This window comes from Anser cygnoides, chromosome 1 (assembly GCF_040182565.1).
Source record: "Anser cygnoides isolate HZ-2024a breed goose chromosome 1, Taihu_goose_T2T_genome, whole genome shotgun sequence".
Taxonomy (NCBI): Eukaryota; Metazoa; Chordata; class Aves; order Anseriformes; family Anatidae; genus Anser; species Anser cygnoides.
In genome coordinates, this window is record NC_089873.1 from 50,028,326 (window position 1) to 50,100,414 (window position 72,089).

The window sequence follows — 72,089 nt, forward strand, 5'->3', positions numbered from 1 at the left end:
CCAAGTTTCTCTGCCTCCTTGCCTAATTATCAAAGAGATGTCTTGCCTCTAGAGAGAAAGTAATTTAATATGTTTTTCTAGTTGCTACAGTAGCTGAGTCATAATACAGGGTTTGTGAAATTGCATCCTTTCTTTGGCGATGGGCAATAAGATACACAGAGCTGCATGAATTAGTCTATATGAAGGAGAGATTCAAAGAGATGGATTTTGAAAGCATAAAGTCTACTTTTAATCCACAAAAGTATCTCTACTGCAGAAAATAAGACTAAAAAACCCACTGGCATCTAACAGTTTTGGCAGAACATTTCTTCTGAAAACATGCTGTGGTGTGAATTGTCTCTAAAAACAATCCTGAGATAATATATTAAAATAAAGTAGCTTGAAAGTACTTCTCATGCATTTTTCGCATTCCTAAGCATGTTCTTTGTTAAATGATATTTTAAAAAAACATAGTTTCTTTAACAAGAAGATGGCTAATTAAAACCGACATGTCCAGAAATTACATAACTTCTGTAATATACTGAGAAGAGATCTACCGGGGAAAGATTTTTTTTTCTTTTGTAGCATTCAATCTTTTTAATAAATGCACATACTGGTTAAATTGGTAGCTACCTTAGCCAGTTTTTTGATTAATTAGATGTAAATCTCTTCATTATTTGGAAGTATTTTATGACTAAAATTCATTCATTCAGTGCTCAAAAATAAGGGTTCAGCAGGGCAGAATACTGTTTGGATTATCATTTTTCTGAGAATAATTCATTTTAAAATGAGGATTACATGATGGATGTCTCTTTATTTCAAGAATAAAAACAAAAAATACTCTCCTTCTCCCTCCCCTTCATCCTCCCCCCTCTCCCCACCCAAAAATAAAAGAGGGAAGATACCAAATAAGATAAGCATCCTTGTAAAATGTCAGAATAAGATGCCTTGGAGAAGGAATTAACAAAGCAATCAAACAGAAGGCACAACTGAAGAAAGCCATGTGACTGGAGGGCCTTCTAATGCCGCACATGTTCCTACCAGTCAGCATTTCTTTTGAAAGCTGGAACACCCTTGTTTGCTCTTTAGTGACAGATTAAGCACAGATGGCAATTCAACAGGCTTGTCTGTGCATGTTGGCCCAGAGAACGTGACCTGCATCTGTTTTAAGCAACAGACTAATGTGTTTGCTCAAGACAGCAGCAGGCATTGCTGAGTAATCCCTGGATTCACAAGAGCCTCTTTTCTGGCCTCTGAAACTTTTCCAACATGGAAGAGCAGGTGTTCACATGTGCTTGCTCTAGGATGAAAGATGGCTTTCTGGAACACTTCTGAAATTTCTGTTTCGACAGATTTCTGTGGAGAACATGAAAATGAGCACATTATGTTTCAGAGAAAGGTTAGTGGAGTGCTATGCCACAAAAAATTCATTCTTTATATGTTAAGGCAGCAGGCCATGATTCAAATGTGCATTTAAAATAAAAATATTTGACACAAGTCTGAAACTATTTACCATATAAATGTATAGCATTTTCTGCAGACCAAGATTTATTTATTTATTTAGTGAAGTAAACATGTAAACACAATTCTATATATTACAAGTTTGTCACGTGTATTCTTACCTAAAAAAAAAAAAAAAAAAAGCATTCGCCCTCAAGCTAAAAGTCAATTTCTGGTACTTTGGTGGTGTATGTTTTAAGCAATATTCTGCTTGTTAGAAGCAGGCGATAACCTGGTACACTACCTCCACCACCTCCATATTGATCTTAATGTTTTTTACCCTTGAAGTTAGGCTGCTCCAAAATCCTAAAGGCCTTTTCAAAAGAGTCCAGGAAGTACAGTATCCAATTTCCCCATCCCAGTTTTCCTGTTAGACACAACTCTGGGGTATTACTTTGAGGGCAGACATTTAGAGGTCTGGGCAACACATACTGGGATCCATTTGTGCTGCACTTGTGGACATGCTCCCACACACAGAGTAAGGATTAGATTCCCATGTTGATGTGATAATTGCACTCATACCAGTGCCTACATGCACTTATGAGAGTATTGCTCACAAGTGTTTCTGCACTAGAGACGAGTGTTGAGAAATATCAGGTATTCTCAAAATGTGCTTTTAATTCAACATGAATGTTTGTGGTTTTATTTGTTTGTTTTTTTCTTTAAAATCTAAGAAAAGTTTTCTTTTTGCATAACTTTCTCTGTGATGGTGGAAAAACCTTGGCACATAACCTGTCCTTCATTCACAAAACTGATAAAATATAATTAATGCAGAAAATAAGGATTTTCTGGATAGAATCCTAAGGTACTACCCCAGAGATTTGATACAACACTGAGATCCTAATGGTCAAACTCGGCTTTATTTTTTTAAGCTACGTGAAATGTTCACCTTCTGTGCCATGACTTTTTATGCAGTCAAATTTTGTAAAGTTAAATGGTCAAACTTCTTATTAGTAGGGAGTTCTACCTGCTTGTGTCACAAGGTATGTTTTTTCAAAATCATGTTCCTTCATCCTTTTTCATTGTGACTGTGTTGCACCAGAGCAAAACATGATCATGGAATGTAAAGGAACAACTAAACATAATGTAGAGACAATGGTAATTTCCAGGCATTTCTGTGGTCACATTATGTATTTAAGCTCTCAGATAGTTCAGTTAGCATGATCTGCAATTCAGTAGTTAATTTTAACAACAATATAACTTTACTTGTTTAAATCAGTTCATAAAACTCTTCAAACTCACAAACAGTATTAACTTGAAGTTCAGCCTTAAGAAACCCATAACTTTTTTTTTTTTCAATTCTTCCAACTCATTACACTATTTTTTCTTACACTATGGATCTTTCAACTACTGCTTTATAAGGAGGATAAATTTAACAGGATTTAACAGGATAAATTTTCTAAATATTAAGGAACTGAAAACAGGAGGATTTGGAGGTAGGATACTAAATCACTTCTTAATAAAAAACTCCAGAAGCACATCCTCACACTCCAGTGAATGTCTCAGTAGACAATACTAAAATCACGACAAAGCAATTTTTTTTGTCAATTGTCAGCACTTAAAATTGCTTACAATTTCATTATTTTTTTTTCTTTCCAGAAACTTTAGCTGAACCAGGTAAATTTTTTTTTTTTTTCCTGAAGCCAAACTTTGGAGCCTGTTGGTAAGACTAATGAATAAAATCCCTGACCACTCATTCTCCCCTGTTTTTGAAGTATTTTTGAAGATAAAAAAAAAGATATAAGTAAAAAAAATTATATTCATTTTTACATGTAGCTTGCTCTTCAGCAAAAACTTCAGGAAATTTGAACTATAAAGTTTAAGATCACATCATTAAATAATAATAAAAAATATTTTAAAAGAAATACAAGTAATAGTTGCTGAAAGTCTCTGCATCATCCTTGTCTTAATAATACCTGAGGGACTAAAAAGGAATCAAGTAATCCCCACCTAATACATACCATTACTTGTAACGGATGGAGCATATGAATACATTTTTTAGTATATGAGGTATAAAAATAAAGGATCCTGTGAGGACATATTTCAACTTTTTTAGCCTTCTCAGAATCAGCCAAATTAATGGGTAGCATTAACATGATAGAGATTTGGAGAACTGAAACTACTTTTTGAGCTGTCAATGCTATTAATAATTATTTTCCTGCTAATTTATAGCCTGTTGTTTTCCATTCCACTCCATGAATTCTAATTTACTTTTTCATTACTTTAAAAAGAAACCTGTGTTATGCGTTATGTGAAAAATAACACCTTGCTCTAGCAAATGATTTTCACAAGTGGTGTCACATACAATATCAATGTGTGCATCAGAGATATTCTTAGCTAATCCAAACTGCCATATCCAATCAAGTCAGTATTGCTAGAACTGTTTATTTCATCTGGGGACCTGCATTCCACAGAGATTTCTACTTTCAAGTTATCAGTAACCAATGTCACACTGAATACACTGATTAGTTACTAGAGTTTTAACACAGACTGCTATCCCTCTAATTAAAAAAAAACAACAAAACAAACAACAAAAAAAACTGAAAAACACAATACTGCTGCTCAGAACTACTCCAATACTGTTGTCTTTTTCTTATTTCTTTCTTCCTATTTATTTTTTTCATGAACACAGATAAAAAATTCTGTTCAAAACCGAACTGGTAGGAACCTGTGTATATCACCAGCCTCAGAGCAGGCCAGACCTGCTGACAGAACTAAATGTTTTGAAACTGCTATTAAAATGACATTCTTTTTCTGCTCCTCTCCTGTTATTTATTAACTAATCCTGAACTGCTCATCAACCATCATGTTTATAATATATGAGAGATCCAAGACAAGAAATGTGTTGTGGACAATCCCTCCCAGCCAGCAGCCTTTGCAAACCTGTGTCAGATGTCTAAGGAAGTATCTCTGTGACAGACGTGCCCAGGACCTGCAGCCCAGCACCTGCAGACCTGCCCTTCTAACCTGCTGGTGTTGTCCTCCACCAAGCCTGCCACTATGGTGGTTCTGAGGCTCATGGCAGAGAGCTATCAAGAAGGTCAGACTGTGGCTGGTGTATGTTGAGCATTTGCCATTGCCAGAAGAGCTCCCACAATTTCCACACACCCATCAGGTTGCAGGAGCACTCAAACAGCAAGGCATGCAAACATCTGAAACACCACAACCTCTCCTTGTGCAGGACCTCATGACCCCGATAGAGCAGGAACGGGCCCTGACAGTCACAAAGCAAGAAACAATACTCCAGGGCTGTGCCACAGCTGGCAGTTTGCTAGTTGTCGGGACTTCATATTCAGACCCACAGGCCAACAGCAATACTCCCAGCTATATCTTGGCACTGTATCCCTCTCCTAAAATTGAATTTATGATAGTGCACGGGACCCTGTAGGTCAAGCCTTCAATGTCTGGAATTAAGAAACCTGAAAGACAGTTGCTCCCCTTAGCGTTCAGATCTTGATCAAATTCCCATAGAACTTCAAACAGGAAAAATAAATACACTTAAAACTTTCATGAGAGACAAAGGGGAGACAGGTAGGTAATGTTGACAGATATCTATTCAAGACACACAAACTGAAACTGCAGCAAGTTTTAACTACTCCAGGAGAACTAAAAGAGAGATTGGTATGCCGTCTTTTCAACTAAAGATGACTTGGGAAAGAAAGTATTAAAAGACTTAAAAAAAAATCAAAGAGACATTTGAAGGCGGAAAAATAATCAATGTGAAAAATGTTATAATTGAATTCCTGAAATTACTGGATATATTAAAAGGAAAACTCAGTTCAAAGTTACACACATTTTAGGCATCTTCTTAACAATTCAGTACTGCAGAAAAATCTGGATTATAGCAGTGATATCCTGACTTTACTGGACAATTGTATTTGGAAAATATCCAAAGAAAGATTTAGATATTTTCCAAATCTTTCCCCAGAACTCTGATCCCTTAATTTCTTGCTACTTTTTTGATAGCACTAGTGCCTCTGTAGTTTTGGTCCTCATCGACAGCATTCTTCTACAAGATTTAATCTTGTACATCTAAATTGGGTCTTAATCCCACTCTTTTTTTTTTTTTTTCCTACAGAGTATCTGAAAGATTTATTGGTGTGCTTGTCTTGTTGTATCCAAATAGATATCTTCAGTAACAGAATAAAAGATTTAACTTTCTATAAATACGTTGCTAGAGAAACATCAGCTGTATCTATGGCAATAAACTAAAAATTACATAGAGTTATTCCCAGGCCCTGAAGTGATCAGTTTATAATACTAAATTGTCAGAACAGGTCCTGTGATGATTTAGCCCAAGTCAGCTAGCACTGCTCCAAACTCTTCCTGGATGCTACTCAGGAGTTAGCAGGAGCTGAATACCATTCTCATCAGGCAGTTACAAGGCCAGTCTGCTTAGAAGGTGAGAGAGTTTTGCAGCACAGAGAATGGTCCCATTCAGCTTATCCATGTAGATGGACACTTATATCTATAGTCTTTGCATCAGTCAAAGTCTAATATAGTCTAAAAGTCTGATATATAGCCTGAAAGGCTATATGTATACATCTGAGTCTTTCCTTCAAGACTCAAGCTCTTTGCCAATTTTGTTTTGTCTTGGCAAAAAAATAAAAAAAAAAAAAAAAAAATTGAAGAAAATTTTATGTGACCCCAAAATTATTAAATTCAGGCTCACTTATATCAACAGAGAATTTCATGGAACCTTCTATTTTCCTCTCCTTAACTGAACCAGAGGTACCACTGTCTCAAATTGTCTTTTTTCATCTTCAAGGTTAATAAACTAAGTAAAAGAGCATGACTAAAATTTAGCTTGCAGATTAAGACGCCTACATTTTCTGTTTACACACTGACATCTAAACTCTCAGTGTAACGCAAATCTCCCCAGTACAATGACAGCCTAAAGACCTTGCTCAATGTATCTGTGAGAGTCTACTTGAAGATTCCTGAATTACGTGTCACAACCTACAAACTGAATCTCACTCAACCCCATATCTCTACAAATCCAAAACAAATTTAGTTTTTTCTCCTTTGACATTATGGTGATCTAACCATGTTTAAAGAACATGGCTATATGAGTCCAGCTGAGCAGCCACTAAAAATTGCAGCTATGAATGAAAGCTCAAATATAAACAAAGTTAAAAATAAAGGTCTTTCCTCTACTTTAACATGGCAATCAGTAAGAAATTTGTCATCTTCCCATTTCAAACTCTAGTTAATTTACCGTTTTATTTTGGCTTTGATTTCTGTTCAAAGATATTCTGTCAACATTTTGGAGAATCTCAATTGATCTCCCTGATATAGGATCAAGTCAAGCCTGACAGAAAAAGCAATTGATTTTTGGTCTCATCATTAAAATACTTTCCTCCTTTTTCTTGTTTCTCTGAAGTATTGATCCTTGAGAGATATGGCTTTAAATATATGCCTTAGAAAAGCAGTGAATATCTGTAGCTCATTAGTTCCACTATGTCTTCAGAGAGATTTGAAGTATCTTTACAGATAGTTCTTGTGATGATGTGCCAAAGTTTCCTTCTAGTGCACCTGCCTACATTTATAGAATAAAATATCAAAGATCACTGGAACTTGACCCAGTACAACTTGAAACATCGTGTAAATAAAACAATAGCAAGGACTGTGAGTTGGACTGCACATATAAAATGACTGAAAAACATCTGTTTTCCTTTGGCAACATGTTTTCAAATCCTGGCAAAATACCAGATATAGCACGTCTGCTAGAAAGACACAATGAACAAAAAAATGTCTGTAAAAGTGTTCATTCAAATAGCTCTTTTTCTGCAATACGATTTATATGAGGATTTTAATGTGGTCACCAGCAGAAGACAGCTGAAGAGATGACAGGCGCTGACAGTACCTCAATGTAATTAAATAGGTAACACATCTACATGAAACTCAAACACTTCTTCCTTGAGTTCACACCAATCAGATGAGCTTTTAAAACTGTTGAGCAAGACAGGTATTTTTCTGAGGTGGTCCACAAGTTATAGCAAGTGCTCTTGGCCAAGAGATTGGAAAGCTTCCAAGCACCATGTTCCAAATGACACCACCAGGGTAATCACTTTCAGACCTCAGACACAGAACTGCCTGCATAACTGCCTCTTTGTAGAATTCACTGCTCTAAACCTTTACTTAGTCACAAAACACATCTGCCACATACTCCTGTTGTATTCATATGGTTTGGAAAGATTAGTCCCTTCATAAAGTAGCTCAAAAATAAAATATCCTTAAATATTGCTCTATTGGTGTGCAGTAAGGCTGTAGCAACTGCAGTCCTGAGCCTAAAGATATATGAACAAATTGTGACTTTGTTTCATTTCAGGAGCCTCTAGAAAATCTCTGATAGTTGAAAAATAGCATTGACCTTGGCCTGTATAAAAGAGAAACACCCTTAGTCACCATGTTCTGTGCTATTAGTGATTAAGGGGAAAGAAAAAGGAATAACACTTCAACATTTTTTGTTAAAATAAGAAATTAAAAACAGTGGTAGTCAGCAATTTAAGAAACATTCTGTGGGATATTGAAAATCCCTTCACAGCCCTTAATAAAGTTTCTGTGACCTCTTATATTCTTTGTCTGAGAACCCTCACTTCTCACAACATCCCTTGACTACATTTGAGAATGGGATTTAAATGCCACAAATGTCAAGGAGCTTTCCTCAGAGGCTAATAGATTTGGTTCCTACTTTTTTGTTGTTGTTGTTGAAATGCTTATAATCATCTTGATATGTATCATGAATAGAAAGAGGAAATTAAGTTAAAGCAGAACTTGTAGTTTGCTTAACACATACATTTATACTTTCCATAAATCAAAGAAGAGAAGGTGCTTTAGGTACTTAGAGAGAGGGGAAAAAAAAAAAAAAGTTAATAGCTTAAAAAATCTAAAAAAAAAATACAAAAAGCATCTCTTTTATGACCTCCTGCATTTTTAGACTTCCAATGTATGGGTAGAAATTCTCCAGCAGCTCTGACAGAGCTCTTTGACAGATACACTCTCTCAATTCATGGGCACTACCCTAGCTTTTCAGCTCATCCTGTTTTCTGTTGCACAAAAGGCTTTGAGAGTAACTTCTTTTCACCTTTTCTCTCATATTTTCAAATTCTAAATGAAAAACCCTCAAAACTGACTCATTCTAAAGATAAAAACAACGTTATGACATTTCTGAAATTTTCCACTGTCCAATTCTGTTCAATTTCAGGATGAGCTAAAAAAAATCTTCACTGTCTGAGAGGGCAACATGCTGTCTGACATAGACCTTGAAGTTTTCCCCTTGTTTGGTGTAGAGTATACCTCCTTTTCCAAACCTTTCCCCAAATTAAATGTTATTAAAGAAACAACTATGCTTTGATGTATATGACAAATTTACTTTTGAATTGTAATTTGTAGAAATTTATCACATGCAAATGAGTGCTTGGCCTTTTAATCCTCTCTAAAAATAGCAGAAATAACAAAGGAAACTTTCACTACAGTTAGATGACAAATGGTTGGTCAAAAACAATCTCACTGTATCTACTTTTCACTGTTGACTGTATCTACTTCTATCTGTGCTTTTTGTTCTTTTCTTGTTACTGATAACTATGAATTATGTACAATAGCACAACTCCTTTCCATATTCTCGTCTCCCATCTAGGAGCTCATAGTGCTCAAACATTAGAAAATTGAGCTATAAAAGAGATTTTGTAAAGTTGAGAATTCATCTCATATTCCCAATAATTTATGTATGTTTAAAATGTCTCTAAAGCTTCTTATTTTTGCATTACTTGCTTGTAGTGTACTAAATGAGGGTACCATGGTAGCTGTGGCTGCTAGCTAATAAGATGATTATTTTTATCCTCTGTAGCAGTTAATTGGAGTGGGTCATATACCTGTAGGCAATCAAAAAAAGAAATCAAGAGGACCAAGTTAATCAGGTTTGAATTTAAAATGTCTGCAGGAAGATTCTTTCAAATATCAGAAGATAGCTTTGAAGAAAGTGCCATATGAAACAAATACAACTCTTTAGAGAAGGAAGAAAAAAGTTTTCAGTCTAAAACCTGGAATATAAAAGGAACGTCTCATAGGAAGAATATTTAAGTCTTTTATTCATAAAGTTACATCTCAATTTCATTTCCTTCATCACTGAAAAGTGTTTTTCCTGCTTAGTACATGCATCTGAAATAAATGAGACTAACAGAAGTCTTGCCAAGACTTAGCTTTCACACCAAATGCTTTACATGTGAAAAGACCTTGACTGCAAGAGAGTTCTTTATCTTAGCTAGGTTTGATGATTCTCAGACTTTTCTGCTTGCATACTAACAAAAAGAAGGGTAGATTCACAGGAAGAGAAACTGAGAAATTAAACTTTCAGCCTCTATATTTCATCACATTTGAGGCACAACAGCAAGGGGGTGACTCAGTACTGTTGTGAAGTACAAAAATGGTTTACCTTTTTGAAGAATATTTTTGAGTGCAGGAGAAGTTCTGTGTGTTATTTACCTATAAATTATTTATTGGAGGTCACTCTTCATACCATCTCAAAGCAGAGTTTGATATTAGCTTCAAAAATACAAACCTTGGCCTGTTTTCTCTTCTCCTCTCCTCTTGATTTCAGGAACTTAAGGTGCTCTATTTTTCTAACAGCTGGGAGAGCTGTATGTTAACTCCAGCACTGTTGTTCCATGAGAGAAGCTCCTTGTACTTGTATCTTGTTCTCATTTCAACCAACATATAAGTGCTTCAGAATATCAGTATTTAAAACCATTCTAGAAATCACAAAGGTGCAGGGAGAGGGAATGCTTTTGTACTGAAAGATAGCAATTTTGCAACAGGAGACCTGGTTCTAGTCTCTTAATTTGACACAAAAGGCTTGTTCACTGGACACAGCTAGGATCCACATAAACCATTTTTGGCAAATCAGGCCTATTACCAGCCATAATCTCTGCTAACTAGTTGTAACAGAAACTTACAGTCTCAAAATACATCACATGGAGGCCCCTTCTTTTCTCAATCAATGCAATGTCCTCTAATGCTATGGATTTTATCATGGAAAGCCTGTACTAAGTCTGAAAAAGCTTTGCTTTCCTTGTTTAGTCTTCTATTTTCTGGGATTGACAGCTCATCTTTCCAAAGCCTTCCTTAATATAGTCTTCCTCCACAGAAGTCTCTTCTGAGAAACCAGCTGCTGCTGTTTTGCCTGGAATAATTAAGTTCTTAAGTAGCTATTTCTAATAATCTGCTTGAACACAGCAGAGGATAATTAAACCATTTATACTTTCTGGGTGGCTACTTCACTCAGGGATGTTTATGCTCTATCACAATTTCCATGTGTGTCTCATGAGGCTCTGTGGTTTCCTAAATTCCAGTCAATAGGCATTGCCTACAGATGTCTTGTTCATTCCTTAAGACATTGTGGTTGATCAAGTGTATCATTCAGTAATCACCATGCTACGTACAGAAAAGCTAACATCTTATATATAGGACCTTGCATTCTTCAGCCATTTCTTTCAGCAGCAATAGTATACCTAATATTGGTCAGAAAACAGTATCAGAGTGAAAACATTAAAACTTTGATCATCAATAAAAAATCTTTATAGGATCAATCATTCAATCCTTACAGAAAATATCTGTGTATTAGAAATCTGGATGAAACTGATTTAGGAAGCAGACTTGGTAGCCCTAGATAAGGGGCTAGAAAGACCACACTAATAAATATTATTTTTTCCTTTCAGAATTATTAAAATTATATATAATTATATATATATTGAGATTATATGTATGTATTATATTTATATTGAAATTATATATCGAAGTTAAGCTTGAAGCCCTGGTTCCCTGAAATCAGTGGCCGTCTCCATTTAATTTCACTAAGGACATATTTTGCACATTATCCCTACATTAAGTTCAGTCCAAAATAGGCACATACATGTTTTCAAATTTTGAGCCTCCTATGGTTAGTTTTTATTGTCAAATCATAGACATGTCTGACCATGTTCTCAGAAACCCACTCAGCTCACAGGCACCATTGAAATTTTAACAGGAAAATGTTAATGAGTATTTTAGACACATTGCAGAAGATGTATATAAATGTGTGTGTGTGTGTGTTTGTGTATAATGCGAAAGTAAAGAAAGGAAATATATATTATAAAATAGAGAAATATGAAGACAGGAGAAGTGGTATTTGAGACACTATAAGTTGCCAGAACCTAACCCTGCTAACTAGCCTACCAGATAAAGTTGGAAATCAAAGACGGAGTCACCATCTTCATAGATTCATGCTGCGTCAGTTTAAAGTGTCACCCTTTCCTGCCTCCCTAGTTATCTGCTCTGTTCTTGCTGGAAGCAAAAGGGCAGAAGGTCCTTTCTTAACTGCCATACATTATAGACTGGTGTGTCAACACGAAGTACAGCTGTTGGTGATTTAAGAGAACATGCCAGGCTATGATAGACTGTGGCTAAGCAGTGGCAGAAGGATGGACAGACAGGTGGATCCAGCAACCTAAGAAGTCTCCACAGGTGAAATATTAGAGATTGTGAGGACTCTTTACAGTCTGAGGAGTAATGCCTACAAATCAGCTGTGGTCACAGAGCTCCTGCATGTAGAGTGAGTTAAATACTTGGGAATATATGAAGTACATCACTAGCATGAACACCTTATATATAAGAGGTCTGACAGCACTGCAATGTTCAAAGATGGAATTGAAGGTACAATGACACGGTTACCCTATGTGAAACAAACTCATATTTTGTGTACTTACTATGCAGTGGTGCTGTAGCAAGGAGATCTGCATGGAGACTGGAACTGGACAGCAAAGAGCATGCCAACCTACTTTAAACTGGACATTTTTTCCTAACAAAAGGAATAGCTGATGAAATACATTGAGGCTGAAAAGAAGAAAAAAAAAAAAAGCATGTTAAGGGATGAGAGACACTGGATTCTGCACATGTACACTAATGCTGCTATGTCACATGGTTATACACACTTGGTAACTTCCTGTTACTTGTGTATTGAGGTCAGACAAGGTCCCGGGTTAGGTATGTATCAAACCAATTCTGGCGCATCATTCACACTGGTGATCTAAGGGGTAGGCCTTCCTAGCTATACTGTCACTGCATGTCGGCTGGCTGGGAAATGAAAATAAAAATAAAACTCTTCTAGCTCATAGTTCATTAACACAGAAAGAAGGACTACGATTTTTTTTTTAATTAATTTATTTATTTATTTATTTTGAATTATAGTTATTATTTTCCCCTGCTGGAGAAAGAGCTCAGAATTTCCTTCTTTAGTCACACAAATGTAGTTTCTAATCGATCCTCTAGGGCACTGACAGCAGTTTCAGCCAGTCAGGGAAATGCCACAGGAGAAAACAATCAACTTTGCAATGCAAAAGTATGTTTGTAGACAGGCAGGGGGACCACACAGTTTGCACAAGCTGCAATTAAAAGTTCACAGGTTTGCTAAAGCTAATTTCTGAATGCTGAGCTGACGTGAATCAGAGCCACAAGGTGCTTGACATTTTGCTAGTGTTTCGGAGACCTTTAATGAGTATATAATCACAGAACAAATCATGGAATAATGAATATATAAAATCACAGAACAAATAGTGGAATTTTATTGAAGAATAAAGCTACATAACAGGAGACAGCCATGAAATGTGCCCTCCAAGAGTAATGGAAAGAAATCAACAAAGGGATGTTGACTGGATTTAAAAACAGTGATTGCCTGTAAGAAATCATGATCACAATCATGTTTTTAAAGATGGGCACTTTCCTAGGAAGACACATCAATTGCCTAACTGTGATGATACCAGCCAAAAGAGCATTTAAGAGTTTTAAATATGAACAGGAAGTTGTTCTGAAAATACATGCACGTTGCCCTAGCATTAGCCTCATTCTCCTTTTGGGACAATTCTGCCTGATTAGGGAGACCCCCACTGAAGAACTGCGACTTGTTCATGGCTGGTGGTGGAAGACAGAGGAGAAATGGGAAGGAAGAGAACAGGAGATCGCAGTTAGTTGTCACTATCATCTGTATTGTAGCCACCTAGTAGTGTAAGGGTCTAAATAGGTCAATAATTATGGATTTTCCTCAACTGTTGGAAGCAGAAGATTGGGCATTGCTGCCTGTTCATTGCTCAGAGGCTCCACAGGCACTCACAGAGCTGTGAAGCTGCTGCTCATGTACCACACCACCACCAGCACCAATTTAAACAGCTGCAGCCAGCAGTACCCAGCGGTGGCAATCAGCTGCCACCAGAGCAGCTCTCAGTTCAGGAATGGCACTAGGTACCCCTCTGGCCTCCTCGAGGGTCACTGCTCTGTAGCAGTCTTCAGCCAAGTGTGAGACAAGGCTGGCCAGCAAAGGAAAGGCTCCTGCAAATGCTGGGGTGTAAGATTTCTCTTTGTCAAACATTTGTTTGTTTCTTAAAAATAATGTTAGGAAAAAGAAGGAATGATCATGGTGGAAAGGCTTTCTTTCCTCCTTCCCCCACCAAAATTCATAAAAGTTTACTGTTGTGCAGTGGAAGGAGCACTTCAATATTCTAAAATGCATAAAGGAAAGGAGCTACTGAATGCTAAATATGTTTGACTGTTCTTTTCTGGCTCTACAGAGACTGAAAAGAATGTGGAAAGTTTAACTGACCTTGTGCCAACGTAATTTATTAGTGACACACCCTGTGGCAGCTTTAACTCCAGAAAGAAACTAGCGAGGTGGGAGGGTCATTCATCTAGATGTAGTGTCTACATTCAGGATAAAATGCAACCCTTTGCCAAGAAACACTAGTTTTATTTATAGAAAATTCTAACATAATGGGCACAAACAGCTCTCTAAAAAAGGTCAGAGTGAGTCCTCGGCTTGCAGTCTTGCAAAAAGATCTGCCATCCTGACCACCAAGTTGGAATAAATAAAACTTGTGGTAATGTGTTATCATATGTGTCATACCGTGTAGCCATCAAGCCCCTGGAGATAGATGATTTTTCTCGTTTATTGTGCTATGAAAGGTTTCCATGTTAACAGAGCAATCAGCTTTTTTTTATTTTTTTTTTTTTAAAGCATAAATTGGAATCACTAAGCTCCTCAGTGTGGGTGAACACTGTCACTACTGCTTTTTTTCTTTCTTTTTCTTTTTCTTTTTCTTTTTCTTTTTCTTTTTCTTTTTCTTTTTCTTTTTCTTTTTCTTTTTCTTTTTCTTTTTCTTTTTCTTTTTTTTTTTTTTTTCCTGCCGCAGGAGACTATGGAGTGAATAAATAAATGCTTATTTCTAATGTCCTCTTCCTCCTTGAATCTAACATCTGCCACTGAATGAATCAGGGAAGTCAAGCACCATTGCCTTCCTCTTAATCCTTTCATGCATCTATAGCTCACACTCTTTCTTTCAGTCAGCAGCTGAATTCATTAGATATTCTTCTAGAGACATTTTGATCACAGAATTTCATTCCTGCAGCAGAAGCTTCCTTTATGAATAATAATAATAATGTCAAAAGCATTATCGGCATCAACCCAACAAGCCAAAAGACTTAAGAAATGAAAACACTAATTGATGATCCATCATGAGTCTTTCAGGCACTAAGTGTGAAGATGAGTTCATGAAACATGTCTAGTACTAACAAGGATATTCCATCATAGTGTTTAGAAATGGAACCAAGACTTCACCAACATGATCAAAACATAATTCAGTGAGTGTGTTTGGAGGGTTCAGGTTCACTTTAAAATCAAATCAGTTCTGATCCAATTCTTAATCAATACATAATCCTGAGAGATCAGGAGGGCAGGTCTTATGAGTTAGCACAAACGGCCTTTTTTGAACAACATGGGGGGAAAAAAGGATTTGGTCTCCTATCGAGCATTGCAGAAATGCAAATATCACATAAAGGCACTGCCTGGAATGGAAAGCACAGACAAGCTAACAAGTTGCCCTTAGAAACTTGGAGATAAGTACTTTTTCAAGCTAGGTCAGTCCTTTGCTCTTTAAGATGTCAGCAAACTGTTTTTCGTGCCTTCCCTCACACACCTTACTTACTGCAAAGTCCCTAACTCAAAAGAAACAAGATACTTCTTCCAAACTTGTGATTTCTCAGGCACACAATCAAGTACACTCCACTAGGCAGCAAGACTTCTTGCTGTGGGGAGGACTCTTTCTTTTAAGTCAGCCTGGTATAGATGAGTTGGCAGGGAAGATCAGACTTACCTTCCACAGATCACAGAGCTCCAGTGCCTAACTTGGAGTAGCAGGACACAGGCTACAGACTGTACAATGTCTGTAAAAACCTTTTGTGTTTTTTGCACAACAGCAGATACTGTTCATGCTTCCCCCCTGGTTAGGTTGTCTGAAGAAGGCACCTGCTTCCTCTTAATCAGACAGGCTGTAACAAGCCTCTACCACAGTGGCCACGCTGCTCATGTTTTCTCATGACACCATGTGGGTCTTTGAACTCTTTCCCAAATCATGATTTTAAAAGTTCTGAACCATTGTGGTACACCCACCCCTACCCCTCCCTTTGATCACCTCCTTACAAGTTACGGGCTGTTGGCTTTTCCAGAGAGTAGTCTTCCTTCTGCATGAACTGTTTTGATGATGTTTTCATGTGAAAGTTTGGGAAAAGCAGAGTGGATCAGTGGGTACTGAGTATCTAGCATTAGGCCAGGGCAGAGGAACAGAGAGGATGAGAACACAAGGGGCTAGGGGTCTGTGTGCTTTGTGCAAGCACAGGCAGTGTTACTTGGAGAGACCAGAGATCTAGTTATAAAGACCCTCTGCACAAGGACTGTAGGCCTTGAGATCTTGATAGTCTATCTGGAAGTAGAAAAGGTCTAGTCACGCTCTGGCTAAAGCATTTGTGCCAAAGGCCTAAGCATCCATAGGAGGGCCTTGACTGGGCAGACAGGAAGGGGCTGGAACAGCAGCTCTTGGCTCAGTGCAGGGAGGGAAGTTTTCATGGTGGTGGCCTTCTGCAAGGCCCTGATCAGGCATCTTTGCTCCCTGCCTCCCCTGCTCTTACTGATTTATCTGAAACTTGACAACTGCTTACGGAGCAACTTTCTGCCCTGCCTCCTCCCCTTCGCCTTGTCTCTCATCATTTCCTAGCAAACCAACCAACAAGCAAACCCACATAACAAAAACTTAAAGGGTAGAGGGAGTCAGAGGATTTGTAATTTGAGCAGCAGGGCCTGCCCACAAGGGACTATGGGTTGTCTGTCACTGGGCAGTTGGTGGGTGAAGCAGGAAGGCCTTAGAGAATTCAGGGAAATCTGAAGATACCTCAGATCGTTTTGGAGAAGAGAGGTAAAAGATTATAGCAACATACATTGGGAATCTGTTCTTCCCTTGATTTGTTCCACTGTTTGTTCTGTTTGTTCTTTTTGTTATGGGAAATGATCCTTTAAAGCAATTTCTGTCACTCTTTTCTCCTATGTTTCCAAAGAAGGCACCTCATTTCATCCCTTCTTTTTTCTAACAGTGGTTAGGTTCTTCACTTTGCAGTCACTAAAATTCAATATTCCTTCTAGAATAAAATATTTTGTTGCAGAAGACAAGATGTTCAGCGGCCTTTGGCACAATGTCTCAGATGTTCTAAACCACAAAAGACAGATTTCATAATTTGCTACAAACATATAAAGTCAGTTCACAACATATTTTAAAAAGTCCGTGGTAATTTTGTTTGATTGCTTTGGGGTTGTTTCATAAAATGTACTGTGGCAAATAAACTCTCCTATTCATGGCACAAGATATAGTCATAACCATGCATCAAGTTGTTATTTGTGGCTTTTCTAAAGTGAAGCCCATCTCTTATTTATTTAAATTATAATTTTTTTTTCTCCTAAAAAAAAAGAGGCAATAAGAAACATTCTTTAGTTTGGTTTGGTTTGGGTTTATTTTTTATTGTTGTTTTGTTAAACTTGGATTTGTATTCTAAAATAATTACTCCTCATGGAATATCTGCTTATCAGATAGTGCCGGTCATTCTTTTATTATAACAAAAAGTATTTAGTGTTTCTGCCTTCTTTTCTTCATATATAGGTTCTCTGCAGATATTTTTAATTTTTCAATTATTTCAGAATCTTTTTTTTTTTATCCTTACTATCACAATTCTATCCCACGATCCTATGATCACTTTCTTCTTTTTTTTCCCTTCATTTGATAAGCAGTTCAAATATTTCATTTTCAGTTATTATATGTATTCATGGTGTGACTCTTATCTAAATCTCTGCTTCCAGTTAACACTTTTTTTTGTTGTTGTTTGTTTGGTTTTTTGTTTGTTTGTTTGTTTTGCTTTCATCCATTAATGTTAAAACCTTCATTCTGCACTTGAAAACTGGAACTTTTTTTTTTCTTCTAAAATGCCCATCTCCTCTGCATATGTCTAGTACAACTGTGCAAGATGCTTCAAGGGGCATATATGTACATTTTATTTTCAGAAATCACAGAATCATTAAATATCCTGAGTTGGAAGAGACACACAAGGATCACCGAGTTCAACTCCTGGGTCTGCACAGGACCACCCAAAAATCAGATCACATGTCTGACAGGTTTGTCGATTCTTGAACTCCAGCAGGATGGGTGTCATGACCATTTCCCTGGGCAGTCTCTTCGAGCACCCAACCACCTTTCTAGTGAAGAACTTTTTCTTAACATCCAGCCTGAACATCCCCTAACACAGCTTCATGCTGTTCCCATGGGTCCTGTTGCTGGTCACCAGAGAGGACAGATCAACATCTGCCCCTCCGCTTTTCCTTATGAGGAAGCTGTAGGCTGTCATGAGGTCTCCCATCAGGAGAGCTTCTTCTCCAGGCTGAACAATCCAAGTGACCTCAGCCGCTCCTCATACGTCTTGCGCTCTAGACCCTTCACCATCTTTGTAGCCCTCTTTTGGATGCTCTTTAATATTTTTATGTCCTTATAGTTTCTTATACGGTGGTGCCCCAGACTGCACACAGTACTCAAGGTGAGGTTGCACCAGCACAGAGTAGAGCAGGACAATCACTTCCCTTGACTGGATAGCTATTTTGAATTTACCAGCAATCTAGATGAAGCACAACTTTTTTAACCCATATACTTGCATTACTATATCACCTTGGCACATATAACATGATTTTCTCAAATTTTGAACAAATTATACTTGCAGTTTTTCTTCCATGCTTATTACTCATAAAGAATCTAGTCACTTCACTAAGCTACAAATTAGGAGTGAATTGTCATTTTCTTTCATAGAGAAAAAAAATCAGGATGCAATTTTATGGTACCTCTAGGTTATTTGAAAATCATAGCTTTTAACATCTCTCTTAACAAAGTTCACAACAGGGAAGCTCATTTCCGTGAAAGTGTAGAGTTTCAGTGGAAAAATACCTTTAAACAAATTGTTTTCAGGAGCCTTTCTTCATTTTCTCCAAAAGAATATAACACATTGGGATTGTTTTCCCAGTGTCTTCATTTGTGTAGTTATTTATACCTTGACAAACTGAGTGGAAATAAGGGCTTTCTTCATACTTCATTTCTTCCTCTAGCCAATGGAAAATGGAAGTATTGCTCTCTGCAAGGCAAAGGCCTTTAGAACTACAGATGGGGTGAAGAAAATATTCACTAAAAGGTAAATATACTGCATAGCAAAGGAAAGTAGGATTAGGTTAAGAAGTCTGACTGACAACAAAATCATCTTTTGTCTGACAAGATACGTGAAATCAGTTTTATTAAAGAAACATGTATTAGCATAGACACATTCCCTTTCTGGTAAACAAATTGTCTTTTTTGCTCTCCTTTTTCCCAAACTAAAAGCCATGACCACAGTCAATTTCCTCAGCTTCACTGAAATTTTCTAAATACATGTGTGGGAGAAAAATACAGCTTTAGATCAGATTGCTTTAAATACTACTTGTAGTTAGTGGCACTTCTGGGACTAAGGTAGGTAATAAAGAAAATGACCTGATGTAAATTGCCTGTTTACCAAGAATCAACCTAGAGCAAGTAAATATATGCTGTTTTCACTAGTGTTTGCTGTCTATGGATGTACTCTTTTGTACTCTAAAATAATTCTGAAATAATTAGTTAATAGCTTATATATAGCTCCAGTGACTGATAAAAGAATATACAAACTTTTGGCAAATTCTTTTATAGATAACTCATGACCATGATCTTATCAATGCTTCTGGTTGCATTTCTGAAATCAATTGTGGTGGTTGTTTTTTTTCAAACAAATCCCCCCATTTCAAACCCGTCCAGTGACAAGTGAACTGTCTTACAGTACAGCCCATTCTTTCCATACTGGGTTGAATCACCACATCAGTCATTCTTTTGCTTAGTGTTACTTCAACTGTGCATGACTCTTAATTCTTTTCCATAAACTTATTAGAAAGTTATGTTAAGGAAAATACGAAACAAACAAACAAAAGGTAGTAGCTATGAATTTGGAGCCATCCTGTGATGGTTTATGGCCACATGGCCAGGCCCGCTGCTCTGGAGCCAGTCAGTTTGGCAGCTGAGCAGTTGATCACTGTGTACAGGGAGGTTTTGTGAGTCAGTGAAACCCCAGGGTAACGGAGGGGCCTGTCAGGAGCCAGCAGCTCTCGCAAGGTGCTGACAAGGCTTGGGCATCCAACCCCAAGGATTTGGTAGATCAGGTTGGTGGTTGGACTTGATCATCTTGAATGGTTTTTTTACAACTTAGATAATTTTATGGTAATATCTCAGAAGTTCACAAGGTAATGAAGATGTCCTAGAACAATACCAACAGCCAAGTTAATGCACCGTTCTGGCTTATATTAAGGTTTGTTGTTGTTTGTTTGTTTGCTTTCCAGATCAAGGAAGACATCACTCGTTTTTTGATATATGAGCTACAAAAATTTACATCAGTTGAGAGTATAGTTTAGGATGTGTTTTATAGTACATCATTTGGCCTTTAGTAAACATTCTTTATGTACATCCTTATGTTTGGGGAATTCTAACTGGTAACATATTTCATACTGTTTCTGAAATTCTTGAGAAATATATATTGAAGATAACACAATTCAGACACTCTTACCTTTAAGCCACCATAGCAGTCTGTGTTAAAAAAGAAAAATCAATTCCTTCACAGACTAGAGGATTAGGATAGGTTTATGGGTTGATATCTGATTGACAGAGAAGGTACTGATGCATCAGCTGTAGAACTTGTTCTTTTCCAAAGTTGATGAATTGAAAATATGTCTTCTTAGCTTAAACCATGTGCTAAAATAAGTGACTAGGTGCAAATAGCTGTATGAATGCTTAACTTGCATTTTGATATTGAAGTACTAAACAATAGTTCGTGTTCATAGAGGTCTTTAAAATATGCTTGAGAGATTACGTATCTTTACTTTAGATAACGATCAATGTTTGATGTCAATTATTTTGAAAACTAGCATTCTAGTTTGATTTAAATTCACCAGTGAGATCTGAAAAAGAATCTAGATAATGCCATGTGTTTAAAAGTCATTGCATTCTCTAGATGTCTAGAAGATTGATTGCTTTTTATTTTGGTGCTCTTTCATTCGTGCTTTTAAAATGGAGGTTGTTAACTGTCATATATCAGCTATCATGGCTATTTTGAATATTGCTTAGACTGGAAAATCTATGTGCTTTGTGACATAGACAATGGCACATACTCACAGATCTACGTATTAAAAGGAATATTCTTGACCCTGCTAACACATAGAGTTTCAATCTTCAAGCTTGCATATACCTGACATTAACTTCATTTGTTTGGCAAGTACTTCTGAGTTTATTTATTTTTTTTTATTGTGGTGGAGGTAAATTAACATGAAGGATAAAAGACTGCATCATTAAAATATATCCTATACTTTATGTATGCTGCAAACAGGCGTTGAACATGCGATTTTCATATATTCTCATATAATTCTTCATATCAACCTACTCTGTTACCATGAGTGATGATCCACACCCAAACTGAACAACAAATTTCTAATTGATGCCTGCATTCACTAGATAATAGACAGAAGGTTATTAAAGAAGTAGACTATATGTGAAAATAAGATTTCATATTCCTAGCAAATGCACAGGATCTTACACATGTTGACATTTTAAGCAGAACATTTTGAAGAACATTCCGCCTTCTTATAAGCAAGAAAAAAATTTTTTTTTGTTGTTTTTTTTCCTTTACAGTTTTGTATTTTATAGTGGATTCATAGAGCTTATTAACAATAGAAATAGTAATTCTTATTATACTGAGAATTCTCACTAACATGTGAGCTGGCTAGTGATTTGTGTTGCAAAATCCTATGTGTATCAGGTCTTATCCTGGACACTTATCCTATGTGTGTCAGGTCTTTCCTGACAACTAGTTTACATGGTGGCTTTATTATCTTAGGATATGACTGGTGGGAATACGATGATTCATATTTTGTTTTCACACAGCATTAATGTGAAAACATAAAATCACATTTGCAGAAAGGATTTTTAAGGCACCAAACCATGAGAATCACATATATTTCCTTCTTCCAAATAAAAACTTTTTATTATTTCTGTTTTGATACACAGATGACATTTGAGTATGTTCATTTAACCAGTTGTGATAAATATTATAAAACTTGTGGGTCAGCAGTATTGTTTTGGTTAGTGTGATAATTTCATTATCAGTCTTAAGGCTTAACTTAGTAGTTGTTAAAGCACATTTTTGGCATTTTTGAATCAGTGGTGGAGCAGGGAGAATCAGAAGAGAAGGAAGAGAAAACATGTAAGGGTGTTTTGCATTGAATTGTTTACATACACTCTTTCATCCCATCTAACTTTAAGTATATAATTGATGTGGTTAAGGTACTGGCATAATAATTATAAAGTGAATGGAGAGCGAATATTAGCATACCTAGCATTGACATTGGTATCATATTTGACTAGATGAGTATTCATGTACAATATGCAAATGCATGCCGCATTTGGGTGCCTGAAGCTACGTAGAGTTAAGCAGATGATGCAGGTCAGACCTGCAGTGAATTAAACAGAGACATGAGACATACTACATTTAAAGGAAAGACTCCTTAAATGCACTAAGTTTCAGTTCACTGCTTTCTTTGAGAACCTAATCAGAAATAGGAACACCAGGTTAAAAACAATACAGATGAATAGATATTTCATCCTATTTAACTCTTTATCTTAACTTAATGATCTCTTATCTTAACTCTTTATCTTTTTTATCTTTATCTCTTGCCACCCTTAAATAAGGGTGAAGAATTCAGACTGCGAATTTTAGGATCATTTTTGAATAAAATTTGCTCTTCAAATATTCAGGTTTAAGATTTATATTTTATATATGTGTGTGGATGTCCTTTTAACTCTCGTTTTATGTTGTTCAGTGAAGAGAGACTGCAAATATCCAGTTGTGAAAAATAGCTTTGCTGGATCAGACACATCCTCAATTGTGTGTGTTGTTTTAAGACTTGAATATAGTTTACTGGGTTCCACACAGGAGCTGTAACAAGAGTAAGTGTTTCCAAGTTAAGCTTCCACCGAGAAAATGGACTTTGCTTAAAAACAACAATGATCTCCCCACAGAGATGTCAATTCTGCAAACACCTATGACCTGCCCTTTACACAACAGCAAAGCTGGTTCAAGCAGTGTCTGACGGGATTTCAGAAGTTCCAACAAACTCAGGTATTACTTGATAGTGTGACTTGGGGGAGGATATATGCGTATGTAAAGTTTCAGGAGGATACATTAGGGGAGACACGTTGTAGAAAAGAGTTATTTTCATACTGTGATCAGAACACCATGGTGTTTGACTTCTGTGGTTTGTGACAACTTTGCCTTCTATACTCATCTGTCTGCTTCTCTATTAAGTGAGCAATATTACTGAGGCTCAAGAAGGACACACTATCTAGCAATGAGATTAACAGCCATAACTGTGTTTGTAAACTGGCACAGATTAATCACAGCTCACGTTTCCGCTCTTAGAACGCAGACTACTCATTGTCATTCTGAGTTCCACCGTCCCATAAACACTGTCAGACCTTGTTTGGCAAGAATAAAGGAGCCTGGGAGAGACAGAGATTCCACATCTTCATAGAGAGAGCACTTAATGAAAGCACTTTAAGAAAGGAGACAAGCTGACCACTGGTGCATTTCTTAAAATAAAAAATGTGTTTTGCAAGAATTAGCTGTTGTACAAAGAGCTATTGGAGGGAGATTTAGCTGAAAATTCAGCACTGATGGAAATGGAGATGACAATGCCCATTTTATGAAATTTGGGAGTAAATATTTCTCTGATATCAATGCAGAAAAAAAGCTAAATCCCGACTCTTCTCTAGTAAATTCCTGCCTGGCACTCTATAGCATTTGAGACTTACTTTGAAGACTTAAATGCTGCCAGTCTCCCTGAGGAGAAAATGACACTTATAAATATAGAACAAAGGCACTCTTGAAGGACCTGAATCAATGAATAGGTACTCATATGCTTACTCAACTCACATCGATAGTCAATGGACTCCCACATGTCAGAAGGGAAGCAGGTGCACAGATCTCTACAGGTCTGGATTTAATTCAGCTAAATACAGCTTGCTTTTTTTTTTTTTTTTTTTCTTTTCCCTGCGGTATAGTATCATTAAGTTCATTTTATCATATTGTCTACTATTTCCGCCTGAGTTTTACCACAATGTAATTCTGATTTGAACTTCACATATCATTGTTAGTAAATTCATACTTTTTCACCCGTGTTTCTTGTTTAATGGTGTAGGCAACTGCTGCAAAAGAAAATATAAAGATCTTGAAAATAACAGATTGGTGGAAGTTAAAAAAAGCAACAAAAGTAAAGGCATTGTGACAGCTTTTTCTCATTGATATATTGAAAAGTGGTAGTGCTGTTATTCATGCCTTCGATCTGTTCAGACATTCACAGATAAATAGCATCTCGTTTCACTCAGGTGCATTGTAATTTTCTTTGTTAGCGAAGACAGATTTGCTTAAGTAATGGTCTCATGGTCTTTATTACATACTTATTAATGTATTCATGTTTATTTTGATCTGATTTGTCTAGCTGATAGCATATATGAGCACAAATCTAACTGCATAGATATGAAATAAATACCACCAAAAAATCCTTTTTCTCCAAGTATTCAAGAAATACCACAAATAAGAAGGTAGTCTGTATAAAGATAGAATCATAGAATACCCTGAGTTGGAAGGAATCCACAAGAATCAAGTCCAACTTGCTGTACGTTAGGGAACTTCCATTATTTCACAAAAAAAAAAAAAAAAAAAAAGTGAAGGCAAATTATTTCTCCACACTGATATGACGATACCATTATAAATTCTAAGCAATGACCAAAACAACATCCAAATAAAATGTCTGCCTAAAATTTAGTCATCCATTTCTCATCTTCTTCAGCAGCTATAGGGACACATAGAAGATTTGTCATCCCGTGTCTACCTAGTACACTTTTTCAGAGGTGGACTGAAGTTTCTCATCTCTAATTTATTATAAAAGGAGTCTGATAATTATTTAGATGGTTTGGGTGCAGTGGATAACCAACTGTATGTATCTATCTATCTATCTATCTATATATGTATATATATATAAGCTTTTTATTCTTTTGTTCTTTTACCAAAGGACAGCACGGTAAAAGCATCCATTACTGATTTCATGAGTAACAAGAATGTTCTAGTGAACTAGCTTACAAGGTAAGCATCCTTCTATTCCCGCACAAATATACAGAAAAATATGGCAAGGATATACAGACACCATTCTCTTTCAGCTACTGTTAAGACATACACCGAACATCTTGCTTTCCTAGATTTTACAAATTTCCAAGAAAAATTCTGTGCTATTACTTCTTAAAACTGATGACCAGTTTGAGATTTAAAAATCTATTAATATGCTGGTTATTGGTCAACTGATGTGTACCTTGCTTATTTACTCAGAATAAAACAACTTCTGTATTCTCTTGCTTTATAACTAATGCATAAAAGTATTGGAATGAATGATTATGACCTGCTGATTCCACACTAAGAATTCAGGACTGTTGGGGAAGACTATTCTTGAATACCCTAATTAAAAGGCTCAGTCAATTTCCTCCAAATTGCTTTTGCAAAATAAACACAGAGACCTGCATTAAATATGGAAAAGTGCTGTGAATTCCCTCTACCTCAGAAAGAGCTTTCTGAGTTACTGTTGCTATGGCATCCTTTCCTTACTTCATTCCCACTACCGCAGGAGATTCAACAAAATCCTTATGCAGACAAGCAGGTGCTTTGACTCTGGAATTGCTCACAGGCTTTAAATTAGACACCTGCAGAAAGGCTTTACTGAACAAGACCTTCTGTGTCATTTTGCTTATCTCTTCGGTTTGCAAGAAAGCTATACAATAAATGTTCTTTGTACAAATGGTTCACAAGCTATAGCTTCTGTTTTATAGGCTGGATTTTGCTGTTCCTAGCCATGCTGTTTATGGAGTAAATAGTAAATGTGAACCTTGTGTCAGTGTGATGGCTCAGAATGCATTGTAGAAATTCAGAATTCCTGTGTTACTATGAAAATATAGAAAATGACTGTGTCACAGAGACTAAGACCACGATTTTGTAAGCCAAAATACTAAAGAGCAATAGCAGTTTAAAGTGGATTTACTTTTAAAAACTCAGTTTTCAAAGACTTTTGTTTGTTTCAGGTTTCCATGTGTTTCTTCAAAGTATGGCCATACAAAGCTTTGGGCCATCTAAGCTGGGACTAAGAGAGACAGGAAGGAGAAAGAAACGGCAGATGGAAATAAGTGGAGCAGAAATGCATTGAGGTAATGCCTCTGAAGGTAAATTTTTGAAATCATATGCTAAGGACACAGAAAACCTAGGAATGTTACTGAGTCTACCCCCTTCCTAAAGATAGGATCATGGCTGACAGATGTCTGTCTGATCTTTCTTAAAGATTTCAAGTGGTAGAAATTTTGAGATTGGTCTAAGCAATCGATTTCTGCAACTATCTTTCTCTTTATGTAAATACTGACAAATACTAATATATATAAAACAGCAAACAATAGAACAAACAATATAGTAGAGCTAAAGCCTCATAAAAAGTATTATGAGCTTTAGAAATATTTCACTTGATTTAAGACCAGCCGTTTGTATCTTGCCTATAAAGCATGTAACTACTCTTACTGCACTGTAGACTGATACCTTTCAACTCCAGTCTCCATCCCATATTACAGTTCTTCAGCAGTAACTGCCATGTTTGATTCTTCTCCCTGGTACTGGCAGTAGTTATTGTGGCATTAATGGGAGCTTGAATCCCTCTTTCTGTTTCTTTGTGTTAAGAAAAAAACAAATATCTGGAGCAAGTGTCCAAACAATAAATTATGTCATCATAAATAATCTACAAAAACAGGTGAGAAACTGTCATGTCTCATTTCTTAGGACAGTAGTTAGGCTTATGCCAAGAAAACGTCTATGTCATAACATCCTTAAAACATTTTGTCTATAAATTTTGAAAAAAGTATTTTCTGTCGGGGGTTTGGAAATCCCAGTGGGCAATTCAGACCGACTAGTGTACATATCATCCTTGCCAGCACTGAGGAAATGAGGACTATCTATTTTAATACATCTTTTAAAGAATTACTAAAACCTATGAAGCTTGTGGAAGCATTGGACAATGCATCATGTCAGAGCGTTTTTCTGGTTGGCAGTTGCTCTTGATGATTGGGTACCTGTCAGCATGTTATTCAGTCATGAACCAGGCTGTGTTATAACTCAGAAAATTAAGCTACCCTAGGGATTGGTAACACTCTACAGAATGAGTGTAGAAGCATGGTCAGTTGTCCAAATAAACATATTAATTCTACCAGCTGCTTGGTGCCTGTCAATTTGAAGAACTGGCCATAACAGAAGTAATTTAATGTGAATAAATGTATATGAAACTGAGAAAATACTAGTTCTCTGAACTCAGATTTAGGTAAGTTACAGGAGTACATCTGAAATACGCAGTTAAAGCAGTCATTTTTAGCTGTTTTAAGGATGTTTTTGACATTATCGTCATGATCCCTGCTCACAGCTTGGGATTCACAGGATTAAAAAAAGACGTTTGTTGGAATGTGATTAATATGACTTTGTCAAATATCACTTCTGTGACACAACTGGGAAATGAATTATAGAGAAAACTATAAAAATAATGTGTAAAATTCTTGTTGCACACAGGTTTTATTTACAATTTTCAGTGAGCTGTCACCCACTTTCTTCTTCACTTTTATTTCTATATATTCTTTCCTTTCTAATATAGTTTAATTTTCACCATGCTTGACATACAATAAAAGGCAAGATCTGTTTTGCTATAGGTGGCAGCACTAGCTTATTAATGTTGATGAGGTTCCCTCTCTTATAGGAAATAGTTATAAGGATACCTGGGCAGAATATGATTTATATGTAAAGTAATTGTGTTTCAGATGTAGATATCAAAAATATAAGTGATTTTTTTTCTTTCTATAATGAAGGTAATTAATTGTATTATTTCTATCATGTGCATTTTCTGATGCCTAGTTAGAGGTGATTGGACTGAAACCATAGCTGCAGTTTTGGATGAATTCATTATAAAAAAATAAACTAATCCAAAGACACAGATCCACCAAAAATTAGACTACATTCGTGGGTTTGTAGAAATATTTGCATTTCTAAGAAGAACTTCTAAACCGAACTTCCAGAGCATCGGTTTCTAGAATGCTGGGATCCTGCCCTGCTGATGCTGATGTTCTTTATGGATTTGCTGTGGTTTTTTTTCTGGAATTCAATGGTATACTGTTGGTGCAGTTTTTCAGGTCAATACCCCAAACAAATTCTACTAAAGAAATCCAGTCTCTGGTCCCTATTTTTTTTTTGCACTTTGTCACAACAACACAGCCTTTCCTCTAAGTGTCCTTGCCTAGTCATGTGTGAGAGGCTCTTCATTTTATTAGAAGATATTTTCATGTAATTGAGGCATTAGCTTTTTAGCTGTTGTTATCCTATACCACCCAAATTCTTACATTCCTCCGTAGGTATTTTAAGTAAGAAGTGCACTGGAATCTTTAACTTTCAATAAATACAGGACATCCTGAAATATACACTGTACCACACCAGTGGCTACTGCATTATGAACATTCAGTGTGAAATAATTCCTTCTACTACCTTTGATGATGTTTTACAAGACTGAAGAGCAAAAATTCAACCAGAGAAATTCTATGGAGAGTGCCTCTCCTGAGTCATTGCTTGAAAATGAAATAAGGAAGTATTAAATATTAGTTGTCAGACATTAGCAACTAGGGACATTAATTTCTATTTATTTATTTATTTTGCAGACACATAGAATATGTGTGCCTGCAAAACAAATACATTAATAAATTTACATTCTCTGCTATATGATCTATGTAGCATCATTTGAAATAGATACCATACTTCATGCTAGCAAACTACTGCCAAACAGATAGTAAGATATTACTGTCACAAGATTTCCTACAAAAATTCACAAGAAAGGATTATACAGCTAAAAGACAAGGTTTTCAAAATTTAATGTCAATTGCTAGGTTTCTGTATGCTTATTTAGGTTTCCTGCCTGGTTTTTCAAAAACTGCTGAGCACCAATAACTCCAATTAACCTCAATTAGAGTTGTGAAAGATCTCAGTTGTTCCCTAAAGGAACAAGACCTTTTCCAAGAGGATCCCTGTCATTTCAGATATTTGTTATATTGTTTTTGTGACTCTCAGTTGCATGTAATTTGCATGTTATCAGCTCCTATGGAATTTCTAAATATGACGATAAAAGAATGAAAGAAGCAGATGAAATTCAAATGTTCCCTTTTTTCTCCTCTCACTTCTTTCACTGTATTTTTTTCAGAGATTAATGATAAGAAACCAAGCAGGCACTTTAGGAGTTCGTTTGAAAATTCATCCAAAGACTTGCAGCTTTTCATGGAAAACAATGGCCCTATTTTCATTTCAAAGAAGATGGGCTTTTTTTTTTTTTTTTTTTTTCCTGTATATGGATGTGGTTCATGCAAGTTTTGCTATTAAAATCTGAAATGGAAAAATTTTAAAACATTCAGATTTATTGTAGTCCTTGCCAAAATTATACTTCACAGTTCTGTACCAAGCTGCTGCTGGATAAATCTTCATCTTGTCTTCTTTCTGAGGGTCTATACTGTAGCAACTACACCCACTTTCCTAAGTCACTTGACTCTGCCCACCACTGTGACAGTTCTGTTAATGACCTTTTAAGCTTGAAGCAACTTTTATCCTCCAGAAAGTTTAACCATGACTTTCTCTTTTCTTCTATATTTGTCCTAAAAATCTGTCTCCAGTCCCCTCGTCTGTAGTAATTCTTTGAACAAACGAGAGCTAAATTTAGAAAATTATCATTATGATTATTAGCTAGGGCTTTGCTTAGGAAAGCAGGATGTTGGGAAGAGATGAAATAGAACATTGCCAAGAATCAGTTAATTAAAAGTTGACTAAAAATTGTGCTAAGGCTAACATGCAGTTGCAGTTTAGATCACAAGTAAAAATATGTTGAATCTCATTCTAGCATGTCATTCTCATAGAGATATTTTTTCAGCTGCAGTGTTTTGGTGCAGGAGCTCTGTGAAACGTGTTCTCTTGACAATGAGCAAAATGTAATGCTGGAGATTTGGGAGTAAATTAATTATTCTTGCCTTTCTATATTTATTCTAATAGAGGTTAGAAGCACTTGGAGACAAGAATCCCTGATATCTAATATTTCTCTCTTAACTAATATTCAGCTTTATGGTACTATAAATATTATAATCCTATGGAGATTCCCTTAGAGTGATTTCTTCAAAGAAGCACGGTTGGGGCTATAGGGCTATATTTTGACATGCCATAACAAAGCTCCACGTAAGCAACTTTGCTCTCTCGCTCATCTTTCCTCTTTCTCTTGCAGCAGCTCATAATAGGCTGGAGTTCACCCACTTTGTGATCATGCTTGTCCATACCACCTTGTACACATTTCTAGAGGGCTCAGAGCGAGGGGTGCCTGCTTCCCTCGGGAAACTGTGCACCATAATTCTCCCTCATAGCAACTGCTGAGACTGGAAATTGTCCCTGTGTTGATACTTTTGCTTACTTGTCAAAGGAGGAAAACTTTTACTGTTCTGGCAACCTGGGTATCTTTTTAAACCTGGTATCTTGTTACTTTCTCCATATTCCAAAATAATATAATTCTTGTCCCACTTATATCTGAAATTTTACTAAAAAGCCCTAATCACAGCAAAAAATAATAGTAAAACTTCTTTTCTTCAGTGGAGTCAGGGCACTATCTTGTATCTAAATAAATATATAAGTAAATGGACAAACAGTGGTTTGTTTGGTCTGGAGAAACTAACTTCACTCAGCTGAAGACCACCGTGTAGCGCTTTAGAGACTTGGGCTGTCATATAACAGTACTGGAGCGTTTCAGTTAAGATCATATGTTGATCCAAGTGTGATCCAAGAATGCATCTGTCTTGGTGCATTCCAAAGGCTTTCACAGGGTCACAGAATGGTTTAGGTTGGAAAGGACCTCTGCAGGTCATCTGGTCCAACCCCCCTGCTCAAGCAGGGATACCTAGAGCAGGTTGTTCAGGACCATGTCCAGACAGCTTTTGAAGAGTTCCAAGGAGGGAGACTCCACTACCACTCTGGATAGAAAGGTTTCATGTTTGTTAACTTTCCTGATGTTATATTAAATATTCATCATTGTGATAAGCTTTAACTCACAGTTTCCTTAATTGTAACGTACAAGCAGTAACCCTGAGAGCTGTGGAGTGTTTTCTGATCACTTTTACAGTGTTTGTAGAAAAAGGAAGAGTTTTGTATTTTTCTAATGCAATATACAGTGTGACACAGTGTATGGAATTAGGTTTTCCTTTTCTTTTCCCAGCCTTGTTCGGTCTGTTATCTGACCTCAAACACCTTCTGGCTACTTTACCTGGGAGTGGGGTATAGACAAGCAATAGGCTAACATATTGATGTCAGGTGGATAAATCCAAATCAGATGAGTGAATTTCTGAGATTGATGCATTCTTGAATAGGTCTGTAAAGGCTATATTGTCAGTGTGGTAAAGAAAGGAGCAATCAAAATTAAGCAATTACAGATTTTGATCAGCTGTTGAGATTGAAGACTCATCTGAAAAACTGACATGTAAAGAAGGAGGTTTCACCAGGCATTTCAGAAAGACCTTCTAGTCTGAAGACTTCACTGACTGCAAGAAAGGGGAAGAAGTGGAGACAGAGACGCGGCTTAGGAGGGTGATTCTGTACATCCTAGAAGATCTTTTGACAAAGATTCATACAAGAGTAGTGAGAAAATTAAGAGGGTGCGTAGTTTTCCTGATCTCTATTTCTGTTCTGGCTGTAATTGTGAAAAACAGTATAAGTTGTTGAGGCAATTGGTTTTCATGAGCTTCAGTTAATCTGTATCCTTGCAGAGGTATATGCCAAATCATATTAGTTACATGCCTGGACTTTTTGGAAATGAATGTCTTCAAGCTATATGTCTGGAAGAGAAGTGTTAGACCTAGGACCTTAGCAGTCAGGTAAGAAATTCCTAGTCCTTGAGACTGATGTTATACAGAGGCCTTCAAGACACTATTGTTAAAAGCACAAAGACAGAGTCAGTGTTTGGACTTCACTGAGGCAAAAAAGAATTAAAAATTCACGTGTTTTTTGGGAGAGAATGATCAACAAAAGCTGCTCATTGCGGCATTGGGCAAAACGATGCAGTGAGATATCTTTAAAGCAAAGCACAATAACAGACACATTACTTTAGAGGAAAAAGCAGCAGCTCAGCCCATGACAAAATGACAAAGCCCTTAAGCCTGGGCAGACACCAAAGACTCTTGATTCATTTTTGTGTTGTCTTCATCATCTTTACTGTACAACCAGCCTGTCTTGTTTCTCCATTTCAGCCACAGCTATTTTAAAAATAATTGTCTCTCATAAATCTCTTCCTGTTATCTATTTTTGCTCCCTTCCTTCCCTGCCGGCAGTGCTATAGAGAACACTTTCTTTATAGAACCATAGAATCATAGAATATCCCGAGTTTGAAGGGACCCGTAAGGATCATCGAGTCCAACTCCTGGCACCACACAGATCTACCTTTTTCGACTCCTTATGTAAAATAAAGAAACAAAAACAGTGTGGTTTTTTTTTTCTGTTTTTGTTTTTAATTGATCACTAGTAAACTTATATTTTCAGCATGAGGTAACATCTTTTATAACATTACACTTTTCCCCTCTATCTATCTGTCATATAACAGTGTCAATTTTGGTGATAATATAAAGTGATGGAAAGCAGCCAAGCAGAAAGATCATAAATAAATGTAAATCATTTTAAAAAGTGTTTACACTAAAGCACTGGTTGCACGACCTTTGTAAATGGTTATATTTCTCCCTCATGTCAGTGTGATTGATGTCTGTTGGATGAATCGTAATGTCAGAGAACTGTGAGTGCTGGGGGCACCCTGGAGCCAGGGTACCAGGGGAGACTGTTGAGGGACAATCAGGGCTGGTAGTGCCCTCAGAACCGTGACAGGTAAGCCAGATCAAGATACAGATCCACCTAAAACTTAATTTGACCACAGGGGAAAAAAATCAAAATAAGCAGTACTTTTTAAGTGTTTATGTTTCCATGCCCTTAGTATTTTTTTATACAACTTTAAAATTTGTCTTTGGAATTATTGCTGTTGGTGCAGCATATACATATGTATGCTGTAGACAAATACACAGTTGAAACATATTTTGAGGCACTTAGAACCTGCAAGGAACATGTGTTTTTGTGTTTTGGAAAGGATAAATAGAGTAAGTTAAGTTACGATATGTAGATGATAAACTTTAAAAGACCAAGAGATTCAAAGAAGTGCCTAACAGTCTGATTGACTGTGCTTAAAACAAACAAACAAACAAAAAAAACATAAAAAATAAGCATTTAATTATTTCTGTCAAGCAACTACTCTTGGATGTCTCACTGGAACAGGCTTTCTCCTATATTTCAGTATTTGCTGGTTTAATTCACTCAGAACAATTCAATGACAGATTCATTTCCATTGTATGACTGCTTGTGGCTCTTTCAAAAAGCAGAAAGTACTGCAAAGGCAGGTAAATGACAAATAAAATAAAAACTCAAAACATAACAGAAGTTTCTCTAACCTCTGAAAAGGTGTGGGGTTACTCTTATGTTAATTGCATGGATTTTCCTAGCCCAGGGGATAATTCCTTTAAAAGCTTTTAATGTGAAATAAAGATTCAGCAGACCATTTTCATTTAGGATGAGGAATTTTCAAGGCAAATATCAGAACTATTTGTACAAGCTAAGCAAATATTAGAATGTATAAGAAGAAATAAACCCAAGGGAATCAAAGTTAATGTCATGAACCATTACAAATCTGGAAGGAGTAATGAGGGAGAATCTACAAAATCTAGTTAAAGCTAAAAGTCCTCTGAATGTAATTCTGTTGGACCCTAATTAATTTAGGATCTTTCAAGATACTATCATCAAGATATTGTAAAGAACCAAAAGTTTAAAATATCAGAATGATTAAAAAAATGCAAAGTGCTTGTTCAAAATCTAACTTACTGATAGTGTGAGTTGGAAGTGCCTGTGCCCCAGATTTCATCAGAATCTCATTTCTTTTTTACTAAACAACTAAGAGCTGGGTCTATGTTCATCTTCAAAGTGGAGATGACAGCTGCAGTTATGTAAGTCAGAAAGGCACTGTGAGTATTTAAAGGTTGGATGTAATTGTTGTTATTGTCTTTCTAGAATAATTATACCTTACATTTCCCTCAACATTCAGTGGCTGGATTTTGGATCAGCCACAGAAGGGACTAGAACCACAGAACCCTTTTGTGACTTGACCAGGCCTATTTTCAGACTCTGGGAGGTGGTCATTAGTGTCCCCTTTGAAATAACGATTTGAGGAGCCTGAACCTAGTGCGTTTGCACTTAAGATGGCACTAGGTTTTATATCGTAGGTGTATATTCAGGATTTTCTAAATGCTGAGTAGGTGTCCGTATTTGCATCCACACGTGAGTCATATAGACAAAGCAATACACAACACACACAATGCAGGCTGTACCAGTAGAGCTCAAGATCACAGCAGACATCTCAATGCTTGGTCTCAGTTCTGAAAGATTTTGCAACTGAACTGAAAGACTCCAGCATCCCCAGGTGACAGAGTTCAGGATTTAGGCTTCAGCTGAAGGAACAGGGAGCACAAGACTCATTTTCTGACATTCTTAGGGCTCTAGACTGACTTGAGCTGCCTTTTGGATTAGGGCAGAGTAGTATCCACATGCACCTCTGTCCTCTCCAGGATTTGTCTCCATCGGTAGGACAACTTAAATTCTAGACTTGGAGGTATCCCTTCCATCTGTGTTTTGATTACTGAATTTACATACTTCCTTTACCTTGACCTAGCTTCAACAGAGGAAAAGACATCTTGCTGATTTTAAGGGTGGGCTTAGACATTGCCAGCTCTGAGAAGACAAAGGGGGTTATATCTCTATTAAACACTGACTAGTGGCAAACAACCACATATATTTTGCCAGTTTTCAGGTCCTGCAAAACAGCTGATTGTCACTGCAGTTGAGAAGCAGAACATGTGTTGTGGCAGCAGCTTTGGGAGAGGAGAGAGGAGCCCCTTTCAGAAGCAGAAGTCTTCTTCTCCACCCTCCCTCCATCCCACCCCCAGCAGGTTCAGGATCTGTAAACAGATTGCTCACACCTTTATTTCTTCCATTCTCTTGTGCATCCTTGGTAGAGAGGCCCAACTTTTGTCAGATAGCAAAATTTAGCCCTGGATACTCTTTTGAGAAGCCTTGGACTACCTTGGAATTCACTGTTTTTGCCATGTAAATGGTTGGCCTAAGACATTATCTTGTCTCTCTTTGAGTTCAACAGAAATAAGCCATTACAGACCTTCTGTCCTGAGCCCTACCCTGGGGATGCTCTATGGGTTATCCCATACGAGGTTCATGGAATTACAGACTAATTTAGGTTGAAAAGGACCAGAAGAAGTCATCTGGTGTGATCCCCAGCTAAAAGTGGAATTGGCTTTCACATTAGGTCCACATTAGGTCCAGTTTCTGTAGGCTTCATCGTGCAGAATTTTGAGCATCTCCAAGATGATGTCTATGTGGAAGGAAAGTGCTATTCTCTGTTCTGAATTTAGAGGGATCCCAGACAGTTTCCTCAGACTGTACGATTTCAAATAACTAAAATATGAAAATTTTCATTCCAGATGTCAAACTATTGTACTGTAACCACCTTTCTGGCTGAGGCATTGCCCCTGAACAGCAAAGAATGAAAATATGACCTAGAAAAGCAAGCAGTAAAGACACTAATTTGTAGCATAACTACAGAAAAAGAGATAGTGAGTAGGTCGCGTGTATCCAAATGTAGCGCCAATAGGGAAGATGAAAAGGTCTCTTCATAAAAGCGTTTGGCTTTGGGCAATGCTCTAACACTGAGGCTGCTAGATGAAAGGAGATCACCTTATCCTACATCCTATTTTGAAAGTGAACAGTGTAGCCAATTCAATTATTTGAAGGATTTTTTGGAGTCATTTACACTGGTTACAGGCTCAAAGCTTAGGATCTTTATCGGGAGTTAGCATTTCTCTTTAGTTCCGCCTCAGTTATAAAAGGCAAGATTTCAGCCCCAGTTAGCATTTCCCAATGCTTCACTCTGGGCAGCTTTCCTCTCAGTGTCTGAGATTTTTGGGCTACCATTTTCAAGAATCTGCCTCTTCTTATTCACTTTTTAGATGGCCCTGGACACTTAATTCTGGGATCAGGATTCTGCTCAGGGGCATTGCAACATCGACCTGCAGAGATGCTGAAGTCTTATTATATCTAGCCCTTGACTAAGAAAGATCTTCAATTCCTAACTATCTATATGAAACAGCGCCTAAGTTTTATCAGGAACTCAAACAGCTTTACACTGCTAACATTGTTTTATTATTTCAGAGATTTGTAAAAACATTTAATGCTATGACAATGTATTTTATTCCCTATTGATAGGTGGTTTACATCTTTACCAAAGCTCAAGCCAGCTAGTAAGCATTAGAATAATTATTTTCCACTAATCTGTTCCTTTAACTTTGAAGTAATTAGCTGAGTTGGGCAGCAAAATTGAATGTTTCCTCCAAGGGTCAGTAAAGGGACTCTGTTTAAGTGCAAAAGTTGATTACTTTGATATAAAGAGGGACAGTATTCTTTGTACCTCTGGAAAGCTGCCTAACTTGAAAGCCTTATAATCTGATTTTCATAAATCCTATTTAACACATTATTATTTTCTTTTTAACAGGCTATATCACTCTTTTCTGATGTTACCACTTGTTTTTCATAATAGAATCACATAGCTCTACTTACGTATAATTTGTGAAATTGTCACCCAAATGGTATCTTATATCCAATCTTTTTACATTCATTTTCAATCAAGAGCAATTAGAATCAAATGGCACACAGTTTACATTTTACAGTCATACTGACTCACATGTGTGTCAGACTTTAAGGTTCTTGCTCCAGAAGAAAAACAATTTGCTTCCAACAGCTCACTCATGCCTCAGTAAGATTTGGGGAAGTTTAATCTTTGACCTGAAGGGGCATAATAGAGAAAGGAAAGAGAGAGAAACTGTTTAACATTTCATTTTGGCAAAGTCCAGTGAACTGTGTTGCAGTCAGTATGCAAAAGACAGAGAAGACAGAAAAATAAAATAAACACACATTAAATATAGAGATTGTAAATAAGTCTTACATGCAATTCAAAATGAGTATTTTCTCCCAGTTGAAGAATATTTATCTGATCAGAAATCCATCCTGAAAAACAGTTTCCAGTGGATAGCTCCCAGTGGTACTTTATCCAGCAGCATTTTTAATATCATAAGCAAATGCATTTCCCCCACTTAAATTTGGGTCTGTTATACAGTCTAATGAAAATTAATTCTAGCAAGTCCCCCTTTATACTTGGCACGAAAGTCCTTTGCTGAACAAATGCAGAGTTCTGTACAGGGCTCACAAAATCTTCTAGTCCAGCATCTTGTCCAGCTTTCCATTTTCAAAGACTTCACATAATCTCACTCGTAAATGTATCAAGCTTCACCTTGAAAAGACTAGACCTACAGGAGTAGGGCTACTCCTCTGATTGAAGGTTATCTGGAAACTTGTCGCATCTTTAGCTTTGTTCTTCTTTCCAGATCTGTTTATTGGCATTTGCTGTGCCAACATTGTTCTTGAGGCATGTTGTTCTTTTCTCTCTCATGGGTGTTTACCTTGCTGCAGTGCTTTTGTCAAAGTAAGCAGGCACAGCTTTTCCAAGCGTGTGGTTGTGAATCTGATTTTTTTTTTTTTTTTGCCTGGCTAATTAAGCAGCCACTCACGTTGCACTTTGTCTAGACTAATACGATCTATCAGAGACTTATTGGCAGTGGACTATTTTAGGCTGAGCACTCAGTTAGGCATCATCCACTGGAGAGAGATAGACCAACAGAGAGACAGAGGGATAGGATAGACTTCAGCTGACAAGTTTTGAAAGTGAGCAGAAGTTCTCTGGTGTTTAACTCTCTTCATATGGCCTAAAGCACCTCTCCTACACCTTCCTTCCCATCCCTGCCCCGCCCCCTCCCCCCCCCCCCCCCCCCGTCCTTACACCCCTTCCATTTTTTTATCTTTATTTGAGAAATTTTCAGACTGCTTCCTGATTTATTTTTATGCCTGCTTGCGAACAAATTTGTGCCTGTGCCTAAAAAACAGAAAGGATTTTCTCCTATGAGAAAAGAACAGATATGCAGTGATGTTTTGACACAATGTCGATTTGAACACAAAACCAGGAGTTTTAATGATATTACATTAGAGCTGATAGTGTTTGTTACTGTTCCCCACCTCCATATATTTTTATGATAGTTTCCTCACACTGTACAACTTCTTGTTGCACAGACTGAAAATTCTGAGGGATTTATCCATGTATTCGAGAGGACTTCTCATGAATTGAAGATTGCAGTTTTCTAGGAACTTGTTCATTAGAAGATGGAGCTGTAGACAGGTTCCTGGGGAAAAAAAGGAAAAAAAAAAGAAAAAAAAAAAGGTTGTGGTGGAGGTTCTCCTCTAGGTTCTTATGACTTGTGAGGTATGCTGAACATCAGTGTGATAAGCACAGAGGACTTATCTTCTGTGCAGTCACAAAGCCTTCTTATTCCTCTTCCTTGCAGAATAGCCAAACAGTTGTTTTTCTGTAAATACTGACTAAAACTCTGTCATTGCACTTTATTGAGACCTAGTTATTCACTAAAAAGTAAATATAACTATTATTAACTTACAGTGCTGTTTTAAACTCTACTTTTTAAACTCTTCAAGTTTGCTTTTTAAAAAAGTATACCTATATTAAATCTTCCCTGCTCATGCTAAGACCAAATTAACACTAGTACTGGTTTGTTAACACTAGTACAGGGTGGGCTGGAAGATGACTGATTGTGTCATAGCAGATATTTCACAATTCACCTTCATCACATGGAATGATGGAGTAGAGAATTAAACTTCTCAACTGTGAAAATAAGAATTTAAAAGTCCGAAGGGTGAAGGATGTGGGAAAGCATATACTTTTTGATTCAAACAAGTGTAATTCTCTTGGCTGTATTCAGTGGCATTATGTCCTTTAACCAGCAGAGTAAAAGATGGCTGCTCCCTTTTACAGCCTGTATCCCATAATACCTCTTTACTTAAGGAACTTCAGCATTCCCTATTCACTTCACTCACCTGATAGAACTCAATTGTTCACATACAGAAATAGTTTATGAAGAGAAGTTTGTATGCTAATTGAGAAAAATAAGTGGAAAACACACAAAAGTAATATTTAAGGTAAATAAACTCTAGAGCTCTGAGTGTTTTAGCTTTCAGAAAGAGGTAAATAATCTTTCTTGATCGTCAAAAATATGCAGGTTGTGTAACAGCCGTGTAACTTGCCTGTGCCCAGCTTCTTCAGTGAGCTGATTTCAGAACAAAAAGCAAGCATTTGTCTTACTCCCACCATTTTTTTTGCTACCTACAGGTATTTAGTGCCTCCTCCATTTGCTGTCTAGTTAGTGACATTCATCTAGTCGCTCCAGTTCTTTAATGTTAATCTCTTTTTAATCGAATCAGCCCATATGTCAATTATTTATCAACTCTTTAAATTTTCTTCTGAGCCCCCTCTAATTTTTAATTCTTTTCAATTAGGAGGATTTTTGTAGGCGGCTTGAAATAATTACACTTGTATTCACCAGTTATATTCCTAATTAGTAATGATTCCTTTTCTAAGGTTTATGGATGACATGTTGCTGAGTACAACAGCTTTCACATTTAATAAGAAAAAGGAGTCACTAAAGTTTAACAGATTTTTGGTTGTTTCTTTTTTTTTTTTTTTTCTTTTTTTTTTCTTTTTTTTTTTGTGATATGTTATCAGAGCAGACTTTATTTTCATTTTCCATATTTTCCATTCAGCTCTAGTATCTGTAACATCTGGAGTTGCATACACTTACACAAGAGGATAAATTTATTTCTGTGATTTAAGCTACTTATGTGCATGTATCTGTAGCCCGGAAAACTTAGATATATACTAATAAGATTTATAATTAAAATTTGAAAAAAATTATGGAATGCAAATTTATATAAAGTGTTCCCTTGTTTTTACAATGCTTCCTTTTCAGGAAAATGTTTTACTTTGATGATTAAATGTGGAGTATAAAAGATAATGCCAGTTATTCAGAAGAAAAAAAAATGTTTAAAGAGAAAGGATTGTGAAACTCACCTGAAATATTTGCCTTTTCTCTCACCTGAGCTTATCTAACTTCAACTTACAGTGGCTGAAGTTGTTGATTTTTTGTTGTTGCTGTTAGTTTAATTTGCTAGATTTTCATTTTCCACTGTACACATATTTAAACCTTGAGATCATCCTTCTCCAAGTATACTTGCTCCAGAAATCCCTTCCTTCAGGGCATGTATTTCAATGCTATTACCATTCTGCAGCTAAAGTTAGAAAGCCCACTAGCTTTTTCACCACTTTTCTTGAATTTGAGAAGCAATGCAGAGCTAGATACAGGGTCCTGTACTAATTCAAAAGCAAGATAGTATAGCTTCTCTATTCTCCCTTAGTAACAACTTGTAAATGCAAGGTTTAGCTGAGCCCTTTTGCTCCTGCCTTACATTGGTAGTTCATATTGAAATGATTATAGAATCATAGAATCAATCATTTAATTTGGATCATCAAGTCCAACCATTATGAATCAGTGGAAGACATTTGCCTGGATAGAGTCTGTTGGGATGGTTACACAGCCCACCTTTAAAAGACTGGTGTGTATGGAAACATCTGTTAATGTGTGAACGTGTGTATGAATGCAATGCCCAACACTGCCTGGGGGATTGTTTGCCCAAAACTAACTATCTACATAGAAGAGCAAGAGAACATCAGCTAGGTTAAAAAGTAACCAGGGAATTACAAAGTGACTTCTGAAACAAAGAAGGAGCCAGCTTGTACAGAAAATATACAGCAGTTGTTCCACAATGAGATGTCATTTTGTTGTTACTGCTTCTGGGTGCATGGCTTTACATGTGCGTGCATCTAAAGTCATGTTATGTTCTTTCATTAAAGCAACAGGAAGATGCAGCTTCTTTCCTTTTTAGAAAAGGTCTGGTCACTTACACTTTTTATTATTTTCCCTGCAGCATATTAGTTTTCAAACATCTGAAGATAAAAGTTTGTTTACATTCTGGAAAAAAAAAAACAAAATCTACTGTAGAAAATATGGTAATTTACAATTATTTTCCTTCAAGTGGCAGACTTCTAAAAGATTCTGAAATCAACTGCCACTTGGCAAGTGAGCAGAGATTTATTAGCTTATCTGAAGTTACTAAGTGAATTCCTACATGAATTCCTCCTTTCCACTTTATGAGCTCTGTTTACTTTCTCTGGTTTGAATTTTTTTGTTTTTCTTCTTCTTCCTTGTATGCTTGGGCAGCATTCTCCCAGTGACTTCTCATGCTTTTCTCACAAAGCAGCTGCAAACACAGATGTTCTGCAAAGCATCCCATCTGTCCATCTGTAGAGATCTCGGGGCAGATCCTCAACTGCTCCAAATTGCCCCAGTACCACTTAAGTGTAGAGTACTTGTCTTATTCACACCATCTGGCCTTTTGAGCCACTCTCTGTTTATTTGCATAATTGAACATATTGTTTCAGGCTCATGCTGTTTAACTGTAAGATTTCCTGGCCAGAGGCTTTCATAACAGCATACTGTACAGTAAATTCAAAAAGCTACGAAAATAATGATTCTGATTATCCATTTTCTTTTACCAATTCCTAAACCTGTCCCCAAAGAGCAAAGCTTTCTGTAGCTGATGCTAGGTAAGAAAGACTTTGAGCAAGTTCCTGGAAAAACTAAGCACAAGCTATTTCCAATGGAGTGCCAAATGGAGCTTCTATAGACAACAGAGTTAATACTGAAAGACCAACACTGAGGTTATTGATTTTTTTTTTGTTACACTTCATACTTTGCTGTTATCTTTCCGATTCAGTGTCATTAGACCATTATTTTACTGGACTGTGTCACCATCATTATCTTTATTTTTTCTAAAGGGCTTCAGAAAGATTTTACTACCCAGTACAAAATGAAAGAAGAATGTAGTCCATCACCATTAGCTGCTAGAGTCAACAGCCCCCACCCTAGATCTAGGAAACATAAACATACTAGTCCCACTGCCTTTTTTATACCAGATGAACAATAGAAAAAAAAAATTACTATGTGTTGGATTCTGCTTTGTTTAGTTTCTTGGCCTTCCTAAGCAGAGATGAAGCAGCACTGTCAACTTATGCAAAGAGAAAAATGATAAAGACTGGGAGATTTTTCTTTTTACTACAGAAAATTCCTGTATTTTTGTCCTCTATCTGTTCTAAGAGAAAAGAAAGTACAGAACAAGTCAGCCACTGTCTTCCTGTCTTTTACTTAGTAACCAAAAATGCCCCACTTTCTCCCCTCATCATAGCAGTCTATGTTTGAATGCCTGATTGGGAGCAGGAAAGGGAAACATGGCTGGAAGAAACCACATGCTCCTTCACTAGCTTCATACTGTGTGCCCATGTGTGTTCCTAGGAGGCAGCCAACCATATTCCAAACTCTTCTCAACATGCGGGATTAAAAACCACAGTTGCAGCAATTCCCTAGTCATTGGACTAAGGGAGTAGGGGTATCTTGTTCTTCTTTTAAATGTGCACATAAATCTGCAACTCAGATGTCACTATGCATATTCTGCTCAGAATGCGGCTTTTACATTTCACAATGTATTCATAAATTTCTCATTTTTCCTTCCTAACCCAGTTTTTCCATTTTCTGGCTTTCTGCTTTTGCATTTGCTTCTATTGATTAAATGCCATTTTATTTGTGTGGCTTCCCATGAGGCACCCTAAACCTTGAATTCGTGTATTCATTCCTCTCTAATGCCCTGTGGCAACATAAGGTGATGAAAAGTCACTTCACGTTGCACAGTAGCAATCAGACTGGTAAGATAAAGTTATGAGAATCAGCAAGTTTCTTCTCAATCTATATTCTTAAAATATTTTAAAGTACCCTTCATATATAAGGTATAGAAGAAATAGAGAACATCTGTGTATTTGCCAGCAAAATTTAAGTTGGACCAGGCAGCGAGTAGCGGGCACCTTGGATCCAGGCCGGGGTATCAGACAGGCAGGGGGGCCGTGCTGGTACGCCCAGGGAGACCTGCGAATGTGGTGTGCGTGAGGGACGAGTCTGTGAGTGCTGCATGTGTGCAGCAAACTTCAGGCTGGAGCAGACAGTAGGCCACCCTTAAAGTGGGTAAGCAGGCCCAGAATCCAGTCAGGGGTGTGTGACACAGAGCAGCCATGCCGGTACTTGAAGGATCCACACGTGTGTGTGCCTATGAACCTGAAGAGCGCTCTGTGTGTGCCTGCACCAGTGACCTTCCGTCTGTACCAGCTGGAGGAGGAACGGGCCTCATCTGTGTGTCTGTGTTTTAAGTGAGGCCCATGTGTAAATGCTGCTGAAGGCAGCCCATGTGTCTCTGGATACGTGCTCTGCTTTGCTGCTGGTGGGACCTGCAAAGGGGAAGGTGGCAGCCGCATCCCCAGCCTGGGCTGAGACCCTGGGACCCCAGGCACTGGGCTGGGCCCCAGCAGCCTGACAGGAGTGGCCCTGGGCTAGAGCAGCTGGAGGAGGTGGCCACACTTGTCACCCTTCACCTCCCTTAACATTTATAAGTAGAACTGTGATTTTCCAGTAGTACGTATTTATATGTACACGCGTATTTTCAATACTTATTTTCACATAGTGTCAAGATGAGAAAAATCAGAAAAATATAAAATGAGTTGTAAGTACATTTAAAATAAAACTAAGTCTCAAAACAAAGTATTTCTGAACTTTTAAAAATTGAGGTGTTTCATAAATCATATTTTTTTCCATATTTTTTCCCCAAAAGCTACACATCAGCAGAGATAAAAATGGTGACATTTTTGTTTTTTGATAGCATAGGAAAGTCTTCTAATCCAACAAATTTGGCAAATGTAACTAGAGATTCATGAAATATTTGTTTTGATTTTGTTTGGTTGCTTTTTTTTTTTTTTCCAACAGATGTTTTGGTCAAAATTATTTTCCCAGGTCAGCCCAGCATCCCATATTAAAACCACAAATCCTAGTATTGTAAGAATACATGCAGTTAGTCTGTAATACGTGAGTAGTCTTATAGCTTTCAAAAGATCTTGCTTCCTGTGCTTTTACTATGTAAATGTCTGCAGGACTTGAAGACAGTCAAAAAAAAGGTTTATTTCCCAGGATAATTCATTCATATAGAATTAAGTTATTGTAAAATGTTATTTTCTGTGCAAGTGAGGCAACTACAGGGTAGTATGATACAATTGTTTATTCCAGACAACAGAGACAAAAATGTTCTTCCATCTCTTTATAATCAATATTCCACGCTGCACATGGCGATTGCATCTCACTCCTTAAGCTTTTTTCATGTGCTACAATTTTTTTTAAATAACTCTAAACATAAGTGATTTACAAATACTAACCTGCAATTCCATTCTTTTCCCAGTTACATCCATTCCTTACTAATTTTGGACATGACCAAGGAATACTGGAGAGAATACTCAAAAGGACACAATTCCAAGTGTGTTCTTCTTAGCTCATCCATGACATGCATGAGGAATAGCAGAGTCCTGCCACAATTTCTTACAATTTTAGCATATGTAGAGAAAGGTATAAATCATATTTCCATGGCTAACTGGTACAGTTTTGAGTTTAAAGGTGAAATCTTGCTGTTAAAATCCTTTGGAGCCAAGATTTCAATGTTTTAGCTGTGCCACAAAGTTTTTTTTATTGTCCCTTAAAGGCCTAGTTCTACGTATAGGGGTGCTATAGAAAGATTTCCAGAAACAGCTTTTCTTGAAGTGGAAGAAAGTGGTGATAGTGTTCACTTATTAGGTAGAAGAATCAGTGCCTGTGTATAGCTCTGTCTCTGCAGGCTGCTGCAGAGGATGGGCACAGCAGGAGTCCTTCAGATCACTGCCCCTTTTGGACATCTTGTCATTCATACTCCATTTCAACATTTTGTTTTTGTGATAATTCTTCTAATTTTCAGTGCTGTCAAATGATGTAGACTATAAAATTGTGGGATTACTCCTCAATCCTATCACCTTTGTGCTTAATGAGACAAGATATTAATGTTTAAGTGGTGGTAGCTGTCACCTCAAGGGCAAATTGCTGTTTCTCTTTTTCCCAGATAAATGGAATTAGGATGCAAGTCCCAAAGAGCTCAGAGGAATATATTATTGCACTAAATCCAAGAGCTGTCATTCCTACAGTTAGTAGAGAGGAGAGGCGAAATTCCCCAAGTCTCTCACAGGTCCAAGCCTTACTCTTAAGCAAACTAGACTTAGTGCCTAATGGTAAAACAAAGAAAAAGGATATGTCCACTTCAGAGTTTATGCTTGGATGTGGATCACACTAAAGCAAATATCCTGGCTGTTTCAACTTGCTAGTCTCAGGTTCTTATTACAGGGAGGACTCAGAGTGGATGAAATGGGATGCTTTTGGGTGAAACCAAGACAGAAAGAATCCTCCCTGGATTGCATCTAAAGCTCTGCAGCTGCTGAGGACACTCAGTGCGTGGGACCAGTGCATTATGACACCAAGCTGAGTGGTGCAGTTGATACAACAGAAGGAAGGGATGCCATCCAAAGGGACCTGGACAAGCTTGAGAAGCAGGCCCAAGTAAAGTTAATGAGGTTCAACAAGTCAAAGTGCAAGGTGTTGCACCTGGGTCGGGGTAATCCTGGACATGAGTACAGACTGGGAGAAGAACTCATTGAGAGCAGCCCTGCAGAGAAGGACTTGGGCGTTCTGGTGGATGAAAAGCTTGACATGAGCCAGCAGTGAGCACTTGTAGCCCAGAAGGCCAACTGCATCCTGGGCTGCATCGACAGATGAGCGGTCAGGGGAGGTGATTGTGCCTCTCTACTCTGCCCGTGTGAGGCCACACTTAGAGTTCTGCGTCCAGCTCAGGGGCCCCCAGAACAAGAAGAATGTGGATCTGTTAGAGTGGGTCAAGAGAAGGCCCACAAAGATGATCAGAGGGCTGGAGCACCTCTCCTAAAAGTAAAAACTGAGAGAGGTGGGGCTGTTCAGCCTGGCGAAGGGAAGGTTCTGGGGTGACCTCAGTGCAGCCTTTCAATACTCAAAGGGGGCTTATAAGAAAGATGGAGAGCAACTTGCTCGATCAGATAATGACAGGACAAGGGGGAATGGTTTTCAACTAAAAGAGGCAAGATACACATTAGAGGTTAGGAGGAAATTCTTCACTAAGAGGATGGTGAGACACTGGAATAGGTTGCCCAGAGATGTTATGGATGCCTCATCCCTGGAAGTGTTCAAGACCAGGTTAGATGAAGCCCTGGGCAACCTGATCTAGTGGGTGGCATCCCTGCCTATGGCAGGAGGGTTGGAGCTAGATGATCTTTGAGGTCCCTTCCAACCCAAGCCATTCTATGGTTCTGTGACCATATTGGAGTCAGTTCAAGGTAAAGCATCCTGAAACATGCTTCATGGACATAAGATCCTCAGCACCATCAGGTGCTTTCTACAGCTGTTCCCAATACTTTTTAATGCAGACAGAACTAATGAAAGATCATCTGGGCCCCTCCTGTGCTTCAATAAAAAATAAAAATAAATTAAAAAAAAACACTTGTTTACTTTAACCTCTGTTTTACTTTCTTGTTTAGCAATATCTAATATAACTGAGGAAATATTGCTAGGCATTTTTATATATTATTTCTGTATTTCTCTTCTCTTTTTTTTTTTTCATATCAGAAAAGAGAAGATAGTCTTTAAGAAAAAGCCGTGTCTGCAAGGCAGGATGTACAGATTCTAGTCATAGAACTGTAATATTTTTTAGGTGAGTGACCAACTTGTTTGACAGGACTGAACTTTTTCATTTATTATAAGGGTTATAATACTTTTCTGCCCTATAACAATACTGGAAAGATGAATAAATGAATGTTGAAATGACTTTAAAGAGAGACACAGAAAGCTCACACAAAATCAAAATTTAGATTTTATATTTATCTTTCATTGTGTGTATTTAGCCAAACTTGAATAAGGAAATTTCTATCTGCAGAACTGTTAGAAGAAATCAGATACTTCAGATGATGTGAGTTTCAAAGAGAAGAACCACTTTAGTCAATTTATTATGTAAAGAGAATAGTTAGAAATCCACAAAATGAGGGATGTTCTGGAATTTATGAATATAGAACTAACTGTATTACACAAAAAAAAAAAAAAAAAAGTGAACACTGCTGAGATATTTCTCTGAATAGATATCTCTACCTCCATGGACAGATTTGAGTTCTAAAATTGCATAGCATGGAAGTGTTTACCTCTGTCTTTCCTAAGCACTGGAATTTCAGGCACAGCTCCTGTTGTATCTTACTATCACAATGAGTAGGGTTATTCCACCATGAGGGGCCTAATGTTTCCTAGGCATGTGACATATGAGAGATGTCCTCATGTGTAAGTGCAATCAGTAGCTCATTCTCTCCAGTTACGTTCTGCTGTGAGACAGAAAACAGCACTGTTGAAGCAACATTCAACAGGGTTTGCACGATGCTGTCTCAGAGGTTGTACACTCTGCAGAGCTCAGAACTTGGCTGAAGGGAATAGCTGACTATCTTCAGTAGATGTACCCATGCATAGTTACTGTATAGGTTTTTGATCCTTTTGTGGGCCACACTCTTGAAAGCTAGGCACAGTGATGTCCAACAAGTACTTTACAACATTTTTATGAGACCTATCTGATGAATGCTTAAGCAAGTGTATCTTCTTAAAAGAATGTCTTGCCAGCATTAAGAGGTTAGCAATTACTACCGGCTGGAGCACAATTGTGTTGAGCTTTCTGGGGAGTATAGAGTATCTGGTCTTTTGAAAAGAAGATGTATCTATTGCATGGTAATATATGAGAGATGTTGTGTTTTGGATGGCTTCAGCATTAAGACAATCTTAAGAGAATTTCTTCTGGGTGGATTTTCTTATATTGTTGAAGAAGTTGAACTAATGTTCTTACTGTGATACTGAGAAACATCCTTACTTATAAATAGGCTTATTAGTAACCTCCTTTCCCTCCTTTTATGACTGTCAATATAGTTTCCTGTGTTTCATTCTGGGAAGGAGACAGAGTACATTTTATAACCATGCTAACCTGAAGAACACAGTTCTGTAATACATTCCTTTTATGGATCCCTTAGGTGATAGCCTCTGTTGGCATAAAGTCCACACAGGGTTAGCAATGAGTGTTGTAATGTGCTGGAGGCTGTGTTGTGCTACAGGATTTGTATCAATCCATGTACAGATGGAAACACTCAAGACCAGGTCCAAATCAGGGGAAGTCTGGAAATACAGGATAGTGTCTTTTGGAAAACTAATTAAAGTTTTTAAGTCATGTTATTAAGAAGCCTTTACTGATGTTGTAAGATATTAGTTCAACTGTCTTGTTACTCTACAGCTGAGCAAATATAGCTGTATAACAGGCAGGAAAGAAAGGCAGTAAGAATGTCTTACTGCCCTCTGAAGTACATTAAGACCTTCATTTAAATATATGTATATTGCAGGAGGATCCTACTTTGCAACTCTGAAGACTGAGTACCAACAAAACTTGAAGTGGAATAAAAATAGTGATGCTCCACTATCCCCACCCCAACCACACACACTCAAAAACTTTTCTAACAGTGTTTAAAAAGGGACGTATTACTGATTACCAGGATCATCTGTGTATCCAAGTTGTTGTAATGCAGGGCTTTCAGTTTCCTACTTTGTTTTTAGTGAAGTGCATACTGACCTAAACAGCATTTGTATCTCATGGGTCTTGAAAATTCCACCCAGAAACGATCCCGAACAGAATATAATAAATTCTAATAAAATTAATTGGTAGATGTTAGCTGCTGTAAGTCAGAATAAATCTTGTCTTTACTGTTAGCTAGTTTTGAATTTATGTCACAAAATTATCTCTTTATTACAAATTCCATTTTACAATAGGTGTAATGCTCTGACCTGCTGGTATTTGGCAGCCCATGTCAATCTAGCAATTTTGCTGATTTTGACATGCAATCACATGGACAGTACAAGCTGAAAATATTGACTCCCAGAAGTTTGTAGTGTTTTATTCTGATAACTGCAATACATTTTAAGTGTCAGTCTTCACAGGACCACCACTACAATATGTATTTGATTTAAAAAATTGAAAGATTTGTTTTCCTTACAGCATGAATTAATAAAGTTGTCTTGTTCTCTGTGGTGACCTTTAAAAATTAGATATCTCTATTACCTTGGAAAAACATAGATTCTTACAATAATATCTACCAGAGAACAAAAAAAAAAAAATCAGCAGGTTTGGAATCTACAAATCAACATCTTGGACTGCTTATGGATTTTGTTTGCTTCTGTTTCTTTGAACAGACAAAAAGTTAAAGGACAAACAGCAAAAAGTATTTAAATGCCAGTACTTTTTTGATTATATTAAAGTAACAGATAGCAAATGAAAGTTGTGTTTGTTTAAACTTTATCTTAAAGCAATTCTAGAGCTGAGATTCAGGGAGTACTGTGGAAAGCCTGTTAAAAAGGAGAAAGAACTAAAACTGTTTTTCAGCCAGTGTTACGAAAGAATAATTTTTATATTGCCCACTTTATGATGATAAGAAATATGCCCTTCATTCTTTTCCACATTGAGAATGTGTTGATTATAGTTTCATGAAAATAAAAAGAGCCTAATGTGTGATAAGACCCAAAGTGTTGGGTTTTTATTGTTTAATAATGTGAAATTAATCTGAAGGAAGAAGAGAATTCAGTTCTTGCTCTTTCTTTATGTCATGCTGTTATTGAAAAAGAATAAATAGCAGAGGATTCTTGTATTTAGATGTAGCCTTATACCAGATGCCATATAATTAAAGATGTAGACATACCAGACATACCTAATATAATTATTTAATATCTAATATTACAGTATAATACTATTAAAATATCTCAGGATGAAATTCCTTCAATTCTTTAATAGGGTAAATAATTCTTTAATAAGTAATGGTTAGGAGATGAATAAGGACTCCTTTTCCACCATTTTTATCCCCAGAAAAAAATATTGGAAGTGTAAAATCATTCACTAGGTGTCACTCTTATCTTTATGAACCTGCTGATAGATCGTTCCAGCATGGCAGGAGACAACATTCCCTGCTGGAAATGTCATCTCGTAGCTAGAATGTAAGGCCATATCCCTGGCTACTTGCAATCATTAAAAAAAACACACCCTTTTTCAAGTGAGCAGGAACATTGTTAACCAGAGAAAACTACAAGTTGGCATACTTTCATTCCTGATGACTTAAATATTTATCTATATTTTAGACTAAATGTTATTCACATTTCTTTCTGAAACCAATGTGGGCATACACAATCATCTGCATTATTCCTCACCCAAAGACACCCATTTTTATCGATTAAAAAGCCTGCATCAAAAGATAGTACTGAAGCTTGTAAAAAACTTCAGTAGAATATAATTGTTCACTTAAGGGTTCATCCCAACCTAGACACACACAAGTAAGAAAATGTTTCAGCTCAATATCCACCGAAGTCCCACAGGAGGAGGTGGTCTTAATTTAACTAGTAGGTCCATTCCAAGGGACTTAATTCAACACAGGGGACACCCATCTCAGTCTCCCACCTTTCGGATAAAAAAGTGTATTAGTTTTCACCATCTTCTGCCAGAACTGTTCCTTTTTGCCCAGCTCTACAGTGAGTATTTCTCTGCCTCAGTTTCTAGAACCATTATAAGAAAGGTGTATTCCAGTCTGTTCTCAAATGAACCTATGAACGTTGCAAGCAAGACTGAGAAAAAAAAATCCAAAAACACACCCATCCGCTAGTTAAGAAATATTTGGGCATTTTGGGCTCCAGTCTCCTCATGTACAGTTGAGAATTCACAACTGTGAATGTCATTAAGGACTGATCACTTCTGCTCCTATTCCGTTAATTTAGCCTTTTGTTTATTTGGCCAATATTAGAAGGATTCCAAAATGAAATATTTTTCCCTGTAATTTTCATCCAGAAGCTTACAAGAGAAATGATCACTGTTTATTTATCTCTTTAAATGTGCATACATATATATATATAAAGCAAGATAAAGACACATTCAGCTTGATGGTAAGGCTGTCACGTGAATTATTCATGAGACTTCAGACATCATATACAGCCTTATATTTTTCCATTTTTAAATTGTGATGTGCATTGGATGATTTTTGCACTGAGAAAAGAGATTTATATTATTTTTTTTCTCTTTTTTTCAGTTTTAGTTTATTACTTTTCCTAATCATGGTTCATGTTCCATTCCTGTGACTGGAAACAGATTTGTGGAAGAAAGCAATCTACATAATAATCAAGGTAAGACAGTATTACAGGAAACCAGATGGTTATATGTAGAAGTCTTCAAATAACATGGCTGCATTATTGATTCTATTGAGATGGTATCCACAGATCATCATAAAGATTTATGTTTCAGTCTTCTGCTGCAAAAGCTTAGTAAGACATAAATCTTATCCCCAAATGCTTAAAATCTATGACGAGCTTAAAGGGAGAAAGGGACAGAAAGGTAAAGGTTCAGAATGATGATGGCCACATGTCAGCTTAATTCTGGCTTCTCTTTATTATTTTAGGACATGCCTTCAAGTCAAAAAATGAAAATGTAAAGACCTATAGTTAGAGTCTTTTTTCTGCTCAAATAAGTCTGAATGTTGTGATGTGTTTATCCTATTCATGCTTTTCCTGTCTGTTTAATGTCACACCACTGTTATTACCACGAAATACTCTTCCTGTTGCCCAAAAGTTTCTTTAGAAACAAGTATTACAGCAATAATCCAGGGGAAAAAAAAAAGAAAAAAAAAAGTACTTTTTCTATTTTCACCTGTTAGAATGAATATAGGCAGAACCCTTTATATTTTAGTCTCTTAAGAGCTGGTTAAAGAGGATTTCCATATGAAGAGAAGCCATATCCCAGGAGATGAGGAGGAAGGAGGAGGTAGGAAAGTTCTTCTGCTGTGTTACTCTGAAAACTCTAAACTTCACATATGAGTGAAATTGATGATATACATGCTAAGGGTTCAAGTCTTGCTGGATGACGGACTTCTTAGAGGAACAGAGTTCTACAAAGAAGCAGATGAGCCTAGCACAGTACAGGGTGAATCACATCAGTCTGATTCCCTTCAGAGATCCCCTTCTGTAATGAAATGGAGAATATCATCATTAAAGTTTTGCATAGCTGTATCAATAGTTCCTCATTTAATTAGATCATCAGTAATTGCTAAGCTAAGGATCTCTGTAAAATCTGCATTGCAGAGCAGCAGGGTACCCCATCTCTGAAATATAGAATGTGAAGTCCAAATTTGTTTAAACAAAAATTTTGAAAGTCTATTTCAAATCTAATGTAAAAGATCTTTTAAAATAGCTCAGTTAGTTTTATATTTTTCTGTAGGATTCTGGAATCAACAAAAGTGGAAACAACAAGTTTATATGTACCCAATTTCTTCCTCTTTCCCGTTAAGCTCAATATGAGTCAACAGTATGTCCTGGTGGCCAGAAGGACCAACAATATCCTGTGGTGCATTAAGCTCAGTACAGCTAATGGAAAAAGAAGTCATTGTCCCACCATACTCAGCACTGGTACAGTCTCACCTTGAGTACTACTTTGGTCTGTTCAAAGGACGGCAACAAAGGTGATGAAAGAACTAGAGGGTTTGACTTACGAGGAACAGCTGAGCCCAATTGGTTTGTTCTGCTTAGAGAAGAAGAAGATGAGTCTTAGGGGTAACCTCATTGCTGTCTACAACTTACTCATGAGAGCGAGCAGAGAGGGAGCTGCAGATCTCTCCTCTCTGGTGGCCCATGATAGGCCCAAGGGAATGGCTTAAAATTTCATCAAGGGAAGTTCAGATTTTATATTTGGCAAAAGTTCTTCACTGAGAGGGTGGTCAGGCACTGGAACAAAGTCTCCATGCAAGTGGTCATGGCCCCAGACATGTTGGTGTTCATGAAGTCAGGAGATGGACTCAATCCTTGTGGGTCCCTTCCAACTCAGGATATTCTGTGATTCTGTGACTGAACATTTGCAACTGAATAAAAGGATTTTTGTACAATTACTTCAGTTATTATTCTGATCCTAGAAAACAAATTACATACTAATACTTTCCAGGAATTCAAATCTGTCTTTCGCAAAAGGCATTTAAAAACTGAGAACCTGTATTAATCAGTTGCAACTTACAATTTAATGTCAGTGGATGCTGTGGTAGTCCTAAGAAATAATCATTTCAAAAATGATTGAGAATCTAATTTCAGACACCACAAAATAATATTCAGAAAATGATGAGCACTCAAATTTATTAAAGCAAAACTTTTCTTTTTCTTGTCTGTAATCAGTAACTTTGAAATCTTACCCAGAGACTTTTAAGACAACCTTATCCTCTGATCAATGCATCTGTATATATTCATTTTTAAATTAAGCCTCAATAATTAAATCTGAAATAAACACAGTACACACTTTGTTTTCCGTAGTAAAATTTTTCTATTTGCTATTTAGATTTCTGTATACTTAGATGAAACACAAATTTCAGCAGTTTTTACAGATGTCTAGTTCAGAGTCTGCTTGTAATCAAACCTTTGTGTAGCCATGGCTTGTTCTTGAGAGAGACTATCACTTACTGAACAGGTGCGTTCATTTTAGTATGAAACTCATTAAGATATCCTAAACTCATGCTGAAAGTCCTGGTAGAAAAGAAAATTACAACAAATATAATGTTATGAAGATAGATGACATAAATGGAAAAAGAACACAGATCTTCTTTTAGGAGGTTAAACAACAAAGGTTTAAGGTAAACTTCTTCTACATTTCACCACTGCTACCAGCCATGATGTTTGTATGTCTAGATCATGAGCACAAGGACATTCCTCAGCGGAGCAGAACATAGAGCATTTTATCAAAATCTAATGAGTGGTATTAAATTCTGTGTCTGGCACTAACATCTCTGAGTTGCGGAGATCTGTCAGATTTGTCTGAAGAATTCCTCCTGTTGATATTGTTTTAGGATCTAATGCTTTCCTAGTTGAGTACATCCTGAGAATGATGGTATTCCCAGTGCAGTAGGACAAAGCCATCATCTTGCAAAATCAAAAGAAAAGCCCTTCCCTGCTGCAGCATCAACATATTTACTATTGCATAGTAATAGGTATTTGAGATAGGAAGCTGCTGTTCTTTTGTTTTTTCTAGAGTTGATGGAGACAGACAGGTCAAAGTTTAAAAGAAGCCTCCATTAACAGCCAGAGAGGGAGGGAGAGACTTGACTCAGCAGGGAGCTGGCAGGCAGTTACTGAAATCTGGCAACCTGAGAGCTCACATGCTAAATATCTTTCTCTGGTTTAACTACTTGACAACTCAGTCATAATTTTAGCTTTGGAATAGCAATAAGCAAATGATGCCTACCGAGGGATTGGTTTGATGAGTTTAGCCCCTAGATATGGTTATAGATAATACTTTCAGATTAACTGTTTGCTTATTCAGATTAGTAACATTTAAAATTATTGATAAATATATTTGCAAATCTCTTACGTTGCTCATGTATCATGCATCATATTTACAACTGAGAGTGTGTTGGTTGCTTAAAGAATGCCTACAGCCTACAGCATAGTTTCCCTCCAGCACTTGGATAACTGCAAGTAATTTCTTTATTCAATATTCATATGTGCTCAACACTTTTATTCACATAGGAGTCATTGCAATGATTTGAATTCCACTCTCAATGAATGTTTGTGACAGAAAGTTCACTGACAGAAAACAAAAAAAGAGCAGCGTAACATGACCAGAGTATTCATTACAAATGCCATTTAAGTAATGGCAGAAACATTTTTCATTATTTGCCCATCTTAATTGTGGATTAGATAATCACTCTTCTTACAAGAAATATGCAGGTTTCTAAGTACTTGTTGACTTACTGAACTATTTTATTGTGCAGTTAATGTTCTGATAAAACCCTTGCACTGTGACTCATGGATGTCTCACCAAACTGATACATTGTGGTGTTATATATACTGGTGCTTGTTTTCTGTCTCAGAAAGATCAATATACTATGTGGATATTGTTACAGGCTTTTCATGGCAGTAAACCTTTAATGGTTCAAGAAGCTCCTTAGTTCCTTTATCTTTCTTGTTTTACAATGCAGTGCACAGTTTGTGTGTAATGGACTATTACACATTGTTCTTTTCTCAGAATCACTGTCTCTGCCAAGAATATCTTGATCCTATTTTAAATCATAGTGTATTTTCATCCTTTCTGTTATGCACAAAACACACCTGTGCTTTCTGATAAACACAATGGAAAGTATGTTACTGAGAAATATAGTTGCTAGAAATATAATTTTTTTTTGTGTAATGCAAAATTGATTAAAATATAAATACTGTTTTATATCCTTACCTATCACCTTGCAAGTACAGTAAAACCACAGCTAACTGGCATATTAAGAATAATTTCCTGCAGCATATCCTGGAATGCACTAACACAAAGATGTCAGCAATAAGCTAAGTTACTGCCATCTTTGGTCCTCCTGCTAGTGTGGACAGTGAAATGTTTTTGGTCTGAAATACAACTAATGAAAATTCTTGGTTTTGCTTTACCTTATGAAATACTGTGTAAAAAAAAATCAATAACGTATACCAACAACATGCAAGTGCACTCATAAGTGTACTCATAATTACAATAAGGCAAGCTCATAGTGGCTGACAGCAGAGTACGAGAGACAAGCCATTTACCTTGTCTGAGTAGGGCAGGTAAAATGAGACAAATGTGGCAGGAAGGGAAGGTCTAACACATGCAGAGACTTAAATCTTGAGAGGAGAAAAGAAAATATTGTAAAGAAACCAAAAAAGATTCCCTACAGTTTGTTTCATCTGAAAGCTGCTGGAAAGTCAATGGTTTAGAAAGCAAGGCAGAGGAAAGCAATGACAGCAGTATGAATTTCATTTTTTTTAAAGCACTCATTTTTGCAACAAGATTCAGATAGTTTCACCTCAGAGCTTGAGCTGACTTGAAGTCCTGTCAGAAAAAACTTCTAACAGTGTCTCTGCAGTGCTTGGATGATTCTATACCCATGGTGTTATGTTAGCTACTGTCCCAGAAAGCACAGAGCAATATTTGCAATAATGGTTTCAAGGCTCCATAACATGGGAGTAATATTTTGTAAAGCATTTTAAAGTACTTAAATTGGTAGAAAATAAAGCATAATAATAATAATGTGACACCCATCTATAAGAAGAGTCATAAGGAGGACCCGGGGAAGTACAGACCTGTCAGCGTGACCTCAGTGCCAGGGAAGGTTATGAAGCAGATCATCTTGAATGCAATCACACAGCATGTGTGGGACAGTCAGGGGATCAAGCCCAGTCAGCATGGATTTATGAAAGGCAAGTTCTGCCTGACCAACTTCATCTCCTTCTGACCAGGTAACCCATCTGGTGGATGCAGGAAAGGCTGTTGATGTAGTCTACCTAGACTTCAGCAAGGCTTTTGACATGGTTTCCCACAGTATTCTCCTGGAGAAACTGGCAGCCCATGGCTTGGACAGGTACGCCCTTTGCTGAGTTAAAAACTGGCTGGACGGCCGGTCCCAGAGAGTGGTGGTGAACGGAGTGAAATCCAGCTGGCGACCGGTCACCAGTGGTGTTCCCCAGGGGTTGGTGTTGGGGCCCATCCTCTTTAATATCTTTATTGATGATTTGGATGAGGGAATTGAGTGCACCCTCAGTGAGTTTGCAGACGACACCAAGTTGGGGGGAAGTGTCGCTCTGCCAGAAGGTAGGAAGGCCCTGCAGAGGAACCTGGACAGGATGGGTCGATGGGCTGAGGCCAATGGGATGCGGTTCAACATAGCAAAGTGCTGGGTCCTGCACTTTGGCCACAACAACCCTATGCAGTGCTACAGGCTTGGGGCAAAGTGGCTGGAAAGCTGTGCAGAGGAAAAGAATCTGGGGGTGTTGGTTGACGCTCGCCTGAACATCGGCATCCTGGCTTGTATTAGGAATAGTGCAGCCAGCAGGACGAGGGAGGTGATCATCCCCCTGTTCTCTGCTCTGGTGAGGTTGCACCTCGAGTACAGTTTTGGGCCCCTCACTACTAGGTTTGGGCCTGTGAGCGTGTTGCTTACTGCAACTGAAGAAAGAACACTTGTGTTTGTGTAGAGGCATTTCACTTGGGTTTTCAACTGTGTAGCTTTCTTCCTTTCATAGGACATTTTTGGAGGGTTGAGGAGCATTCCTCACTACTCTGGTAGGTGCACTCTTCCTCCCTGTTGCTCATGAGCACGAGTGTCAGTTTGCCTCCTTCCCTCCCCCTTCCTCCTCACCCCGCACCACCAGTTCATTCTCTGTTAAATCTCCTATGATTAGACTAATTCTAGTGACATACATATCCTCACAACCTGATGTGAGTAGCTCCACTGAAGCCAGTAGGACTACTTGTATAAGTTAAATGAAAGTACGTACAAGATCATGCATTAGCGATGATTTTCGCTGGAGTTCTTCAGGCAGAAGTTTTGATAGATTAATTGATGCTAACTGAAGACTAAAGAAATAATGGTCTGTCTGGGTAAACAAAAACAGTTTAAGTAAAGATCAAGAGCTACTTCTACTCATACTGAGAAAGTATTTAATTCATGAGTCATCCTGCTGGTTTCAGTAAAGTGTTTTCTGGCACGTGATGTAAGCAGAGGAAGCAAAATTTTCAGTATATGATTCAAAGCCAGAGGCAATATCTGCATGCTTACTTTTGCTGAGGAGCTTCTCTGGAAATATCCCTTCAGAATAATGATTTAAAAATTTTGTCATAATTGAATGAGACCTACAAGAAAATAGTTCCTTTTCCCATAGTTCCAGATTTTTGTTTTTGTTTTTGTTTTCCCAAAGTGCTGTAGAAATATTTGTGTATCTGTTAGCATACAGTATCTATCATAACTTGATAGATGACAAAAGGCAATTGGGAAAGGTTATTAATTCTTTTTTTCTTTTTTTTAAACTGTTGCTGTCTCACATGGCACCAGCTTAAGAAAAGTAGTTACTGTGCATTCCAGTATAAAGCAGGCTGCATGTATGCAAACTATGCAGCCATACATTCTCTTATACAGCATGAAAAAGCAAGAGCAAGCCCTAAAACTTCTCGAATACAAAAGGAGTAGTAATATGTACAAATTTAATGTAATCCTAAAAGTTTAGTAATTTCAGATTCCCCAGTAGGGTATGTAGAGTGCTTTCCTTCTCTTTGCTATTGATAAGTTTCATTTTTATTTCCTTTTTCCTTTCCCTCTGGTTCTGCTTTTTCTAACCATGTTTGGTATGCACATCTGCACTTCCAGATTTGGAGACTAGTCAGCGATCAGCGGGTGGCAGCCTGTCCCAAACAGTACTATGTACCACAGTCCTGATCTGTTATTACTCACTCTTCCCATTTTGAGCCTCTTTTGAGCAAATCTGAGTGTGAGGTCCTGAGATCTAATTAACAGTGGGATTTATGTGGTTGAATTAGGATTATACATTATACAAAAAATCCAGAACAAAAACAAACAAATGAAAAAAAGGAACACCAAAGCCCACCACAGTTGACAATGAGCCCATGAGAAGTAAAACCAAAGAAATAATGTAATTGAATCCTTGCCAAAAAGAACATTTCACAAAGCTCCTATTAATGGAAGCTGCTCTTATCTGTAGACAAAGAATTGGTGCTTTTCTCCTTTTTCCCTCCCTCCTTTCTGCTTGTCAAGTTCATAAATGACTATGAGCAGTTATTCCTACTTTCTCCTTCTCTCCACTGTGATGTACGATATTCTTCTGAGCCCCAGAGGGTTAGAATTAGGACTGTCGGGATGGTTTCATCACATAATTGCACACACCCCAGTTTCTTCTCCTCTCTCTGGACAAGTCAGATAACCAGAAAAGAGCTCCTTGAGAGGATGATTCAGTGCAGAAACCAAGGTGCATGTTCTGAATCTCTCTTTGGAGAAGCCCATCTGTCCATTGGAGTCTGAGAAAACGAGGTCTTCCAACTATTTTTGGAGCCTAGGAAAACTAGCTTCCTCCTCATATGACAGGTTACTGCCTTATCTTGTAGAGCACGAATATTCCCTGGATCATGCAAAGCATCAGTTAAAGACTTGGCTTAAGCTTGATTCTTACCTGGGATAAATAAACCAAACATCATATTAGTTAAGAGCTGCATGGCAGCATTGCTATAAAGGACTCAGCACAGCATTTTTATAACTTTTTAGCCACTATTTAACCTGCTAATTTGACCATGTTTTTCACCATGATTGCTGTTTCCAATAAGTATATCAGGTTTCTGAAGTGATTAATATGGTTTTGACTGTCATACTCTACATTTCATACATACCATTTACTCTTCATTCCATTTATCTTCTGGTTGAATGGCTCCTAAGAGATCCACAACTTGGTGCTGCTTGACAACAGGTGAAAAGAACTGCTTACAGTAACAGCTAAAGTAAAATTGCAGTGTACATTTTAAAAATAATTCTGCTGGACAGCATTAAAGGATTTCACATGAAAATACTGTATTTTTGTAACAAACAAACAAACAAAAAACTTATTTAGTCAACCGACTTGCAGATTTAACAATGAAATTCTTTTAAAAAGCACACACATATTTCACAAAACATTCTAGAAACTATTTATGTTTATGAAGTTTAAAGTGCAGCTCTTCTAGAGGCCAACATCTCCCAATATTAACAGGCCAAATGTAGCCGTGATTTTGTATGATTATCCCCACAAATTCATCACCAATTTCATTATGGACTGGGAGCATTTAGGTTGGGTCACTTTTTGTTTGTTTGTTTTTGTGTGTCTGCTTAGGCTATTTTATAAATAATGCCCTAAGTAAAAGCTGGCAAAGCAAATGGAAATTGTGATTCAAAACTGTTTCTACAGATTACTGAATCTTCCCACCTTGCTGAGTTTGTATTTGTTTACATGTCAGAGAAGTGCAGTGGACCCTCTGCAACAGCAACAAAACTACAAAGAGTTTACTAGGGTCACTCAAAACTGATTTGATAACTAAGGACCGTAAACAATAAGCCAGGAAAATTATAGATGATGAGGAAAGAACAACAACAGTAAAAATGTACAGGGATTATGGTTATGCAGCATTGAGTGTGCACATCTTTGCAATTGTGTTTAATTACAGTATTCTTACAAGCATTTATTTTAGCCCAAAGAGTAGAACTGAATTTTGGAAGTCATTTGGATAGGAAAAGGAGTGCAGCTGAAAGCCAGAACCCCCTTAAACTGCAAAGATACAGGATTAGGGATTATTATAAATAATTTAAGAGAAGGCATTTTGGCCTTCATCCAGCAAAACAGTAATGTGTATGTTTAATTCTTTTTATGATATTCATACCTTCCTATAACTAATGTCTCATTCAGGTGAGGGGAAATAAAAGCTGAGAACTGTGCACGTTTAACTGTTTTGCTGAGTCATTGTCAAAGGCGGTGAGCATTTTAGCCCAAATCAAGCATAACACTTCAGCTCCAATGTTTCATTTAGTAATGTGTAGTCCCACTGAAAGCAGATCTACGCACACATTGAATTTCTCATTTGGCTCCTGCTAGAATGAAGTACTCCTTTCAGGAAAGAGATAAGAGTGCAGTAAAAATAAATTACATAAATAAATAAAAAATAAAGAATGAGTGTCTGATTTCTGTGATACTTAGTAATATCTGTTTTCTCGCAATGTAAGCCTTAGTCCTAAAAACATGAGTCCGGTTCCTAAAAGTAACAATTTTTGGAAGTGCTTCATATGCTGCTTAGGAGAATGGGCTTCTCATGACCTCAGGTTTCATTTCTGTCCCTCACACCTTCTATACCACCAGCTTTCTGCTGCTTCTGATAATAGCCAGGATTATGTGGTTTGTTGTTGTTGTTTGTTTTGTTTGTTTGCTTCTGTTACTGAGACATGAACCATGCAACAGAATATACTGTTCAGAGAGCAGTTTTGAACAGTCACTGTTAATTTTCAGAATGTGAATTTTGATGTTCCCAGCTTAAATCTTCAGGACTTCCTGACCGGTAGTAACAGCATCTGTAAATTCAGGCTCACTACTAATTTCTTTACACTTTCTCAAAGACAAAGATATTTTGTCAACGATGAAATGGGTATGAGACTCAAATGAGTGTGTGTTCATTGGCAAAGTAGGCTTTTTTTTTTTTTTCAGTGGAGGAAAGAAATTGAAGTAATTTCTGCTAAAAATATTTCCATTACATTTACCATTGACCTGTTAAGTCAGCCTTCTATAAAAATGTCTAGACAGACAAACTATATCTAGTGTACTCAGTATCACTCAGCCTTTCGGGGACTGTTTAAATGATGTGCTATGTTTATTGAGCATAAAATTTACTCATCTACTGTGCAAAAGATTAGTGTAGAAAGATTAGTAACTGCGTCTTCAGAAAGGAACAATGACTATGAAATGCAAAGCTGGACCCATACACCAGCAGATGAAACCTTCACAGCAAGCCTGGGGTGCGCGTTGGGTCCTGCTAGACAGAAATGGCTCCTGAGGCACAGCAGTTGATGCAGCACACACAAATCTCTGCAGATATGCCCAAGGGAAATCTGCATGACATGCAGTGAGTCAAGCCCTGAGCACATTTTCTTCAAAGTTCCTGAAAGATTAACACAGCGCTGCTCCACAGCATTACAAGATGGACTGGGGAGTCATGAAATTATGGAGGTTTCAGTGATCTCATCATTGTGACTTACAGAGTGAGATGTTTTCCCTAATTGTAATTTCTGTTTGATGCCTACCTTAAAATGAGATGAATCACTCTTTTCATTGGCAATTTACAGAAACTAGAAATTAGTTCGGGAGAAGAAATGAGTGCTTATATGGTCAAAACCTTGGTGAGATGATTTCCATCTCTTATACTAAAATATTGGCTAAATTCAGTAGCACCTGAACAAGAAATTCTAGAAACTAATAGGAATATTTCTGTACCATGTGGCTCTAAAATTGAAGGAGAGTACTAGAAATTAATCACATTCTAATTTCTTCAGCTTCATACTGGAATCCAGCTTTGACAACTAGATAGTTGCAAATCTCCAGTAGGATATTATACAGCATCAAGACTAGACTACCAAAACCAGTCAGATTACTTTGGGCTTCTTTATCAAAGTCTGATCATTCTTTTATTTTTAATTTTGATGATAATTATTAGGTGATTCTTTGAAGGATTCTGACAGTGAAATCATGATTCTTCTTTCTGCCAAATTTGTGGACTTAGTCTACCCTAAATCTACACCTGGACTTACTTTTTTCTTTGAATAGTTCTATGAAACTAGATAGATTGGACTGTCACCTCCTTTGCACAACTGTCTGTGCTTGGGGCTCTTGGGAAAGGAAGACAACACTAAGAATTTTCTAGTCCTAATTCCACCTACCCTGTGACATATCTAACAATTTAGGGGTGCCTGTGATGACTTTAGCTCCAGACCAAATTACCTGAATGCATGTACGTATGTACTAGTGATAATCCAGTGAGCTTTGTCCAAGCTTCAGTCACAGCAGATTTGGGGAAGGGTTCAGTTCCCTAAACACAAGCATTAGTGCCATTTGGGATGCCAGGAAAATTTGAGGCAGAGATATAACCTGATATAACAGAGCTTACAGGAAATCTGCACAATTGTGAAACAGCCTGGAGACAGCATGGTACATACTGTAGCACCTGCAGTGTCATCAGCTGAATTTATTTAGGCAGCTGAATCCCACTTCGTGTCAATGGACTGCTATCCATCTTGACCTCAGCTGCTCAGGTGAATTGTCGCCCTGGTTCCCCTTGTCTGTGCTGACTAGATATCCTTCAGCTATAATGGCTCACTTAGCTTGCTCACCTAGCTTAGTTATAGACTGCTACATGTACATCTATGCTTAGGTTTTTCAGTCTCAAGTTGAAAGCCATTGTTCACGTAGATGAAATACTGGCTTGGGGACAAAAATTCCCCAGCTGAAATTCATAAGCTAATCGTTCAACCCACGCCAGTGTCATCCAAGCAAAACAATATATATATATATTTTACCTGTTTTTCACATTTTTTTCCTCTGATTTTATGCTATTATTCTTTCATAGACCAGAAGACATTCAGTAACAAGCACTGCGCTTTTTTTTTCTTGGCCTTTTCTCTTTGTTTAGTTCTTCCTGACAGAAGATGGTTTTAAAATACATACTGCCAAACATAATGTAGTCAGGCAAATTTCTGTATAGGTTTTGTATATTTTTAACTCATAGAAATGTTAACTTTTTTTTTTTTAATGAATTAATGTACTGCTATTTATTCATCCAATGCAAAACAGTTTGAAAGCATGAAACATCTATGCACATACAGGCACAGAAACCCATATGATAATTGTTCACTCAGAAAAGAGAATTCATTATCTGAACCCAGAGGAACTACTCAGGTGTGATTTTAGTTTACAGTGCCTCGTAACCTTTTCAACATTCATGTCTGGCACCTAGTCTTAATTATAGTAAAATATATGCATATAGTTGTTCCTTTTCTATCAACTAGGCCTTACAGTGAAGAATTCTGAATAAAAATCAGCTGAACCATCTCTTTGTCATAGGCTATAGGATTTTTCTCACTTGTCTATTTACTTTGTAAGAAAAACAAGAACTTCACAAACCATATTTCTTCATGTCTAGAAAGCACTTAATTGTACCCATTTAGAGTGTTGTTTTCTTCAAAACTGTCAGATTTAATGACAATAATGCTACTTACGTACAGCATTGTGAACAAAGGCATAAATAATCTAAGCAACATCTGTAGGTTTTTTTTTTATATATAGCTTTGGTAAGTGATTTTGACTGGTTATTAAAAAATGTTTTGAGTTCTTAGAACTTACTTGTCACATCAAGTCAGCAGCAAAATTTGATAGGTGCTTCATATAATTCATGTCAAGACTGCAGAAGTTTCTCCAAAAGTTAAGTGATTTATTGGTTTGAATTCAGAAGTAATCCAAATAAACTAAAGGAGAAAACAGGAGGCAGGCAGGTAATGAATACATCTATCTTTCAGACTTCCACACTTAGATTATCTTTAACTGAGTTATTCCTTATCGTGAATGTTATCAATTACCTGTATGCACATCTATTCACTTAGAAAACTGGACAGCTGGAATACACGTGTTCTCCTATGAAAACAGAAGAAAAAACACCTAGCAATTCATACTGATGATCACATAATTGAAGACATTATTCCCTCTAGATAATTATCTACTGATTAATTTGCCATTACTACTTATGGGAAAAGCATCAAACAGTTTTTACTTTAGCATTATGCACTCAATTCATCTTCCTTATGTCCACAAGACTAAGTTTGAGGTCCTTTCACCAATAAACACTCTCATGGCATCATGGTAAATTAATCTATTTTGAGAAGAAGAATCAGCAAAGTTAGACTGGCTGCCTCTACATTGCATTTTGAGCTCAGGGGAGAAGTGTTGGGTCTTTCCTAAGACCTTTCAGCACATTCTTCAGGGTGACTGGAAGTTGTTTCAGTCTCCACAACAAAATAAGCACATCCTTTCTGTGCCATCCTTACCTTAGCAGCCTACCCATTTGTTCCTCATTCTGTCATGTTAGAATCGTTCCTGTGAGAATCCTTCCCTCTCTTCACAGAATTGGAAATTTTAGTGTGATACATAAAAGAGAATAGACAAGTGGCACATAAAGCAGTTTGCTTGAACTAAATAACTTCTCTAAGCATTCCAGGCTCTTCAATATTGTTAAGTCCCGTAGGAAATATGGTGCCTGTCCTTCCTATTGGTCCCCATACACCTGACAGCAGTATGATGAGCTGACAGGACACCTGCTGCTTCCCTGCTGCTCAGGCATTGGCACGAGCCCTTTCTCAGAAGGCTTTCTCAGTAGCCAGCTGGAGTACCTGTGGTGGTTTCACACTGATAGCTAAATAAAACCCCACCATGCTACTCTCACTGCTCCACTGTGGGACCCATGGGCTGCAGGGGGACAGCTTGCTCCACCAGGGGCCTCTTCACAGGCTGCAGGGGAACTTCTGCTGCCTGCCTGGAGCACCTCCTGCCCTTCTTCTGCACTGACTTTGGGGTCTGCAGGGCTTTCTCACTCCTCTCTCCCAGCTGCTATTGGGTTTTTTCCTTTTCTTCAGTCTGCCTCCCCCAGAGGTCCAACCAGCATTGCTCCTGGCCAGCAGCAGGTCCCTTTTGGAGTTGGCTGGAGCTGGCTCTGATCTGACATGGGGCAGCTGCTGGGCTCTGCTCACAGAGGCCACCCTGCACACACACCTCCCTCCCCCTCAATGCCAAAGCCTTGCCACGTAAACCCAGTACAGCATCCTCTTTCACAAATCACTAGGATGAGTGGGGTCTACTGTGGCAGAGTCCAAGATGCATGGTAGAAATGTTTTGCTGAGTTCCCTTGTGTTCATTCACTCTTTCACATCACAGGTATTGTATCTATCTCCATGTTGTTTTCCTTACTGGAAACAAAAAGAAGACATCCCAAGAAATGAGAGGGAAGACAAAAATTGAGTCAAGATAGTCTGTTCACATTGTCTAGGTCAGGACAGCCTAGGGAAGTGAGGGAATAAATCTGCAACAAAAGAGAAAAGAAAGAAAATGATGTTGCTTAGTTGAAATTATCTTTATTTTTCTTCTTTGCTTTTGGTTATCTAAGAACAGGTGAATGTAACATACTTTTGTAATATAAGCTGTTCTACAAATATCATAGAATCATAAAATGGTTTGGATTGGAAGGGACCTTAAAGATCATCTAGTTCCAACCCCCCTTCCATGGGCAGGGACACCCCCCACTGGACCAGATGTCTCAAAGCCCCATCCAACCTGGCCTTGAAAACCTCCAGAGATGGGGCATCAACAACATCTCAGGGCAACCTGTTCCAGTGCTGCTGAGTGAAGAATTTCTTCCTTATATCTAATCTAAATCTACCCTTTCTTAGTTTTAAACCATTAACCCTCATCCTATCACAACATGTCATTGTAAAAAGCCTTCCCCAGCTTTTCTGTAGGACCCCTCTAGATACTGGAAGGCCACTATATGATCTCAGAGCCTTCTCTGGGCTAAGCAACCCCAACTCCCTCAACCTGTCTTCATAGCAGAGGTGCTCCAGCCGTCTGATCAACCTTGTTATCAGCCATGCTTCAAAACAACTGCAAAGAAACTTTTTTTTTTTTTAAATAAAACTTTATTTTAAATATTGATGTTAAAAAGTGGTATTAGAAATGGGCCAGATTCTGAAAAACTATGCCAGCAAACATATGGAATTATCAGGCATGGGTGGTCCTGAGCACCCTGGAGTAGCTTCAGCAAAGCCTTTAATCATGTGCTTTAATCAAAGCCTTTAATTTCAGTATGTCTCTTGACAAAAAATCCATTAGTGATACTATAAATATGTGCCTAGGTGCTTTACTGGGTGAGAGCCAGACTACTCAGAATCTTTCAGGATTAACCGCCATGAGCCCACTTCTTTGAGTTTCCCCCGTACTATGAACAATCACGTTACTGAATGAAGATGCGCATAGTAGAGAGTACTACATGATATTTGCATAGTAGCTGTTTGCATGATAAACTGTTAAGTTGTCAAGAAATAAGATGAAGTGTTAATAACACAACTGCAAAAGTCAATATTATAATTATCTGTAAAAAATAAGTAGTAGATGGAACATTTATCCTTATTATAAAATACTTCATAAGTCTTGCTGTTTGTGGATATCCAATGTTTTGTGATAAAATATATGAGAATACAACTGAGAACATTGTAGCCATTAATGGAAGAACTAGGAAAAATCTTGAACAACAGACTGACATTTTTCTTAAATATTGGAGACAAAGTTAATACCAGATTTTTCGTTCTGCTGTGTTCCTGTATCGCTTCAGTTTTTATGATTTTTAAAAAACTACACTACCAGTGGTTTATGTGAATTTATTTGCTATTTCCCTTAAGATGCAGATTGTTTAGACCAACTGATTTCCTTGTGTTCCCAGTTTTAAGTACTCCCTTAGCTGCTTTTGTCAATACCTACTTCAGCAAAGTTTTCTTTATGTGGCTTGTTAGAGACAGATTTTAAAGAGCAATATCTCACCAGTTTTTGAACTCTACAGATTTAAAACTGTTAAGAATTGCTTTCAGCTTTTCTTTAAGAAATCCATTGTCTCAAACCAGAAATATTTAATACAAGGATTATGTTATTTCCTACAGCTTTCATTGGCTTGTCAGTTCTATCTTTCTGACCATAACACGTTCTTTCTTAGTATTATTTTTATGCAAATGACAAGTACAATTATACTATTTCTGGCTGCTCTTATGTGTGTCACTGAACACTGAGTAGTAATTTTCTACTTGAAATTATTTTTAAAGTTATATTTAAAAACACTTAGAACTTCTTGTTAAACAATGGAATTCTCGTTATGACTTCAGATCAGCATACTGCTTATACATATGTGCAACTTTAAGCTCCCGTTGAGTCTGTGTTGCAAACGCAACAGAGAATAGTTTTGCCATAGAGTAACAGATGCTCTCATGTGAGTAGACTGAGCTCATATATCTGTTTTGTTTATGAATTGCTTTGAAAATCAAATAAGGAACCCAACATAATTAAAGCAGTCTGAAACACCTAAATTTGGGACAGTATTTCTTCATTCAGGGTCTGGTTTTAAACTGCCATTAGCTTAATTCTCATTCTGCTTGATATCAGATTAGTGCCATGCCCCATTCAGCTATAAATTAAATGCTCAATTTCATATTTTTTTTTCAATCGAAATTGTTAGAGCTGTATGGTGAAAGGTCTGTAATATTCTGCACCTTCACCAGTGAGTCGCACTAGCCTCAGAAAATTACGGTTAAATTTAATCTCCTGACACTCCATGTTGCCCTATACCCTAGTGCTGGATAACTCAGAGCTTTAGAATGCAATAGTTACATGCCTGGAGCCTCCTCCTCTAGGCCCAAGTCTGACCTTAGCATTTTTGTTTCATGAGCCAGGCTGCTGCTCAGAGCCCCAGTCTCACACCCAGCTCTCAGTATGTAAGAACAGTTGGCTGCTAGAAATGGTTCTTCAAAGGTATGAATCTTTGTTTCCTTCTAGAGCCCAGACACCCATAGGCAGCTAACTGATGGTGGGACACCTTTCACTGCCTTGAAGGAGCAGGGCAGGGAAGGAGTAGGCTCCTTGCACCCACTTTTTCCTCATGATAAAGCTTACCCATGCAAAAGCATGCCTAAGATAAATGACGCATTTCATGTCTATCAACATTCTGAAAACACATACCTCATGCATTTCAGAGACCTAAGTAATCAAGAAAAAAATATCTCTTTGTCATCACCATGATACATATGCACACCATGACACATATCCTGTATATGCACATTTTGTGAAATTTCAATTACATTTTTGATATTCTTCCTATGTCACTGATGATAATGAAGTTCTACCCTCTTTGAAATCAATGCAAGTGAGTCAGCTAACCTCCTCAGGTGTTTTTTGTATTTAGCATCTGAAAAATCCCACTATGCACCTATTTGCATGTTTCAGCTACAAAATATCTTTCATAGTCTGCTCTTTACTTTAGAAAATTCATCTCATCTTGTGATCAGAGGGCACCGTCTAACTTTTCTACGATACCTTTATGAATTTGTTACTATACTGTTATCTCTTTTACTCTTCAATGTGTGGCTCTGTAAACATTTTTTTTCAACTTACATAAACTTCCATTAATTAAATTTCCTGAAATAAAAAGAGTAATAAAAATGAATAATTTCCAGTTTACAGGTGATCCTACATTATCAAATAGTTCTTCCTAGAAATTGGCATAACACCTTTACTACTAGAAATCAGTATGACATTAATTTAACCAAGAGTATTTGCAGGAGATAGTCCTGCATAATATCTACAGAACTTCTGATATTTTTCCTGCATTTTTGCAAACTGAACTTTACACAGTTACACATTATTGTGGCACCAGTTTATGGAAAATTCCACTCAGCACTCCTGCAGATTTCCCAGATTGTGATGAGCTTGTACCAGAAATGTGATTCAGACATAGGGGACTTTTCCAACCCCAGAAAATCAAATCAAATATTTACCCTCACCTCAACAAAAGAAGCTTTTAATCATTTCACTTAAAACAAAATACACACAGTGTAAAAAGTGTAAAATACAGTTGAAATCCCTGGAAAGCAGGTGCCCTTCTTCAAGACAACGCATGAATCACTGAGCTACAGAGTTTTGACTCTTTTTGCTTGCTCAGTGTCTCTGTGAGCTTCTGAACCAGATGTCTTCAGCACAATGAGAAATTATCCTTATTTCCCAGCCTGCCAGAACAGTTTACATGCAGATGATTAAGATACAAGTATGGGAAGTAAGAACTGTATCTTAAATTTCTTCAGGCTAAACAGCACATCTCACTTCATGGGAGAGCACTCATTATGCAACTGCTGATCATGGAACTCCTTTCCATCCCTTATCCTAAGGGCACTTATCATGAATTCACATCCCATCCGCCTCCAGAACTCTTTTTCTCTCCTTGTCACTGGATATTGCTATCCTCCTTACTTTGTGGGTCCAATAGTTCATCTGATAGTTCTGTTTAACGATCCATGTCTAAAAGAAGAAACAACTTTTGAGAAGCTTTATTTTAGGTTGGATCATTTCACTGGTCCATTTTTCACTGTATGGCCATGCAGGGAGCTGCATAACTGAGGATAATAATGAGTGAGAGGACATCATTAATAACCAGCTGGAGGCAGAAGGGAGTGGGAGTCTCATAAAATATCTCTTCAGTTGAAGCATTTGCGAAGCGGAAAAACATCAGAGAAGTTATAACAGTCTTCAAAAAAATACACAACAATACTTAGGCTTATCTAGATGATAGCAGTGCTGAGCATATGAAAAGCAGGGATCTTGTATTAGAAAAAAAAAAGAAAAAAGAAAGTTGTCTACTTCCTTCAGCCAAAGAAAAGCAAGAAAGCCAAAAAAAAGAGTGAGGGTATACCACTGGAATTAAGCCAAAACCTTAGTTTACTTGGCCTTCTTTTCAAAGTTAACAATAACAACAAGATAAAACAGATAGTGCCTGAAACTGAAATATATATATTTCACTCTTTTTTGATTTTTCTTTGGTCTAAGTTAAGATGATGATTCTTTGATACTTATCAATATATTCTCTGTTATCAGTTCTCCTGGGTCTCATCACATCAGCTTGAAGGTTTTCCCTTCAAGCTTTTGCCAGGTTTTCTATTGCTTCATATCAATTAGCACTACAGAGTCCATTACAAAATTCACTTCATTTATTTTATTTAATCATTTGTCTTTTGTCTTCGGTATAGTTTCAAAAGCTCTCCATTGCTGCATGCATCTTGACACTTTAAAATGCTAGTGGTTAATTAAGAAGAAAACCATTGCTAACACTGTTATTTCAAGCGAATACAAAAAATATGTTATGGATCTAGTTTTTATGCTAATTTTGTACCTTGGCATACTGTATGTGAAGAAAACTTGGTAATTTTAGACTGCACAAAACATAAATAATGGATAAAGAGTAGTTAACTTTTCTAATTTACTCTGCACTCAGAGATCTGTCAAGAAGGATTTCATACACAAATGAGAAGTGAAGCAGAATAAGTACCTGTATATAGCAATCTTTTGACAGAATCACTCTGCATTGCAAAAGCTTTCTTCTTCTTTTTATGTTTAGTATACAGAGACAAATTAGAGGCTGTCTTTGACATACCTGTCTATTTGATATCCATACGAGTGATATAAACCAAAGAAAGGGAAGTCAGCTACCTTCCTGTTCATATAAAATGTTTTTGTAACTAGCTGCCACAAAACCTTGGAGTTACAGTACACATAAGCATCAATTATACATTAAAATAAAGATGCGATTCCTTAAATTGAAATCTGTAATTCACAATATAGACTCCAGAGTTATGGATACAACAAAAGCTGAATGTTGAAAAATTATCATGCTTTTAACCACAGGCATAGGGTGATGTTGCATCTGCTAGACATTTCAAAGACAATTCAGTAGGAGCAGGAAGGAGATAAATTGACCAAAATATTACTATAAGCTAGGACCCTAAAGAAGGTTGGGTCTGAAAATGACTGGAATGGGATTTTAGGACTTTCAGGTGAAATTTGGCATTCTGCAGCTCTATATTTTATAATCAATAAAGATTTCCTGAGGAAGTTGCTAGTTGCTTAGTGCTCGAATCCTCTGCTGATGAAGATTCAGTGTGAGACCAATGTTCAGAACAAACTTGTTCTTCTTTTGCTTTGTAGTGCTTTTTCTCTAGCACGAAAGAAATGACATGGTTATCTGATCCTTCTGCTCAACCCAAGTCACTCTGTCATACAGCCACAGACATGGCAAATGGCACAAACACTAAAAACAGTGGAAAATAAAACAAAGCAATTCTTGAAAACACAGACCTGAACAGGATTCCAGGTTCTAGGCTGAACCTATTTAAAAATGTTTCTGAGCCAAACACGGCAGTGAGTTCAAACTCCAAACCTACATGCTTAAGAGTTTAGAACAGAGTATTAGCCAATTAAAAGGAAGTTGATGTGTAAATCCTGAGTCCAGAGTTCAGATCTAAGGTTTAGATTCAGGCTTACTAATTGGAGATACATATAACTAAAATGTCAATTGGGTGATTGTTCTTTAGGCAACATGTTTGATATTTGTCTAAATGATGGGCTTTTAAAATTTTCTTTCATGTTTATATATGAAACTTTGCTAATAGGTACAGAACAGAAACAAATAGTTTTAAGAAAGACTAATAGCATTTTTTGTAATTTTATGTAAAATTAGTTATTAATGTCAAATATACCTACTTTGGCAGATCACATTTCTCTATTGATTAAATAATTTAGAAATTCAAAGAAAGTGTAAAGTTTTATTGGTTTTCTTGAAAATTCTATATTACCCTTCATTCAGAACTTTTGTTTTTGCAACCCTTGCAATAAAATATC

General features: G+C 37.2%; 2 long non-coding RNA genes across 7 annotated transcripts; one reads left to right on the top strand and one right to left on the bottom strand.

The window, feature by feature from the left end:
• Positions 1–251: 251 nt before the first annotated feature.
• On the bottom strand, positions 252–16,151 carry LOC136790575 (uncharacterized). The gene is made up of 3 exons (XR_010830717.1): positions 15,980–16,151; positions 12,222–12,348; positions 252–1,335 (listed from the first exon to the last, which is right to left on the bottom strand). It is a non-coding gene; the product is annotated as an uncharacterized lncRNA (long non-coding RNA).
• A 481-nt stretch (positions 16,152–16,632) lies between these two features.
• LOC106036972 (uncharacterized) lies at positions 16,633–53,513 on the top strand. 6 transcript variants are annotated; one of them, XR_001207753.3, is made up of 7 exons: positions 16,654–16,748; positions 17,882–17,992; positions 18,968–19,050; positions 22,983–23,082; positions 25,034–25,104; positions 26,088–26,210; positions 29,273–29,383. It is a non-coding gene; the product is annotated as an uncharacterized lncRNA (long non-coding RNA). The 6 variants fall into 6 exon arrangements; XR_010830715.1 differs by lacking the exons at positions 16,654–16,748; positions 17,882–17,992; positions 18,968–19,050; positions 29,273–29,383 and adding exons at positions 20,541–21,179; positions 46,803–46,887; positions 51,314–51,407; positions 52,565–53,513; XR_001207755.3 differs by lacking the exon at positions 18,968–19,050.
• Positions 53,514–72,089: the final 18,576 nt, after the last annotated feature.